This window comes from Microtus pennsylvanicus, chromosome 1 (genome assembly GCF_037038515.1).
Source record: "Microtus pennsylvanicus isolate mMicPen1 chromosome 1, mMicPen1.hap1, whole genome shotgun sequence".
Lineage (NCBI taxonomy): Eukaryota > Metazoa > Chordata > Mammalia > Rodentia > Cricetidae > Microtus > Microtus pennsylvanicus.
In genome coordinates this window covers 96,668,195-96,723,832 of record NC_134579.1, presented here as the reverse complement: position 1 = coordinate 96,723,832, position 55,638 = coordinate 96,668,195, and the positions used below count along the sequence as shown (strand labels likewise).

Below are 55,638 nucleotides of genomic sequence, written 5' to 3'. Positions count from 1 at the left end.
CCCATGGCGTCTGTCAGCCTCCGCACTCACGTGTACATATCCACACAGATGAAAAAATATATATATTTAAAATAATAAAAATTTAAAAATTAAAAGGTAGATGAGCCAGGTGTGGTGACACACGCCTTTAATCCTAGTACTCCACAGGAAGAGGCAGGAGGATCTTTGTGAGTTGGGGGTTACCATGGTCTACATAGCAAGTTCCAGGGCAGCCAAGACTACATGTTTTGAAAGATACAGATTAAAAAAAAAGGTAGAAAAGCAACTGGAGAAGGCACCTAACATGGATCTCTACCTGGCCTTCAACACGCACGAGTACCCACACCTATGTGTGCCCATGCTTTTAACCACTGAGCCATTTCTCTAGCCCTTCTAGATTTGCTCTTGAGATAGAATCTCACACCGTATGCTCAACCTTAGAATTCTTCTGCCTTAGCTTCCTACGGCGGGTGGAACACAAGTATGCCAGCACAGCCAGTTTGAAACAATCGTCATGTCATGTTACTGTCCCCAGGCCACTGGGTAGGTGCAATCGCTATTCTTGGTTGTCAACTTGACTGCATCTGGAACGAACTAAAGTCTGAATGGCTTGGGTACATCAGTGAGGGATTTTTTTTCTTAATTAAATCATTCAAAGTGGGAAGAGACACTTTTAATTCAGATCTCTTTTCCTTTCTTTCTTTCTTCCTTCCTTCCTTCCTTCCTTCCTTCCTTCCTTCCTTCCTTCCTTTCTTTCTTTCTTTCTTTCTTTTTTTTGGCAGGGTTTCTGTGTGTAGCTGTCCTGGAACTCACTCTGTAGACCAGGCTGGCCTAGAAGGCAGAGATCTGCCTCCCTCTGCCTCCCGAGTGCTGGGATTAAAGGCGTGCACCAGCCGGGCGGTGGTGGCACACGCCTTTAATCCCAGCACTGGGGAGGCAGAGGCAGGCAGATCTCTATGAGTTTGAGACCAGCCTGGTCTACAGAGCAAGTTCCAGGACAGGCTCCAAAGCCACAGAGAAACCCTGTCTCGAAAAATCCAAAAAAAAAAAAAAAAAAGGCGTGCACCACCCCTACCACCCCTACCACCCCACCACCACCACCCTGGCCAGCCAGGATTCTTATAGAACCCAGAACCAGCAGCCCAGGGATGGCACCACCCACAATGGGCTGGGCTCTCTCCCACTGATCACTAAATGAGAAAATGCCTTACAGCTGGGTCTCATGGAGGCCTTTCCTCAACTGAGGCTCCTTCTTCTCTGATGACTCCAGCTTGTGTCAAGTTGACACAAAACCAGCCAAAAACATTCAAGTTTCATCTTTGGTCTCAGTTTACTGATGTGTCAAATGGATACTCAGGAGTGTTGCTGAGAGGCCCTGGGGGAAACTTCATAGTGGAGAGGCCTGGAATCTTGCCCTGGATGTGTGGATCTTTACCCAGCCTCTCTGCCCATTAAATTTAGAATCAGCTTCTCTGTCTAGGAAGCCTCCTGCTGGCTGGGTCTCAGAGCCTTAAACCAGCAACATGTCTGTGTCCTCCGAGAGAGCAGCTTGGTGCCCATCTGCAGTCCAGGGAAGTGTCCAGGATTTCCTCTGCGGAAGAATGTTCCTAACAGGGGCTAATTAAATTCCCTGCTGCAATGTTCCAGCAGCAGCAGCAGCAGCAGCTTCAGGAAGCCCATGAGCAAGGCATAATGGTGCATGCCTGATATCTTAGCACTGAAGGGGCTGTGGAAGGAAGATTTTGAGTTCTGGTCCAGCCTGGGCTACAGAGCAGGATCTTGTCTCAAAAATCCAAGGGCTGAGATAAAGAGATGGCTCAGTTAGTAAAGTGTTTGTCATGGCCTCAGGGTTCATATTTTTTCAAAGTATTTGTTAAATGATAAATATGTTCCCAATTCTTCATGATTCTAAAAGTAGAGGAGGCTAGGGAGTGTGACTCAGTGGTAGAGCACCTGCCTAGAATCCCCCAGTGGAGGGGCTGGGATGTGGCTCAGTGGTAGAGCACGTGGCTAGAATCCCCCAGTGAGGGGCTAGGGTGTAGCTCAGTGGTAGAGCCCCTGCCTAGAATTCCCCAGTGAGGGGCTGGGGTGTGGTTCAGTGGTAGAGCCCCTGCCTAGAATCCCCCAGTGAGGGGCTGGGGTGTGGCTTAGCAGTAAAGCACTTCCCTAGAATATGCAAAATCTTAGGTTTCTATCCCTAGGACCAGAGGCGGGGCCAGGCAGCCTTGGTCCAGCAGCCTCTGCACTTGACACCTGAGACCTGTCGTGCCGGTAGCCTCCAGCACTGGGCAAACTCTGCCTGACAAGCGGAAGCCCAGAGAGCAACTCTGGCCAGGGACTGAGACCTGCTTTTCAACAATTGTCTGAAAATAGCCCAGGCAGCTCATGAGGAAATGAATCCTCGTCATGATCATGGGGAGGGACAGTGGGACAGGAAGAGTTATTGACACTGGCAGCACGCAGAGGAGGTACCTCCAGGCCTCCTGACCTCAAAAGAATCTTGTGCACTGGTTTGTCAGCCCTGGATCCCAAATGCCTGGAGGAAAACAACTAAGAAATCAGGGATGGAAGGGGGGCGGGCAGTGGTCACCTGGGGAGCCTCTAGGGATGATAGACAATGTGTGACAGGACAGGTGGGCTGGGGAAAGACTTGCCAGGACTGGGAGACATTTGGTCCTACCTGACAATGTGTCTGTCTGTCTTAATGCACCCCTACCAGGCCTCAGGCTCCCTTTCTGTTTGAGTGTTTGGCCTGCATGTCTGTCTGTGCACCACATGTGTGCCTGATGCTCTCAAAGGCCAGAAGGGGGCATCAGATCTTCTGGAACTGGAATTATAGACAGTTGTAAGGCTCCATGTGGGTGCTGGGCACCGAAGCTGGGTCCTCTGAAAGAGCAACAAGTGCTCTTAACTGCTGAGCCATTTCTCTACAGCATTCTTTTATTGTCATTGTCATGTATGTGTATACATGTTCAGATGTACAGGTGCATATGTGTACATATGAATGTAGAGACCAGAGATCAACTTCAGGGTCATTCCTCAGGTCATGTATGTATGTATGTACATATACATATATATGTATATATTAAGATTTTGTTATTCATGTATTTTATGTATCTGAGTGCTCTGTCTTCATTCACATCAGAAGAAGGAATCTGATCTAATTATAGGTGGTTGTGAGCCACCCTGTGGTTGCTGGGAATTGAACTCAGGACCTCTGGAAGAGAGCCAGGTGCTCTTAACCACTGAACTCCAGCCCCATCCTCCCTTTAAGAAAAAAAAAGGTTTGTTTTGCCGGGTAGTGACAGTGCACACCTTTAATGCCAGCACTCAGGAGGCAGAGGCAGGCTGATCTCTGAGTTTGAGGTCAGCATGATCTACAGAGCGAATTCCAGGACAGCCAGGCCCACAGAAAGAAACCCTGTCTCAGAAAATGAAAAAAGAGTTGTTTTCACTTTTATTTTTTAGTTATGTGTATGTGAAGAGGGTATGTGGATGTGTGTACAGGTGCCCTCAGCGGTCAGAGGCATCATGCTTGGAGCTGCTAGAAACCAAATTCAGGTCCTCTACAAGAGCAGCGCACATCCTTAACTCCTGTCTTGTTTGTGGAAAACAGGGTCTTTCATTGGCCAGGAACTCACTGATTTGGCTAGGCAGGCTGACCAGTGAACCACAGGGGTCTGATTGTCTCTGCTTCCCCAGAGCTGAGATTACAAGCACAAACCACCGTCCTGGGATTTTCTGTGTGTACGTTTAAAACACAGAATTCAGGACCAATAGAATTATCCCTCCAGCCTTCTTTTCTTTTCTTCGTAGAAAATTAAAAGCATGTGTCTGTCTGTCTGTCTGTCTGTCTCTGTGTGTGTCTGTGTGTGTGTGCGTGTCTGTGTGTGTCTTTCTGTCTGTCTGTCTCTCCCCCTCTGTGTGTTGAGCACACACACACACGCGCGTGCACGCGCACACACACACAGGCATGTATGTGCCATGGTGCACGTGTGGAAGTCAGAGGACCGCTTTGGGAGTCAGTTCTTGGTTTCCGTCCTGCTCAAGCAGTGCCTTGCTATCGTTTCTGCAGTATTGCATACGCCAGGATACCTGGCCTGGAGTTCTGGTTAATCCTCCTGTCTATTGCTTCCCATCTTCCCACAGGAATGCTGGGATTAAAGATGTGTACCGCTGCAGCCAGCTTTTTACTTGGGTTCCAGAGTTGCCAGGCTTGTGTGGTAAGTGCTTTAATTGCCAGAGCCACCTCACCAGCCACCTCACTTCTGTTTTGAGACAGGGTCTCATTGTGTAGCCCAAGCTGTCTTCAAATTCAGATCCCGTGATGGCTATTCTTGCTTGTCAACTTGACTGTGTCTGGAAGTACCTAAAACCCAAATGATTGGGCACATCTGTGAGAGGGTTTTTTTTTTTTAAAGATTTATTTATTTATTATGTATATAGCATTCTTAGTATTCTGTCTCTATGTATGGCTGCAGGCCAGAAGAGGGTACCAGATCTCATTACAGATGCTTATGAACCACCATGTAGTTGCTGGGACTTGAACTTAGGACCTTTGGAAGAATAGTCAGTGCTCTTAACCACTGAGCCATCTCTCCAGCACTGAGGGATTTTTTTTAAGTAAATCATTTGAAGTGGGAAGACCCACATTTTTCTCAGGGAGGGGTTCATGACAGGTTTTCTCTCTGTAGCCCTGGCTATCCTGGAACTCAATCTGTAGACCAGGCAGGTCTTGAACTCAGAGATCCTGCCTCTGCCTCCAGAGTGCTGGAATTAAAGGCGTGTGCCATCATGGCCTGGCCTGGGAAGACCCACTTCTAATGCAGATCCTTGAGGTGGGAGGATCCACCTTTAATCTGAACCACACTTTCTACTGGCAACCTATATAAAGGACATGTAAGCATCCCCCCATTTTACACGCACCCACCCACCCACATACATACACTCTATAGGCTCTGTTCCTCTAATTCAGGTCCTCTCGCTGGAATGACAGGCCTGGCCCATCACACTGAGCACAGGCTCTTTCATCTACTAATAGCTCCAAGGCCACGTCACAAGGGCAAACAGAGGTTCAGGTCTCAACATGTGGCTCTGGAAGCTGGAAGACATCAACATTTAGACCGTAGAAGACCGTGGGAGAGATTCCTGCCAAACTGGACCGTGCAGAGACTAGCACAGCACCCCGGAAGTCAGAGCCAAGTTGAAGAGTTCAGAGGAGCTTGACTAGAGTCAGACTGGGAATAGTGGGCATTGGAGGAGCATGTCTGTCATCCCAGCATACAGGAAGCTGAGGAAGGACTGTCTCAAAGAAAAGGACTGGGACTGGGGACATAGCCCAGTCAATAGAGTGCTTGCTTACCATGCACAGCGTTCTGGGTTCTAGTCCCAGCACTACATAGACCTAGGGTGGTGGCACACACCTGTAATCCCAGAGTTTGGGAGGTAGAGGCAGGGGGATCAGAAGTTCAAGACCGTCCAAGGCTACATAGTGGGTATGAGGCCAGCTACTCGACCTTGTGTGTGTGTAGGAAAGATCCGGCTGGCAAAATTGTCTGCCCACCTACCAATCACCCCATAGATAAAATATACTATTCTAGAACTCTGTAAATCTTTGACCCTTTGTGGAGTGATCAGCACTGGCGGCTTGCTGTGTCACCTAGGTAAGGGGAATGTACCTCCCTGGCAGGTACCCACTCCAGATACACTGCTGAGATACCCAGGGTGAGGAATGTGGTCTCATAATTGTGACCACCTCTGGTCCACCTCCTCTGTGACTCACAAGAGTTGGGCCACAGGTCTTGGTAGAAATGAATTTGGACACTTTGACCTTGGCCACTAAGAAGGTGGTGGCTCTGAACAAGTGGCTTTGCCACTAAGATATGGAAACAGGGCTGGGGATGTGGCTCCACTGTAGAGTGCGTGCCTGACAAGCCTGGAGCTCTGGGAGCCATCTCAGCACCAGGCAAGTCAAACATGATGGGCGCTCGCACCCATACTTCAGGCTCTCAGAGGAAGAGGCAGGCGGGTCAGGAGTTCAAGCCCCTCGTCAGCTGCACAGAAGTTCCAGCCGGCCCTATAACAGACCAAAGTAACGATTGCATAAAAGCCCAACTTTGTAAACTAATCAGTTTTTCGTGGCAGTACTAATGGAAGTGTGTGTGTGTGTGTGTGTGTGTGTGTGTGGTGGGGGAGGGGTTTACTTATGGAGCAGGGATGACCCAAAAGTGGTTGCATTGTGGAAAAGTTCACCCCAAACAAAGGAGACAATGCAGGAAAGCTGCAACCCTGGCGCTCTCTGCAAGATGCACAGGCAACTTGACAACCTGAGAATCTGTCCCCTCTCTAGGGCAGCTGGTCATGTCACCTCACCCAGCAATTATTCCTTTTATAGTACTGGGGAGGGGTCTTTGAGAGCCTTCCGAGTTTCACATTCCTGGACACAGTGGCCCTTTGTTTATCTCCATGAGTCTCCTGGAAGGAATGTCTTAATGCCCAGGAAGCTGTCATACAATGGGTGTAGTAGCTCCCACTCAGCAGGCTGAGGCAGGAGGATTACCTGGAATCACAGGAGAATCGAAGGGATTGTCATCTTAAAGTGGAGGATGTGGGCACAGAGGTGGGGACTATGTGCCCAAGGCGATACAGCTAGACTAAGGCCAAGGTACTTTTGTTTTGTTTTGTTTTTTTGGTTTTTTGAGACAGGGTTTCTCTGTGGTTTTGGAGCCTGTCCTGGAACTAGCTCTTGTAGACCAGGCTGGTCTCGAACTCACAGAGATCCGCCTGCCTCTGCCTCCCAAGTGCTGGGATTAAAGGTGTGCGCCACCACCGCCCAGCGCCAAGGTACTTTTGAAAACTAAACTCTCCCCGCCCCCTTCAAGCCCGCCATGCTCCCATTTGTCTCCTATATAGCACTAAGACCCCGTCTGCCTGCAGTCGTAGCCGGTCTGCCTTCCTTACCCCAGAAGCCATCATAGATACCTGTAGCTCTCCTCCTAGCCTCAGGGAATGCCAGGGATGGGATCTTACAATCCCTACCCTCCCGGGAGGGAACTGGACTCATAGTTCATCCCTGAGGGCACGGCTGTGGCTAGACAAGTGGGTTGTATCGCTCACAGTCTCCATCTGTCCACTTATTGATTCCACCCTCATGAAGATGAAGAGAGCAATCCTGGCTAAACACTACATCCATCATTAGAGCAGGAGGCAGCGGCCGTACTGGCATGAACTTCCGTCTCCCATGACATCCATCTCACAGGCCTCGGCAGCAGACACTGCCCTATCAGCACTGGGAGGGCCATGCTCCCATGTCTAAGGGGAAGCCACAGAATGTCCTGGGGTCTGGCCTCTCCAAGGATCTAGTCTCCCTTTTCAGGGAGTCTGGGCTCCTGGGAAAGGGGTGTTTAGGGTCACCAATGTCAGTAGAACTGCTACCCTTTTCCATCAGGCTGGTGCTAGCCCACTCCTGTCTGTAGCTTTATTACTTAATGACCTCTGATGCTAGTAGCTTCATCCCTTTTTCTAGCTTTGCCAGGGCCATCTGAGTTCTTCCCATCTCTTGCTTTCTGTAGGTGGGTTGGAGGGCATTTAATCCTCCCAGGATGCCCAGCCTCCCTATGGAGGTGGATTTCCCTCCCACTAGTACCAGCCCAGGACAGCTGGGATGAAGGGCGTGCCCTGCTTTAGCCTTGGGCACTGGTGGTGGTTACAGGACCCTTCCCAGGGCAACAAGGGATAGATTACCAGGGTGTAACCCACATCACCTCTACCATAAAAGCCATCATAAAAAGGAGCATTTATCTGGGCAAGCCAAGCCATGGCCACTGGTCTCTACAACCACTCAGCAACTGAACCCATGTGACATGGGTCGGGTGGAGCATCCGATGATCACCATCCCAGCGCTCAGGAGGTAAAGATGGGAATCCCAAGTTTAAGGCACATAGCTCAGGTCGTTCAACTCATGACCCTCCTGCCTCAGCCTCCCAGGAGTTGTTATTACAGGTGCACACCACCACAGCCAGCTGTGACTCTGTGTTTGTGTGTGCATGCGCGTGCGTACGGGGCGCATGCACGCACACTAGCATGTTGAGGTCGGAGGGAAAGCTCAGGTATTGTGTCTGAGGTGCTACCCAACTTGTTTCTTCTGACAGGGTCTCTCGCTGGCTTGTCAAGGAAGCCCCAGGGCCTCATCTATCTCCCTCTCTCAGAATAACACAACATGCACACCATCACACTTGCTGTGGTTGGTTTTTTGGCCCAATATTTATTTATTTTTTTAATGTGTATGGTGTTTTGCCTTCATGTATGTCTGTGTACTACATGTGTGCCTAATACCCTCGAAGGCCAGAAAAGGGTTTGTGATCCAGTTCGGAATTATAGGCAGCTAAGGGCTGCCATGTAAGAACTGGAAACTGAAGCCAAGTCCTTTGCAAAAATAGCAAATGCTCTTAACCATTGAGTCATCTAACACCCCACCTTTTTATTTGGGTTTTGGGGTCAAGCTCATGTTCTCATGTTTGCCCTGACCATTTTTCTGGATTTTTATTTTTGAAACAGGATCTCCTGTAGCCCTGGCTGTCTTGGAGCTCTCTGTATAGACTAAGTTTAGCTTTGAACTCACCTCTGCCTCTGCCTTCCCAATGCTGGGGTTAAAGGTGTGAGTCACTAAGCCTGGCTTTTCTAGATCTCTTGCTTTGAAGGAACTAAGGAGAATAAATTATCCTAACAAAATCTCCATGAGAACAGAGTCGTGGAGTCAGATAAATGACAGCAAAACCATCCGACCCCTGGGAGAGTCCTTCAGAGAAGACCAACTGGGACAGGTCCAGCTGTGCATGGGGTCGTGGGAGCACTGGTGAGAATGAAGGGAAGCGTCCTCCTGATCTTAGGGGATAGCTTTGAAAATATCTTCGCCAGATGAGAGTTGCGGTCACTGCTGCTGTAGGCAGATTTGGATGGCTCCCTCTAGTGGTCGGTGCCAGAAGGACATTTAGGAGCAAGATTAGACGCGAGGTCAGCTGTCAGAGGTCATGGGGTCTGCAGCAGCATAAATGGGGCAACAGTGTGGAACTGACGACACAGAAAGCCAAGGACCTCCAGGTACTTGCTGCTGTTGCCCCCAATATACGTCCTGGGTGCCTCACGACTCACACCAAAAAGTCCTGAGAAGGCTCGGTGTGTGGGTTTGAGAGCCTTGGTCACTGTTGCTAGGGCGGAGGCATGACTCTTGTTCATCTGGTTCTCAGCCCTAGGCATCACTTAGGTCTGAAAGAAGGATGTTAAAATACATTCTGGGCATTGCTTCCCATCCAAGGGTCACAGGACCACCACCCTCCGACTCTGTCCTTCCTCTGGGGCAGGTAGAGGGAGGATGGCTCCTATCTAAGGATATCTTGGTACTCCTAGCATTGGGCTGGAGTATAGGAGGCTCCGTGTGGGACAGTGCTTTTGTCCCTCATTGAGGCCTATAAAGGAGAGCCATATAGCAGCATATTACCACATTGGGATCCCAGCACTCACTCAGGAGGTGGAGGCAGGAGGATCAAGAGCTCTAAGCCAATGCCAATGAGATGGCTTAGTGGGTAAAGGTATCTGCTTCCATGCCAGACGACCTGAGTTTGATCTCTGGAACCCATATGATGTAAGTAAAGAACTGACTCCCCAAAGTTGCCCTCTGACTTCCACACATGCGAGGTAGCATGCACACCACAGTCCACATACATACATCTACACATATAAATAAGTAAAAAAAAAAATTGAAAGTTTTACAAGCATCCCAGGCCAGTCTGAGCTGCATAGTTACGACCCTATGCTGTCTCAGATAAGTCAAAAGGTGAGGGTGTGGGTCAGAAGAGGACGCTAGGTACCCCTTCCTTCTTTGTAGGATGCATCTGCCCTGCAGACTAGGTGGTATAACGGATCCACTTCCCAGTGCTCAGCTCCTTTCGCCTCCTTGACCTGGACTTGGTGTTATGTCCGGAACATGGTCAACACCAGTTGGCCTCCATTCCCTCTGCAAGGCCCCGGGAGGATCCAGCAGCCACGACCCCAGGATCATAGTAGGTAGCACAGACAACAGTAGAGACATGGTGACCCGACTGAAAGGCCTGGGAAAAATGGGTCACAGACACCCCGGGTGTGTGCCACGCTCGCCTATCATTCCCCACCTTGGGAAGGGCGCACTGACTCCGCCCCGGGTGTGCAGGAGGTGGACAGGGCCAAGGATTCAGCAGCGAGACAACAGCACGTGGAAGGATCTAGGTGGAGTCAGTGACTAGGGAGTCAAGGGGCGCGGCCAACAGGGGCGAGGCACCAACGCTCGGTCGGAGGGGGCGTGGTTTTAGTGTGCGAAGAGGCGTGAGCAACAAGGGGCGTGATCGGATAGGGGGCGTGACCACACGGGGGCGGGACGGTGACGCGCTTTGACGCGCGATCCCGGAAGCGGTGTCAGTACTGGGGAGCCGGCGGCGGGCGGCGAGCGGCGGGCGGCGAGGACTTGTTGTTCTTCGCCGAGTCGGAGCGTGGAGTCCTGAGCGCGCAGGCGGAGGCGGCGAATACGGGGGGAGAGAGCAGAAGCGCGCGTGGAGAGTGCGTGTCCACGAGGAGCCGCCGCGCCCGGCCCCGCGCGCGACCCGGGTGAGTGAGGGGCTTCGGGACAGGGTAGGGGGACCCCGAGTTCGCGCACCTGAAGGCGGCGCACCGCGAAGGCCGTGAGGCCCAGCTTGGGCCTCGAGCACGTGCCACGCGGGACCTGGCTAAGGGCCCACGCGGGACCCGCCACGTGCGGGAGAGCAGCTCCCGGGAGCCGTGCTCACCTGGCCACTTCCATCGCCGTAGATCCCCCCCCCCCCGCCCCGCCAGCCGCTACCCGGCAGGGGCCTGGATAACTGGTGTCCCTTTATAATCAGCTGACCGGCCAGCGGTGCCGGATGTGGAAGCTGTGGGTGGGGAGCGAGGCAGGTGACCGTCTTGGCCAGCCTATCGCTTCCTCCACTTTCTTCAGGTGTGGTCAGGGGCCAAGGTCTCTTCCAACTCTGAAGTGTGAGGTCCCCTTGTCGGGTGAGCGGATAGGTGTGTTAAGAGTGTGCCATGAGAAATCGGAAGCAAAATCTAGCAGATCACAGGTGGGGAAAGCCTCGTGGGTCCTAGGTGCCTGGCTTAGCTCCCTTTGCCGGAGAGAAACTCTTCTTACACCCAGAGATGGCAGCCACTCCAGCCTCCCAGAGCTTGCCCTGTTCACAGACGGTTGATGTTTGGGAGGGCAGGCTGCTTGGTGCTCTTGTTTCTCTTGTGAAGTTTTGCTGTGCCCTGCTTTTCACACAGCTCTATAGCCAGCACAGATGCACTTTAATAATTCACCCGCCAACGGACCGACAGGCACTCAGCTTTCCCTTGCCTGGTGCCCTCAGTCCCAAAAAGCCAGCTTATGCCACAGCTGGTAGTTAACTCAAAGCTTTGCTTTCTGTGGAGTCATCAGAAACAGCTCTGGGACCCCAGGGTTGGCGCTGCTGAGGTCTTACTGTGACAACCACGTTTCGAAAGGCATCTGGTGGCTTGCACGTGGGTACTGTGATGCCTCATTATGGCATTTTCAAGCCTGGTGTTTCTAGGGCCAGGGAGGTTTTTTTTTTAAGGCATTGATCTAAAGCTGTTATATTATGGTGGCGACATAACTGTAATGCCCGCTCGTGCCCACTCGGGAGTCTGAGGCAGGAAGATACTGAGCTTGAAGTCAGTTTGATACTGAGTTTGAACATGACTAGTTCAAGACCAGCCTTGGTTACATGGTGAGACTCTTCACCAAAAAACAAACCCAAACAACAAGTTATGGATTTAGGCATGTGGATGGAGCAAGGAAAGCTGTAGATAGGCAGGACATACCTATAGCCTGTGTCACTGTGGACAACCCTTACGACAAAAGCTTCCTTGCTCCTCAGATATATCAGCAGGAGAAATGTCATGAGTTTGACCTTGGTAAAGAAAGTAAGTCTGTTATAACTTAAAACTAAACTTCTTGTGATTCTAAAATAAAACATTTATTGGAGTAAAAAACCAAGCCAGACTTCTCTGGAGTACATTCTCCTCTTGTTCTTGAACTGAGCTGGGCTTGCAGGGCCGGGTTCCAAGTTCAGGGCTGTGTACTTTCCAGGTAGTTGCTAAAAATGGGAATTGGACAGAGGGTCCGGGGAAGCCATGTTTCCCCCAGAGTTGGCTCTTTCTGTGTCCCAGCCCTTCCTCTAGCCCCTTCAAGGCTTCTAGTGAGACCTTCCTGGTCACTCTATCTCAGGGACCCTCAGTTTTCAGTCCTGGCTCTGCCAGCCCCAGGGTTTGTTTACTGCCGCTGGCAATTCTTGATCGCAGTCTAGACCAAGAAGTTGTGTCTGTTTCTGCCCTGGCTGTTCTGAGTCTAAAGGTTTCTTGGAGTGGACTTTCTGGATCTCGGGTCTAGTTAGTCCACACGGGAAATGGAAATCAGGCCAGCTGGGAGAATTCTCTGTGTGGCCGATCTCGGGAGCTATAAACAGTGACTCATTCTCCCGCCCCACCCTCCCTGTCCCTGCTCCACTCCGGGAAGATGCCTGGTCGCTTGTATTTACTTTTGCTTTTTATAAGTCACACATGCGTTATAGTTCCTCTTAACTGCAGTTTCAGGAAACTGAGAGTGTTATCTGAAAATCTGTAGAATTTCACGGGGGTAGCCCTGGGCCTGGGTGATCATGCACTGCCTGGTCTAGGGGAGGATCCTGAAGCCTACATTGTTTGCCTGATGGCACGGCCTGAGGTCAGAGGTCAGGGTTAGAAGCTAGGGGCTGTCACGTCTGGTGGTGACACAATGCTGGTTCTTCCATGAGACCATCTGGTATGGTGGGGCAAGGGCACACACTTTCTCCAGGGCTTCTCTCCCTGTCTGAATCCCCCCTCTGCCTATAAAACAGAACTTTTTTAGTATCTTGATACCCTGAGGGAGCTGGTGTCAGTAACACAAGTTTTCTGCTTGACGGGGAGGGGCTCATTGTACAACAAAGCTACTGGAAGAAAATTCTAGAACCAGGTCTAGGACTTTGTGGAAGAAGCAGAAGTTGAGGGTGGCGTAGAGACCCTGTGCCCTCCACATTCAGGAGCACTCACCAGCCAGAGAAGGAAGCCCAGAGCAGGAAGCTGAGAAGGGAACTCCATGACCTGCACCAAGAGCAGCTTGGGGATTTGTTGTACCAAGGGAGACACTGAACCATACTTGGGGCTGGGCAGGAGACCTTGGGACTGAGGTTAAGAGCTGGTTCTGTGATTTCAGCACTTAGGAGGTAGAGGCAGGAGAAGAAGGTCAGTACTATGCTAGCCTGGGCTGTGTGGACCCTGTCTTAAACAGACAGGTCTGAAGAGAGAACTCAGCCCACATAAAGATGTTAGGTGTGGCCACACACTCTAATCCCAGTGCTGGGGAAGTAGAGACAGGAGGATCACTGAGCCTCTCTGGCTGGTCCACTGGCCTAGCCTTAGTGGTTAGTTCCAGGCCACTGAGAGACCCCGGTTTGAAAAAGTGAGGTGGCCAGTGAGATGACTCAGGGGGTAAAGGTGCTTGATACCAAGTCCAATGACCTGAGTTCAGTTCCCCAAGACCCACATCGTGGAAGGAGAGAACTGACTTGCACAAATTATCCTCTGACCTTCACATATAATTTGGCAAGTATATATACACATATACATACAGATGTGCGCACACACACACACACACACACACACACTCCTTATATAAACCAGGCTAGCTTCACACTCCTGGATCCCAAATGCTAGGATTAAAGGTGTGAATCACCACACCCAGCAAATAAACGTAATTTTTAAGTTTAAAAAGAAAAACAGCAGATAAACAATCTGACAAATGACAGTACACACTTACACACATATGCAAATCTGGGCTTAGCTGTTCCCACCAGACATCCCCAGCTAAACATGGAGCTTAGAAGGTGGTTGAAACCCGAGGACCACCAGGGACAGGACGGGAACCCTAACAAGGACCTGGTGGCAGAGAGAACCACTCAGCCAGTCAGGGAGGGGAGGTCTGGGTGAGGGGCAGAGGGAAGGCAGCCACAGCTGAGGGGGCTGCGCCATGCAGCCTGCCGTCAGCCTGGAAGCTGCTTGAGTCACCTCTGGATGTAGCTGGGATGACACAGCTTCCTGAGATTGCAAATGCAAGGTGACCAGACGTCCTCTAGGCCAGGCAGACAGTTGTGGCTTATGGGAGGGCGGCCAGCCAGAGCTGGGCGGAGATGCCCCGCCGTGCACTGTGGGTGGACGGCACAGTAAAAACTTAGTGGTCTGTAGTGGGAGGAGGCTCATTTGACCGGCTGTGGTGTGGTTCATCAGCATGTGCCCACTGTGTGTGGCAGGTGATGTCAGCCCTCTGTACCCTTGGGGTCCTGGAAAGGGTACTTGACTCTGGGTACTTGTCAAAGGCTCCCAAGCAGAGGTGGCCACATCCTTAGTGGCTTTAGGTTCTGTGGCTTGCAGCTGTTAGAGGTTTGGGTTTGGTGTCTGCGGTTTGAACCTGTTCCCTTGGACAGAATGGGTCTCCCATCCTCCTCCTCATCCACCCCGCTCCCTGCTCCCTTTCCCCATTTTGGTATACTGGAAACCTGAAGAGCACATATCCTTGTCAGCTGGGCTGGGCAGTAGGAGCCAGGGTCAGGGAGCTGCAGTTGGTAACACCTTGTGGAACAGGGGGCATCATCTAGAACCCTCAACTGAAGCAGGGAGAGAGGTGGATGATCCAGGCTCCACATTACCTTGAGCAAGATGGAGACCCTTTGAGACTGGGTCTTTCTTTCTGATCCACCATAGGTCTGGTAGCAAGGCCCCCATGGCTTCCTGTCTATTTTTCCATTGGACCTGGGCATGGTCCTTCTAGCTGTGTGCTATGTCCTTCATTCAGGGAGGGAGGTCTGAGGCTGGGCTGAGGGACAGCTAATGGAGGTGAGAAGTGGGTTGGGAGATGTTGTGCTGACTCGCTCACTCTCTGAGGACAGTTTACTAGATTGCAGTCTACCTGGACTGCCTGCTATTCCTGGGTGCCCAGGCTGGATTCCCACGCTCTGCAGTATGCCCCTCTGCTCTTTATGCATAGGGTCTTCTCCCTCAGTCCATCTTGAAATGGAAGATCTGGCCACTCTGTACCCGCTGGCTGGCTGTGCTTATCAGAAGATCTAGGGCAGATCTTCTTGGCTAGATGTGCCTAGCTTGGATTGGTGACTTAGAACTGCCACCCAGGACCCCTGTCTTGATGGCCTTTTCAAATTGCAAAAGGCAACAGGAATGATGGGAGGGGGTCAGCTGCTTCTCTGGGGGTTCCTCTGCTTCAGCCTGTTGCCCTGTGTAGTTTGGCTGTGGCTACTGAATCTCTAACCCCTGGCTCAGCAGGGAGGCCTTGAGGCTCCCCTGAGAGTTCATGGCTTACAGAAGCCATTAAGAGTAGTTTGGTTTTTGTGGGTGGTGGTGGCAAATCTTTAATCCCAGCACTCTGAGGCAGAGGCAGAGGGATCTCTGTGAGCTCCAGGCCAGCTTGGTCTACAGAGCAAGTTCCAGTACACAGTCAGAGCTACAGTGACTCGCTGTTTTGAAATCACGTTTGTCTTACAAACTTCTATAACGAATGCAGGGCTCTCTGCTGCCCAGACAAAGCTCAGGGGTGGTCCAAGTCCTGGGTTCTTTCCCCAGCACCACCGGAAACTTCCAAACAATACATTCCCCCTTGGGCTCCTTTACATTCCTTGATTTTTTTTTTTAATGATTCTGTGGATGGATGCATATACTAGGCACGCAGTCTGTCACTGAGCTACAACTCCAGCCCTCTCTCCTTTTTATTTTGAGACAGGGTCTCACTAAGTTGTCCAGAGTGACCTTGAACACACTCTGTAGCCCAGGCGCCTTCAACTTGTGATCCTCCTCCCTCAGCCTCCCAGGGTACTAAGATGAGAGGCCTGGCTTGATCTATGATGGATAGGTTGGGACGATACCCATGTGCATGTATTTGGGGCAGGGGCACCTTCCAGCACCATCCTAGCCACATGCTGAGTTGCTGAAGATCTCTGTTCCCTAGATTGTCCCCCATGATTGGCAGCAGGCAGAAGGGCACACCTCTGACCCAGGGTCAATGTGTGCCTCACCTTTCACCCTGACAGACTTCTACAGTGTTGGACATGCAGGATGAAGTTTGAGTTATCTTGACAGGGGTCCAAGTGTCCCAGAGGCAGAAACCCAGCTGGGGCAGGATAAGCTGGGGTAAACTTCGTAGCTCATTGTAAGTGTGCCCCCAGGACTACTGAGTGGGGCCTCTCAGCCAGCATCACCGGCCATCACTGGTGCTGGTTCTCTCATCTTTTTCTGAGGAAGAGACTAGAGCATTGGGAGGGGTTGGCATTTGTCCATGGCCTCTTGGCTTCATGTTTCATCTTCAAGCCAGCCGAGGACTGAAGAAGGGTCCCTGAACTCAGACCCCAGCAGAAGCCCATGAGGTGGGTGTAGATGGAGAGAGCCAGGGAGGGGCCCTTCCTGCTGGCCGCGTGGCCCCATCCAGTGGTCAGTTGATTTTCATGGTGTCACCTGGGGGCAGGCCCCTGCCCTGTGCACATCCTGGCCACCTGGTGTCACAGCCCCATCATCATGGGGTGGAAAGATTCCTGCCCCAAGCTGAGCCCTGGCCTGTGGGTCTCAGCACCTGTGGTCTAAGTTGAGTCCCCCTTCTTCCCCGAGTTGAGTCCCCCTTCTTCCCCAGCACCTTCCTTTTCCGCTGGCAGTGGCCCCTGGGGCCCGTGAACATGCGGGTGGGAGGGGTGTCCTTGTGTGGGAATGTGAGCCGACTCTGTAAACAGCCCGTGACTCACCACATAGCTATGTCACTGACGCTGGGGTTACAAGTTGGAAGAGATGCCCAACCCCTCCTCCCTCTTTACGGAAAACTTTCTCAGGGCTCCTGGGGCTCCTAGGCGCCTGGTTCCTGAGAGTTCCTAATGGAGTGGCGGAAACCCGTGACTTCCCTAGTGCCACTGTAACCCAGCTGGAGCTGGAGGTGATCTGTGATTACAGTTTGCCCACGTCCCCGTGTGGTCTCTTATCTCCATTAGATCACCCCACCAGCTCAGGTCCCAGATGGGTACTGTGTCAGGATGCATACTGGTTTACCTGAGCCTCCTCTAGGATGGCTCTGTCCCTGTCCTGCTCTTCTTACTGCCATTTCCTCTGAGAGTGACCTGTGATGTCACCAGGGTGCTGGGCGTCTATTGCCAGAGTCAATATCTGCCTCTCACTGATGACTTTTTTTGACAGTGAGGGTGGTGGGCACTGGAGACAGGACCCCATCAGAGGTGGGATCATAGGGTAGAGAGATGGGGCCTGAGGGCCCCAGGTCTGTGGGGGAGGGGCAGTGGAGGTCACCCACTGTCTTGTTCATGCCTGTCCTCCACACTCTCCTTTGTGTGGTTTCCCTGACGTCCCTTGTTCTGTGCCTGTCATTGTCACGGTTTAAAATTCAAGAGATGGCTGTGTATCCCACCAAAGGCCATCCCCATCCCTCTTGCCCCTTCCCCAGCTGTCAGGGAATGAATGGGTTTGTTTACTGCCTGAGAACCTCGTGTTGTCTTTCTGCACAGACTTGACCCACAAGTCCCGAATGCTTTTGGGCTTCACCGTTGCCATGGAGACCATGGGGGGTTGGCTACATCCCAAGGTCGCCATGGCAACTATCAGAGGGGAATCATGCTTGAGATGCTTTGGCTGGCTTTTTCATGAATGATGAGGGTGTGTGACACAATGCAGACTGGAGAATGAGAAGGGCGGGCCAGGGGGCTGGCGGGCCGGCCACAGGGACAGTTCCTCGCCAGACGGCCTAGTGGGTCTGTCAGGTGGCTGCGGTTCTCTGCCTGTGCCTCTGGCTGGATCCTCTGAACCTGCTACCCATCAGTAGCCACCCCACCCCACCCATAGGGGCCTTGGGGTCACTCTGAGGGGCTGGGGTGGCCTGGGAGGAGTGGTGATGTCACAGCTGCAGTGTCCTTCACGGCGGTAGGTGTCCCATGGGTTGCTGGAGGGCAGGGCTAGGGAGGAGTGGCAGGTGTTCTGTACCCCACCTTCTTTAGGGGTGAGTGAAATTTCGGGAAAGGGCCTTTCTTCTCCCTGGTGAGCCATTGCGGAGCCCTTGCTAAGGGACACTGTCCCAAGGCCCTCTTTCTGAGCTGAGAACTGCAGCTCTGCAGCTGGCAGGTCCCTCTGGTCTTGAGGCTGCAGTACCTGGTTTCCCACGGCTGTAAGTATATTGTCTGAATTCAGGCTGTGGGGACCCAGAGCAGAAAGCAGCAATTGCTCATGACGGACAGATACCCCACAGTGCTGATGGCTTCAGCATGAGCCTGGGTGGGGAACAGGACGGCAGCCCCCATTGACCTAGGGGGCCTGTCTGCTCGGAGGGCTGATGCTGGAGTATGAGGCGTGGTTGGGTCTCATGTCTGCCTGCTAGGCAGATGCAGAATGGCCAGGACGGCCACTCCAGATTGCTTAAGGCAGTGGTTCTTGGCCTGTGGGACACAACCCCTTAGGGAATCAAACTACTCTTTTACAGGGGTTGTCTAAGGACGTCAGAAAACATAGATATTTACGTTATGATTCACAGCAGTAACAAAACTAGTTACGAAGTAGCATTGAAAATAGTTTTATGGTTGGGGTCACCACAACATGAGAAACAGAATTAGAGTCACAGCATTAGGAAGGTTGATAATCACTATTGTACGCCCTTGTGAACTGGATGGGGGGGGGGGGACATGTTACTTTGTAACTGAATTGGGCTTGTTCTGAAACATGTAGAGTTGCTAGCCAGACATACTAGGACAGGAACAAGCAGATTTACATGTGCTTCCCCTTTATTTTAGAGCTGAGGTTCTCTTGTTACTGTCTCTGGTTGTTGAGAGAAGAACTGATTCCAAGTATTGTTACTCAGAGGCAATGCCCGTAGCTTGCTGGGTCCTGACCCACACTGTTTCTTTCTTTCCAGAGACAGTTTCCTGGTGGTTCCGTCCTGGTGACAGGGCCCAGGTTATGACGACTAATCCCAAGCCGAACAAGGCATTGAAGGTAAGGTGGGCTGGACCAGCATGGGCTGTGACTGGCACTGTCCTGGCATGGCACAGGGAAGACTCACCCTGTCCTGGCAGCCCCACTTGTACAGCACAGCCCCTAAAACGAGGTTAGCTTTGTCCTCAGGAATTGGTGAAGGATCCCAGAAGGAGAGGTGGGACAGTGGCCCAGAAGAGCCTGGCCTTGTTGACCAGGAAGGTAGCTCACAGGTGGAGGGGTGGGTGGTAAGACAGGTGCTGCGTAGATCCTAGCCACCTGGAGCTGCATCCACAGGCCCTTCATCTGCCCAAACTCATCCCCCCTCCTGTGCCAGGTAAGCTGATGTCCTGTCTGCCGGCCCAGGCCCTTACTCCCTTCTGGGCCTTTTCAACCTTTGTCACCAAAGGTGCTTCTGAGTCAGTTTTCTTGCCTCGCAGGCTTTTGAGTGCTGTGTGCTGGACTCCCTTGAGTGAGCCCTGACCAGCCAGATTCACGCTTTGCACCAGTGGGTAGACGTCAGGGAAGAGCAGGGCCACTGTATCATCCTGTCCCTTACCTAGAAGAGCATCTGAGGGGAAATAGCCCAGTTCCTTGGGTGTCTAGAAAACTTAAGTTGGGGCTGGAGAGATGGCTTAGTGGTTAAGAGCATTGCCTGCTCTTCCAAAGGTTCTGAGTTCAATTCCCAGCAACCACATGGGGGCTCACAACCATCTGTAATAAGATCTAGTGCCCTCTTCTGGCCTGCAGACATACACACGATAGAATATTGTATACATAATAAATAAATATAAAAAATATCACAGGCTTATTTTTCAAAAAAAAAAAAAAGAAAAGAAAACTTAAGTTGACTCAAGACCTTACTTCCCAAGGGACTGGCTGTCAGGTCCTCCTGTTCAAAGAGGGGTCACAGCAACAGCAGTGGGGTTGTTTGTGGTACCCTGCCATGGGCATAATCTTGGAGTCCCATGCTGCCACCTTGATGTAGAATGGGAACATTACATAATGTAGATGCACTTCTGGGCCTTTGTGATCCCAGTCTTTGTGTGGACCCTGTCTCCCCCGTGCTGACTCTTGCTTATCTGGCTCCTTAGGTTAAGAAGGAGGCGGGCGAGAACGCCCCTGTACTTAGTGATGATGAGCTGGTGTCCATGTCGGTGCGGGAGCTGAACCAGCACCTGCGGGGGCTCACCAAAGAGGAGGTGACTCGGCTGAAGCAGCGGCGGCGCACACTCAAGAACCGTGGCTACGCAGCTAGCTGCCGTATCAAGCGTGTGACCCAGAAGGAGGAGCTGGAGCGGCAGCGTGTAGAGTTGCAACAGGAAGTAGAGAAGCTGGCCCGGGAGAACAGCAGCATGCGACTGGAGCTGGATGCCTTGCGCTCCAAGTACGAGGCCCTGCAGACCTTTGCACGCACCGTGGCCCGGGGGCCTGTCACACCAACCAAGGTGGCCACCACCAGTGTCATCACCATCGTCAAATCCGCAGAGCTCTCCTCCACCTCTGTGCCATTTTCAGCTGCCTCCTAGTGCCTGCCGGGGCCGGGCAGGGCGTGGGCAGTGGCACAGCCCTCACGCCTCTCCCGGGCTCCCTAGTACAGATTCCTCATGTCCACTTGCCCACTGTGCACCCTGTGGGGCTGAAGGCAAGGAGAGCAGGGACAGGCGGATGCAGGATAAAAGGGAGGCTCTCATGAGCCAGTGCTACAAGCAACCCCCACTCACATCTCTCCTTCCCCCAGGGGTGTGGTTTTAGTTGCTGACAGGAACCACACGGGCCATCAGCATGAACAACTCCAGGCCCCCTGTGAGAGGGAGTGAGAACTCGTCTTCCACTTCTCTGGTGCCTGCCTGTCAGCGCCATCAGTGCTATCCCCTAAGGGCCTCCAGCTGGGGTGGACACCATACTGTCACTTTCTGGGCTCTGGCCTTGTCCTTATCAAGGGGCGCTACTACCTGCTTTAGCCCTTAGAGCCAAGTCCACGCCCTGGGAAACAGTTCCCAGTATAGCCTCCTGCAGAGGCTACTTCATGTGTTCCTGTGTGTATACAGGCTGTCACGGCAGCCTGTGTGAAGACAGGAAACCACTGGGCCAGGTGGCCACACAGGAGAGCCTGTCCAGTATGTGTAGTGAGGGTTACACGGATGTCCTGGAATGTCCCTGGGGGTGTGTTAGTTAAGGTTGCCCATTGTGGTGCAGGGGCCATCTGTCCATAGAGCCAGCAAACAGTAGGGACCGGGTTCCCTAGGGCTTAGCAGAGAGGAGAGGCTGGAGGGGAGCCGGTGAAGCCTGAGAGGTGTTGAGGGTTACAGAAATGGCTGTTAAGATGTGTCTTGTTGCTGGGGAAAAAAACAAAACAAAATAGGAATGAGGCGAAGTCAGGGTGAAGTCCTGGCGGCCCAGGGGATGTGGAAGAGGCCTAAGAGGCTTAGATAGTATGGAGGGACAAAGGGTGCATCTGTAGGGCCTCGTGGACACGCCCTGTGGGTGTCAGCAGGGGCCCAGGGCAGACTGTATGTGCAGATACTCTGCAACTTTGGTGCCCAATTGTTACCTGCCTATTCCTCCTTCATAGCGTTCTGGGCCATCGGCCATCTTGTGCTTTCTTACTGAAGGGATTATGTCCTCCAGGCTCTGAGGAGTATATGGTGGACAAGGAGTCGGGGGCAGGCTGAGCCAAAGCCAGGCACTTAGGAAGCACTGTTGGAACCATTGCCTTGGTAGGTAATCCATATTGGATATCAATAAGGACCATGGGATATTTAAAGAGAGAGAAGATATATATATATATAAAATTATATACACATTTTATCGTACAGATTTTTTCATAACAGTTTTCTTTCCCAGTTTGATACTGTAGATCTTTTATTAATGCAGAGTAGGTTGGCCAGTGAGATGGGGAACTGGCCATGGATGGAGGCCCAGAGTGCCAACAGCCTCCCTTAGTCTTTCTGTGGTGGCGTTGGGTATGCTTGGGTCACTGGTGAAGCTTGTTCCAGCAGGTATCACACTGAAATGCGTGGTCTCCAGGGTAGTCTCCAGTGGTAGGCAGGTGACCCCTGGCTGCGGGTTGCTGCCCACTGCAGGCCTGTGGTGGTCTCCATGAAGGAGACTCCATACTGTTGGCCTGCAGGCTGGATGGGGCTTTCAGTGCCACCTGGAGCGCCTGTGCAGGGTACCTGCCTGAAGGGGGCTGGGAAGGGTGTGAGCGTGCCCCGTGGCTCTTTGTCACCGAAATTTCATCATCACAATTTAATATATGGAGTTTTTATTTAAGATAAAAGTGAGTTTTCTGTCTTGTTCCTCTGACTTCTCAAAGCAAGCTTTACTTTTTCAAAAGGTGGCAGGGACGCATGCTGACCACGTGGAGGCCTGGTGTCCCCAGCCACCTTGGCAGTTTCATTTCAATATTTATTTTTGTGCTTCCTCCTTCCCCTCATGTTATAAATTATTGAGAAGAGATCACAGACTGTTGACCCCCTGTCTGTGCCCCGCCTCATGGCCACTACCTAATTTATTGCTGTACATGTCGCTGTGACTGCTTTTGTATCTTTGCAATAAAGAATTTCCTGTTTGAGATGCTTTCCGGTGTGTGGATGGTGATGTGGTTGGGAACCCCGTGTCCTGCCCTGCAGCCTGGGCTGGCCTTCCCTGAGGCCTAGCCTTCTACTCTGCACACCTTGGTGTTCTCCCCAGGCCATCTTCTGAGATACAGGGACGAAGTAGTACAAGGTGACACCTTCCACCTGCACTCCTGGTCATTGGCACATATATCTGAATATCCAGGCTACCCTGGCAAGAAGTCTCTGATGGCCAATGTAACTTGTGCTTCATAGTTGGGAACCTCTGAGACCTGAGCCCCCCTTTCTCATGGGGTGGGTCATACCGGCTGCTTGGCCTCAGCCCCTGAGCAATGACAGGTGGGGTCTAGGATGGTCATGCAGGGCACTGCAAGAGGGGCAGGGTCTTAAGTAAGGCCCAGAGCAATGTTCCAGTTTGCTGAAGCTAATGAAATGCTCTCAGAAGTCTGACTAGAGCTTGGGATAGCTCAGTTGACTTGGTGAAGTGCTGGCCTTGCAAGCATGAGAACCTGGGTTCAATCCCTTGAAACCACACAGAATAGCCAGGTGCATATTTGTAATCTCAGTGTTAGGGAGGCAGAGACAAGTAGATCTCTGGGGCTCGCTGGCCACCTGGCCTAGCCCGCTTGGTGATTTTTCAAGACAGAAACAGTCTCTAGCTAGGCCAGATTATTTCTCTACAGCTGACCTCTGAATCTTCTGGTCTTCCTGTTCCTGAGTAGTAACCAACCTCTGGGCAGAGACTATAAAAGGTCCACTCATGTGGCACACCCATACCATGTAGACTGCTTTGGGTTTTACTTGGGCTACCTCACACATGGGGACCAGAGGTCAAAACAGGTTCAAAAATGGCAAGAGCCCTTCATGGTGGTTCATGCCTATAAATCACTGTAGTTAGGAGGATGAGGTAGCAAGATCATTCCAAGTCCAGGGGTAGCCTTGGCTACATAAGAGTTTGAGGTTAGCCTTGGCTAAATAGTGAGTTCCAGGCCAGCTTAACTTACAGAGTAAGACCCTGTCTCAAAGAGTGAGGGCTAGTGTGATGGCTTAGAATAGTGCCTGCCGTGTAAATGTAAGATCCCCAACCCCGACATAAAAAACTCGCAGAGCCAGGCGATGGTGGCGCACGCCTTTAATCCCAGCACTCGGGAGGCAGAGGCAGGTGAGTCTGTGAGTTTGAGGCCAGCCTGGTCTACAAGAGCTAGTTCCAGGACAGCCAGGGCTGTTACACAGAGAGACCCTGTCTTGATAAACCAAACTAAACCCAAACAAAACACCTGTTACGTGTGTGTAATCCCAGCAATTGTAGGGACAAAGACAAGCAGATCTTTGGTGCTTACTGGCTAGCAAGCCTAGCCAAAATGATGAAACTCTACATTCAGCGAGAGATCCTGTCCTAAAAACTAATGTGGAAAATAACCAAGGAAGACACCCAGTATTGACCTCTGACCTCCTTACAAATGTACACACACATGAAATAGCAGAAGGTTGTGCCAGGATCTGCACAGTTACTGCCTGGCAAGCTGTCCCTCCTTGGGCCCCATGGGTCAGACTTGCAGTTGGTCCTTTCACCAGAGGCGATGAGACCGAAGCCCCCTTCTTTCTCTGGTATTCCGATGACTTCCCATTATTCTTTGACCACCTTGGCCTGGTCAGATCCTTCTGAGTTAGTCCACAGCCACATTCCATGATAACCATGGCCCAACTTTGCTTGGTGTCAAGTTGGACTGAGGCATGTCTGAATAGAGGTGGAGGGGGAGAGGGAAGCAAGGCGCAGTGACCCCTACTGGTAGCATCCCCTACTGGCTCAGTAACTGCAGGCAACTTGTTGAATTTCTTTGGTTGGCACACCTTCCCCAGGACCAGGGTACAGAGGTTCCTGGTGCATGTGTGGGTGTTTAGTGATGTCAGTTTGGCCTTCTCTCTAAAGTGCAGACCCCAGATACTGCCCAAGGCCTGGGATCTTACTTTGTGTCTGAGCTCCTGGGAAGCGGATCCTTCCTAGCTTGTCGCTGCTTATGGCCTCTCCAGGGCAAAGGAAGGCAGCCCCCTGCTGGCCGAGCCCTAAGCCTCCTCTAAGCCTCCTCTCGTATTTGAAGGCCAGCGCTGAGCCTCTAGAGTGTAGGACTCTCGGAGTATTGAGCCCCTCCCAGTTCTGCTGACTGTGTGGGCTGAGGGGGCCACCCTGTGGGCCTGCCCGTCCCAGAAGGCAGATAAGTGGGTGTGGGTGCAGTCAGGTGCAGGGAGGAACAGAGTCTATCTTATCAACCCAGAAGAGCCAGGGAGACGCCACTGGCCTTGACTCCTCCTGTCTCTGGGCCCCAAGAACAAGAAGGCAGAGAAGTGCAGCCGCCTTGTCTGATACTGTGGGCTCTGGGAGCTGGCAACTGGGCAAAGCGATGCTGTTTCTAGGTGGTTTCCACCAGGCACTTCTGTCTGGTCGCTGACTCCCTACCCCTGTTACCTTTGTCCTCCGTGTTTCCAAAGCCAGTCTAGCCTATCCCAGACTCCCTGAGCACTGAACTGGGTACACAGGAAGAGGAAAGACAGAAGGGGGCTCCCAGGCCTGAGTCCCTGTACTCAGGCATGCTAGGCTGTGTGCCACAAGCTTTATAAAACACTTTAGGGTTGGGCCAACCTGAGGTTCAGAGGGAGGTGACTGTCCCAACTTTTGTTGTGGAACAGAGCTGGTCATCTGGGGACAAGGTCCACACCCTTTGCCCTATACTGCTCTGAGCCACATCGTGGCTCACACCTTGGCTGTTTCTGACACCCAGCCTTGCTCCGTGGGCCCCAGCGAACCCACTACTTAGGGATCCATCACTCAGAAGACAAGCCCCACATGAAAAGAAAGCCCAACAAACTCTAAAAAATGCAAGGAGTTTATCTATAAATAAGCAGTCAGTAGCTGGCAGGCTGGTGCCCTGGCAACCCTGTTGTGCTGAATAGGTTAGGCTGCCCCTGGGAGGGCTTGGACAAGTATCTGTGCTAGAACGCAGGACAAAGGGCCTTCTTCATACATCTAAGATAGCCACAGCCAGGCCGAGGCTGTGTGGCTCCCCAGGCCTGAGTGACTGGGCCCATTCTCCCTGGCCATCTCTCTCTGCAGATCTACCACGCACTGCTTCTGCCTGTGGAAGGAAGGGCCAACTCATAGCGCCACCTGCAGGCTGTAACTAAGACATCTCACTGGGTCCTTAGGTTTGTCCAATTTGCCCTGGTGACTTCGCTCTGGGCGATACACAGGGAATAGAGAGGCCCAATGCGCCCCCCAGTGAGCTCTCAGAAGAGGCTGGGCCTCTGTCAAAAGAAATGCTGATGGGTGGGTCCCCTGCTAGGCTCCACACACCCCATGCCCCTACAGGTCCTCTGACGGAATCAGCATGTGTTTCTCTATGTTGCGACTCTTCTTACCCCCTCCGGAGCTGCTGGCTGGGCCAGGGTGGGTGCTGGATGATGGGTGCCCACCCTGGCCAGGCCCAGGAGCTTCGTGTGTGGACTGCTGTGTATACTGCTGGTATGCTGGTGAGAAGTTATGGATGGCATCCTGGACGATGTCCTGTGGACTGATGGTCTCCTTTAAGCCACTGGATATACTCTGCATAGGTGCTGGCGGGGCTGAAAGGTAGAACATGTGGGCCTGAGTCACAGGTCCTCTGGTCCACAGCACCCCGCTTCATTAACCCAGTCCCTCAGCCCTGTCTCACCTTGGGCTATCTGGGTCTGAGGATCCAGCATGTCCAGGCCTTGCCATTGGCTAATAGGTGACCTTAGACTAGAGACCCAGCTCAGCTCCTTCAGCCATCTTTCTTCCTTCTCTCTCTCTCTCTCTCTCTTTTAGTTTTTTGAGACAGGGTTTCTCTGTGTAACAGCCCTAGTTGTCCTGGAACTCGCTCTTGTAGCCCAGGCTGTCCTCTAACTCACAGAGATCTGCCTGTCTCTGCTTCCCGAGTGCTTGGATTAAAGGCGCTCCTGTGTCTTAGCCTTGGTCTTGGGCTATCTTTGAATAGATTCCTACCTTGAGTGGCCAGGAGCCATGCAGTCACCAGCCATGTGGCCAGTCAGCACACTTACTAGGACAGCCAACTCAGCCACTCTTGACACCCTCCGCAAGCACCAAGTATTAAGAGAGTAGCTTCCTCTGTCCACATCTTTCAGAGCTCACAATCTCCCCTTGCCTGCCTGGCTAAGACCCCTCCAGGGATAGGCATCATGGCTGAGCCATTGCAGTGGTGGGGCCCAGCTCACCTGGCGTGTTCTTCTTCTTCTCTGAGTACACCTGACTGGGAAAGGCATAGCGCAGCGCAAGCGAGGCAAACAGCATCTCAACGCAGATAAGGAAATTCTGGTAGCCAGCGGCGAGGGTACCAGCCCCCACCCTGGTGCCGTCCATGGCCTGGACCTCAGGGATGACCCTACACCTCTCCAAGATGGCCAGCACCATTCCTAGAGATAGACAACCATTCAGGCCCCATTGTTGGATGGAAGCTGAGCCCTGCCAAGGTTCTTACTGAAGCCGAGGGTATGCAGGGGGAAAGGCTAGCCTTATCCCAGGATTTCTGTGATACTGACCACATTGGTGGAGGGGCTGTGGTTGAGAAGGGCTGGGTACCTCAAAGTCAGGGTTCCTGTTTCTCACCCAGACATATCCAACTTGGGCCTGGGGATCCCTGCGTTTATGCTGCTGGCTGTGGGGACTGAGTGAGATCTCATGGCCTGCTGGGGGCTTGGTGGGGACCAGGGTTCTGGAAGCCAAGGCTTCCTACTGTTGACAGATCTCACGGTCAACAGGCTCCCCTCCAGACTCTGCCAGCTCTGAGCTGATCAGCTGAGTTATTGACTTTTCGTAAGGTTACAGATGCCGAGGCACACAAGGTTGAGATAGAGGTCAGATCTGAACCCAAGTCCCAGGGATGCCAGTCCTGGCCCCACACCCTTGCCCAGGCTCACGCACCCTGCCAGAAGGAGAGGAAGATGATGGCTTTGATGGTGACGAACTTGAGCATTGGCTCAAAGGGCCTCAGGAGGTCTCTGGTAGCAAAGTAGAAAAGGACCAGAGCATAGAGAGCCAGGCTAACTGAGGCATTGTACACGACGGTCACATACAGGTAGCCGCTGTGGATGCTGGGTCAGAGGAAGTGCTGGTTAGAATAGTCCCTCATGACACTCTTTTAGCCTGTCCCCTGGCTGGGCACCCAACCCCCAGGATAGCTCCATCTAGATCCTCCCTCCAGGGCCTCAGACAGTACCAAAGGGAGTAGTGGTTGGGGGCCTGGGGTTACCCCTCAGGAATAGGACATGGTTCAGGCGCCTCCCCCAGAGCTGTGGCCTGTCTTCCTGGACCCTCCCACAACCTTAGCAATGTTTTTGTTTGTTTGTTCTGAGGCAGGATTTCATGTAGCCCAGGCTGGCCTCAAACTCCTCAGATAGCCAAAGATGACCTCTAGTTTTTAATCCTCCTCTATCAACCTCCCAAGTGCTACATGTCAAGTGTGTACCACCACCACACCTAGTTTATATGAAGTTGGGGATAGAACCCAGACGCTCATGCATGCTAGGCACACACTTTCCCAACTGAGCTACAGCCCACAGAGAGGGGGAAGAAGGCCGCTTGAGGAAGGGACCTGCGGGGGAGCCCTGCCCCTCAGACACCTGCTCATAGTCCCCCTTACTTGAAGTCCCCATCGTGGTATTTGTCGAAAGCCTGGAGGATAATGGTGGTCAAAGCCATGACAGGTTTCACGATGCAGAACTGTAGTGTGGCCTGGGATGGGTGGGGGAAGGGAGTGAGGTTGGGATAGGGTGGGGTAGGGTGAGGGCATCGGGGTGGGGTGGGCAGGCCCCCTCACCTGTTTGCAGAAACGTAAGAAAGTGATGGAATAGGACATGCCACGGAGGCAGCAGGTCCCATGGAAGCAGCTGGACCTGCAGATGAGGAAGATGTCATTAAGATCACTAGGAAGATAATTGGGGGTTCTACAGTGTGGCCTGGCTCGGGCCCCAGATGGGGCGGGGCCTGTGGGTGGACTCACCGGATGGGTTTGCCACGGATCTCAGCCATGATGGCGCTCTCTCCCCCCAGATATTGGAAGCACAAGGCCAGGAAACTGTAGATGACAAATGCTGCAGGGGGACAGGGGATGACAGTGAGGGTCAGTCACAGAACCCCTCTGCATGCAGGTGCCACCAGATCCACTCAGCATACCCCAGGAGAGGGAGCGAGCTTACTCAGACTGTGAGTCCCAGGCATCGAGGTTGCCGATTGCGCAACCCCCGAAGCAGGTCCCAGCTGAGACAGGGCACCTTGGGGATGATGGCAGGGGAAGTGTGTGCAGGTAGGTGTGCGTGTGTGAAGCTGAGGGTCCCCGCTGAGCTCCCGCAGGCCCAGCCTGGAGTATCACCTTCGTAGCAGTCTCGCACAGAGTCTAAGTAGACGTAGTATGGATGGCCCCCGAGGAGGAGGAGGCTGAGCCATGAGTCGAAGGCGTAGATGGGCACAATGAACAGGAGGCGGATGACGAAGCGCTGCTCTTGCGGGACGGTGTAGGAACGCAGGTGCGAGTAGATCTGTGGCAGAAGAGTTTCTGTGGTGCCTCTGTCCCTGCTCCTGGCCCTCTCGTCCACCACATGGGTGCCAGCACGAATACAAGAGGAACCGGAGCCGGGCAGAGCTCCAGGCTGCCCTCCCTCTCCTACACTGCCTAATGTTCCACTGAGCACAGGATGAGTAGAGAGTGGAAGCCGTTTTAGAGGGAGGTTGTAGCGTATATATTAGAAGAAGAGTCAAATCTGCTTATGACAGGAGCATCGTGGGTGGGTGCAAGACCAGTTGAGCATCCCTGGCTCCAACTAGAAAGTAGGACTGGGGAGGTGGCTCAGTTGCACCTTTGCAAGCATAAGTACCGGAGTTCAAGCCAGACTCATGGACAAAAAACTAGGTACATTAATGCCTTTAATCCCAGTGCTGGGGAGGCAGAGACAGCTGGCTCTCTAGAACTCACTGGTCAGCCAGTGCAGCCAAATCAGGGAACTCCAGGTCTCCGTGAGTAGGATGGATGGTACCTGAGGAATAACACAGGAGGTAGCAGGGCAGGGTCCTGGCTAAGGTAGACTCCTTACCTAGCAAGAGCAAGGCTCTGGATTCAATCCCTAGGATATGCTCCCTCAAAACTGAATACATGCTTAATATATAAAAATATATATTATTTTTTTTTATTTTCAGTATAGCCTGACTTACTATGTAGCCCCGGCTGACCAGGAATTCACTCTGTAGATCAGGCTAGCCTTGAATGAATTGAGATCTGCCTGCCTCTGCTTCCCAAGTACTGGGATTAAAGGTGTGAGCCACTGCCAGACTTTATTATTGAATGTAACCCAAAGTCTTGCGCAGACTAAGTGAGTGATTTCCCACTGAACCATATCTTCAGCTCTTTGAAACAGTATCAGTGGGCAGGGAGTGTGGCTTACTGGGAAAGCACTTGTCTAGCATGTGTGAAATCCCAGGTTCAATCCCCAGTACCACCAAGAAAAAAAGCGTTTGCAATTAACAAATAAAAACATTATGCATCTATAGCATCTGCACTGAGGATATGCCATTATGTGTGGGTGTCTATGGAGGCCAGAAGAGGGTGTCAGATCCCCTGCAGTGGGAGTTACAGACAGTTGAGTCTGCAGGTGCTTGGTCTTCTGTGAGAGCCTCAAGTAGTCTTAACTGCTGAGCCATCTCCCCAGCCCCTCCTTAGGGGATCTGCAGGCACATGCTCTACCACTGAGCCACACCGCTAGGCCTCGTTCACTCTTGAGAAGAGGGACAGAAGTACCTTCCAGGGTCATTCCTCAGACACCACGCTCATACTGTAGGATGAGATCTTGCACTGAACCTGGAGGTCATGGATTTGACTCAACTTAGAGCGGGCTGGTCAGTTTCAGGGATCTGATTGGTCATCCCTCCTTGGGGTTATAGATGTGTCCTGCTCTGCCTGGCATATTTTTTATGGGTCCCAGAGATGGAGCTCTGGTCCCAGGCTTGCATGGCGGCGGAGCCATCTCCTGTTTTGACAGACCATAAAAGGCTGAGACCAGCCAACCTCATGCCTCACTTGATTCTGTGACATGGTATGAAATCTTAAAAAAAAAAAAAAAAAAAGACTGCTGTTGCTTTTGAGAGAGAGTCATACTATATAGCCCAGGTTGGCCTTGAATGCATGATCCTTCTGCCTCAGCCTCGCCCAGTGGTGAAGTGATGAGCCTGTCTGTCACACTAAGCCTAAAATTCATTCCTTAGGCATTTTCAAACTTGTAACATATTTTGATGCCTTGTGGGGTCATCTTGAAGAACATTCCCGAAGTCAGGACATTCACTCATCCAACAAGAGTTTCCTGAGTCCTGCTAAGTGTCAGAACTCAGTAAGGAGACCTAAATGTCCCCTGTGGTACAGGTAGGCTCTCAACTTGGGGACCATGGCAGGCCTCTTGCTCTTTGATCCCTTCAAGGAATCTGTCCCTTTACAGAAATAAAGAGAAAAAAAAATCTGTGTGTAAAGAGGTTCATCACATGAACCCCAGTAACAACTGCTGGGGCCAGGCTCACCCCATAGAGCCTATGTGTGGAGGCACGCTATATAGTCAGTAAGAACGGGGCTCCAATGCACAGCTCTACGGGAAATCCTCTGACGAGAAGAGGTACCCAAGGTCAGAATAGGAAGCCAAGCAGGTTCAAGTGTCATCTCTGCCTAACGAAAATGGAAGGAAAGGGCTGGGGATGTGTTTCAGTCAATGGAGTGCCTGCCGAGTACAAAGGAAGCCCAGCGCTTCATCCTCAGCTCCATATCAACCGGGAGGTGTGTGATGCACACCTGTAGTTTCAGAACTTGGGAAATGGAAGCAGGAAGATAAGGAGTTCAAGGTTATCCTCTGCTACATAGGGAGTTGGAGGCCGGCCACGCCGGGCTACAAGATGCTGTCACAAACAAAACAAAACAAAAACCAATCCAGGAAAGTGATTATGCTGTTTGTCTTAAAGTTTTTTTGAATTTTCTGCATTTTTTCTACCAGAAACAGAATAGGAACATGCCCCCCACCCCCACCCCCAGTTCCAGGAACAGAACCCAGGACCTCGTGTGCCCTCAGCCGTACTCTACTTCTGAGCCATTCTCTTTCCTCTGTTTTATCTGGGGGTGGGGGTCTTGCTAGCTGTTCAGGCTGGTCTTGAACACATTGTGGACTCCACAGAGGCCTTCTCTTGTGATCCTCTCGGGTCAGCCTGTGTCCCTAAGCCCCTCTGTACAGAGTCTCTAAGAGGAAGTAGGCGAGGAGCTGGGTGCCTCCTCCTGGTTCCAGGCCACTGTGAGAAAGACTCTTCGGGGAGGTGCCCTGCGGGGCATGGAGGTCATGCTTTTAGAGGGAGCTGTGTGTGTACAGGGGCTGCGTGGGGTGCGAAGGCTGCTGGCGTCAGAGAGCAGCTCCTTATCAGTCCCTTCCTCCCTCCCCAGCCGCTGAGGGAGGACAGAATGTGACCAGCCAGCGGGGAGACCTTTCCCAGGCTAGCACCACCTGGCTGGTGACCTTGACAACTTGCTGCCCTCTCTTGCCTCAGTTTCTCCATTTGTAAATGGAGGTGTTGATCCTCTCTCTGTGCCAGCCCCTACTCCTCCCAGAGGTCATCCTGCTGATCCTAACAAGTGGCTGACACCTGCCTGGCCTGCCCTCAGGGCCAAGCCTGTATCCTGGTTACTGAGGCACACCTGGCCAGGTACCAGTCAGCAGGTGGCTGTCACAGGCAGAGGTGTTTGCTTAGTTCCTGCACACAGCTTACCTACTGACTCAGGCCCTCCCCTGGTGCCAAATGGGTGTTCCAAAGGGCCTGGGGCTTTCAGCTCCCAAAACCAAACTCCAAGTCCTCAACTCTCTGGCTCCAGCTCCCCAACTGCTACCATATTCCAGCTGCCATCTTCCTCCCCCAGTTCTCCACTCTGCCTGCCCAGCCCCTAGCCCCAGCTTCTTACTTCACAACTCTCCTAGTTCCATCCACTACCTCTCGGCTCACTGCCCTCAGCACCTTTCCAGTTCTTCACTGCCCCAGTTCCCATTCCTCTCAGTCCCCACTCTCCTAGCTCTGCTCCTTCTCCCATCTTCCTGCCCCTCCTCCCCAAACTCCCGATGTCTGACTTGAGGTTCTCTGTATAGAGCAAAGTCCAAGCCCTGGCCATTCCTGGGGGGGGGGTGGAGGGTTGGCCCTTTCTCTTCCAATTGTGTGAGCCTGGGGAAGCCTCCAGTCATCTCTGAGCCTTAGTGTTCTTGTTGTCTGGGACCTGGGACCAATCACTGATCTTGGTGAGCAGAGTGAGAGGCCTCAGACATGACTGGGGGTGCCCACCCAGCAAAGTACCCTCTGTCTGGCCGAGACTTCCCACCTTGGGTTTGGCCCCTGCATGTAAGCCCTGGACAAGGGCCATAGACGGACACTATGCCTGGGGTGTCCAGTACTGGAGGCTATGACTGGAGATTCCATGATCCCAGTATCTGTCCATGGGGGTCCATCTGAGCCGTGCCGGGTCCCATAGAGACTGTGAGCCCGGCAGGGTTTTGGGGTGCTTACCTGGTGGCAGGTTAGGAGCAGAGCAGTCCATACAAATACGCCTGACACGCCTCGGGCCAATGCACTGGTGAGGAAGAGCTGGTGGGGCCCCTGTGAGCCGTTGTCCACGCGCTCCATCTGCGGCCCGGCTGCCACCATGGGCATTGCCGGAGAGGGGCTGGGTGGAATCCAGGTCGCTGACACCAAAGGAGCTCCGGCTGTTTTCAGAAAGCCTGATGCATTCCTCATCTGCAGAAGCCAACAGAGGAGTGAGCAGCCAGGGCAGCCCCCTCCCCTCTGTAGGAGTGTGAGGGGCAGGAGGTGGGGCCGGAGATGGGCAAGGCCATGTGGGTGTCGCCCAGAGGCCAGCTCTGCCCACAGCCGTTTCTGCCTGCCTGGCTACCATCCCTAGCACCCCGCCCATATCCATGGAAGCTTCCCTGGGGGCCCATCGTGGCCACCTGTCCCCTTTGTGGGAGTCTGCCCTGGCTTTCCCACCCACCCTCCTGACTCTGGGTAGCCGTGGGATCCCACTTGAAGGACAAGGGACCTGGCCGCTTTGCTGCCTGGGGCTCAGATCCTGGGTGGATGTTCTGGGAGGAAGCCCCCTCAGGTTCCTTTGTGCTCTGGGCTTAGTGACAGCTACTTCCTAGGAGTCAAAGACTTTCTAAGCAGGTGGTGATGGCACACACCTGTAATCCTAGCAAATATAAAGCCAGCCTGGGCTACCTAGTTACTCAGTTTCAAAATAGAAAAATATCTCCAAACAAACTCAACAAAGCAAACAATAAACCCCGAAACTTGTTTCTACCAAAGCAAACAATAAACCCGAAACTTGTCTGGGAAGTGGGGATCCACCTGCCTGGGACATTTGGGAGGGATGGCCAGTAATCATACCTTCAGGCAGGAGAAGGTGCTCCACCCCCACCACCGGTACTGGTCCGCCCCCACCCGACCCTTGCTTGCCTTTGACTCTGGCCAGATACTCTTTAGAGTCTCCACAAGCTCCAGCAGTAAGCAGTAGTGCATGTGCCAGCTGGGAGCCAACAACCTTGGGCCTCTTTCCTACCCTCAGTTGTCTGTCACGGGGACGGGAGCCTACCTCGGTGAGCAGGAAGCTCTTTGGCCCAGGCCTGAGAGGCCTAGCCTCATGGGAAGCCTGGCTGGTCATTCACGCGGCCACATGGCCCCCACTGGAAGTCAAGCTTCGGTTTGGGGCAAGGCCGGTCTCTGGAGGGTAGCGCTAGGCCAGGAAAGGTACACAGGGCCTCACCTGGCCAATGGCCCACCTGCGCTGAGGGCTGAGGGAGGGGCAAAGGGAGGGGAAGCTAAGGCTTGTCCCCGCCCCTGTCGACACTCTATCCCTCTGGGGTTGTTTGCTCAGCAGCAGCTGACTTCCAGGAACAGCCTGGCTGGCAGGTGCCTTCACCTGCTGGCACCAGGTTGTCAGGCAGTTGAGCAGGCAGGGACAAGAGAGAAGGGCGTGCGTGAGCTGGGCCAGCTGGAGGAAGAAGGCCAGGGGGGATTCGCTGACATAGAACTTTTTTGAGTGGTGAGAAAGATCTAGAATTAGACAAAGTGGGGGCTGCCTATTGTGGGCATCCCTACTACTCCAGAATTGTGCGCTTAAAACTGGGTAGTGCTGAGAATGTGGCTTAGTTGATGGAGTGCTGGCCTAGCATGCGTGATGCTCAGGGTTCCACCCTGTGTGGCATAAACCAAGTGAGCTGGTGTCTGACTGTTTTCCTAGCACTTCAGTTAAAGGCAGGAGGGTTAGAAGTTCAAAGTCATTCTTGCTACAAACTGCTTTAGGCTAAACTGGGCTAGTGAAAGCCTGTCCCACTGAATCAATCACTATACATATTCATGAATGAATATACAAATGAGCGAAAAAATAAAAATGGGTAAATTTAATCAAACCTCATGGCATAAGCCTGTCATCCCAGCTACTTTGGAATCTGAGGCAACACTGGTAAACCAAGACCAGCCTAGGATACAGAGTGAATTCAAGACCAGCTTGGGCAACTTAGTGAGATCCTATCTAAAAATAAAATATAAAAAGTGTGCTGGGAATGTAGTTCATCTTTAGACTGTCTTCCTAGAATCCCCCAGTGAGGGGCTGGGGTGTGGCTCAGTGGTAGAACACCTGCCTAGAATCCCTACCATGTGACATGCCTGTGGAAAGAGGCTCACCTGTCTTGGCTCCTGGAGTAGGTGGGGGCTCTGGCCATATCTCAGGTCTGTTCTGGATTCATATGGGCTTTACCACTGTGGGTGTATTATGATGTCACCCATCTGGTCCTTTGTGCCATGTGACCCTACTGATGATTTCAGGCTACTTTCCTTTTGGAGTTGAGACACGAACACTGGAGGCTTAGCACGTGTCTGGGATACTCCAGAAGTACCCAACTGTACAAGGCTGAGATCTGTCAACCCCATGATCCCTTACAATCCATGTCTTCTCATCATGTACTTCCCATGACTGCACATGTCCTGGGAGTCATTCCCTGACTGCTTAGGCCACCTCTGTCCCTGACATACAGGCCCTGGACCATGGCTGCTGCACCCTCACCTCCCAGATACTGATGTCCCGGCCTTCTGTCACTTCTAGCAATGTCTCCGCATCCTATTGCTAAAAGCTTTCATCTGAGATCTGTTTGGGTGTTTATCTGTCCTTCTTGTTAGGAGTTTCTGGAACCTGACGCTGTGCCTGGGTCCTTAATAACGCAGAAGCCCCTCCACCCCCACCCCATTCTTGGGCCTCCAGATCATGCCTCGACCTCAGCAGGCTCTGCCCCCTGCTGGAAAACTTTGGTCATTGCAGAATCTTCCTAGTGGGTTCTAAACTGTGAGGTGGGAGAGATCAGGTAGCCATCTCAGGAATGGACTTTAATGGAGGCGATGGCACCCTTCTGGGTGGTGGAGCTCCCTTTCTGGCTCCCCCTTCTGGGCATGTGAGGTGGGGGCAGAGATGGGTCTCTGCTGGGTGCACCGTGTGGCTTTGGCAAACTCATCCTTGATATGTCTAGGACTGGGGACCATCTTTGCTGCCTGGCTCTGGAACAAGGGAAGGGCTTGCCAAATGACTCGCCTGCAGAGGGAGTCCACAGTCTCGACAGAGTACCACATCCCGGAAGCTGGAGAAAGAGGGGGAGCCGCTGTGCTGAGCTCAGATATAGCTGGAGAAGTGAGGGGTCACAGGGGAAGGCGGCAAGAGAGAAGCTAGCTTCTTGTCCCTGCTTCTTCACACACACACTGCCGAATGAGGCCTCACCAGAGGCCGGTATCAGAGACCACAGTCACAGAGGACTGGGCCCTGGCCACACCCATATGAGGATAGTCCCACTAACCTACTGTTCACTGTGACCAGGACACTAGACTCCTGCCAATCCAGAAGGTGGTACTGAGAGAACTGGGGGTGGGGGTTCAGGAAAGCTGCTCTGCCTGTTCCTCGCTTCCACCCCTGTCCCATGGCTTCCACCATGTGGGCTGAGGTTTCCACACTGGGCTTCAGGCTGGTCTGTGGCAAGTCTCTAGCTGGCCATGTGGTCTCTCTAGAGTCGAGGTCAGGGTTTGTTTGCCCCGGGGTAAGTAACCTGCTGGTAGAACTCACTGGCTGAGCTGACACATTCAGGGCCAGCCCTGCAGGGTGGGCAGTATAATTTTGGCATCCAGTCGCCCCAGGCTGATCTCCAAATCCTCTGGATCCCCTGCTAGTGTCCGCTGGGTGTCAGTGAGGTTTGTTTCTGTCAGCGCTCTGGCCCTGATCCAGCTAGCACCCACACCTGAGGCGTGGCAGGGCGGAGATGAAGCCAAGAGCTCCCTATGGGTCAAGGTGCTCAGGTAGGTTGAGAGGCCCTGGGTGTCTCTCTTTGCGGGATCCAGGAAGTCTGGGTGATGAGTCCCGATTGCTGGCCTTCCGTGTTGGGGATCCCCACAGCCACTCCTTCTCTCTGCCTGTGCCTCCTCCAGCTGAGACTTCCAGCCTACCTGCCTAGAATACGAGTCTAGAATGCTTATGTAGTGCCTTCTGGTGACCGAGATGTGGCCCCTACTTGGATAGATGTAGCCTTGAGAAAGGTGGGGGCAGACAAGTCAACATGATCAAGCCTTGCCTCAGTTTCCCCAGGCTGTTATCTTTCTGTTTACGGTTTCACAGAGGGTCTGGACACACAGAGGGGACTCGGGTTGCTAATCTCAGGTGGCTATAGGTTCTCTCACCAGGCCAGTGAGGACCTGGGGCTCAGAGCCAGCTCAGCTGCCTTGGTGTCAGCTGAAGCACAGGTGGATCCCTGACTTTCATCCCTGAGGATGAGTAGGATCTGCTTGTGCCCAATGGCCCTAGACCCCATGGTGGGTCATCCCCGTGATGTCTGCCAACTGTGCCCCCTCCTGCTCCTGTACCCACCTTCCTCTCTAGACCCGAATCTTCAGCCTTCAGAGAACCTGTTGGGGCCTGTCTGGGCTTGACTTTGCCCCACAGCCAGATGCCAGACTTGGGTGTGGACCTGGGGGCCCTTCCACTTGGAGATGGGCAAAGCCTTGCCTTGGTCCTGAGACCCTTCGTAGTAAGAAGGGAGTCTGGACACAGGTGGAGAAGATTGGCTAGGGGATGAGATTCTCTGATTCTTGGTAGCAAGTGTGTCCCCACCGTGTTGGTGTCGTGGGGCCACTGCTTGGACACCATTCTATTCCTGAGCCAGCCCCACACGCATGCACACTCACTCACACCCACACAGCTCACCTCCATGGTGGCTCTGGGCAGCTGGCAGGGCCCACTGGGCTGGTGCGTTGCTTTGGTTTCTCAGGACACACTCTGCAATTTCCGGACCTAAGGAGGTCCCTCCTCAGTGTGGTCTCCAGATCTCTGCTGTCCTTCTTCTCAGCAACCAGGGAAGCCCAGGCCCCTTGGATACGCTTGCTGCTTCCCGAGCATGGCTTCTCAGAGGCTCTGAAACTCCTCCCAGTCCTGCCTGGCCTGCCTTGCCTGCCCAACAGCCTTGTAGGAACACACCCTTCACCTGGCCACACCTTCTGTCATCCTGGATTCTGGGACCAGCCTTTCTTTCCCTGTCCCTGTCAATAGTGTCCACAGGCCAAGTCCTTAGAGCTGCGTGGATAGACAGGCTTGTGACCATGAACCCAGTGGGAGCTGGCCTCCACATCCCACATGGGTTCTCAGGTAGGGTCATGATGCCAGTGACATGTATGGACTGAAGGGCAAGGATGATTTCCATCTTCTCCCTTTATCCACGCAGCTCCCTTTCCTTTCATCTCTGAAGCGCCTGAAGGCAGACATCACCTCTAACCTCTAATCAAGGTCACTGACGTCTGTCCCAGGATGCTGGCATCAGGAGACACAGGCTAAGTAAGTGACTGCCATGGTTGTCCAAGGGCACGGAAGAGCTTTGAAAGTGGGTGGGTCAGGGCACTAACAGAATCTTGGGGATTGGGACCAGCAAGGTGGCTCAGGAAACAAAAGGGTGCTTGCCACCAAGTCTGATAACCTGAGTTTGATTTGATCCTTAGGGCCTACATGGTAGAAGGAAAATCTTTACTTTCTCACTATCCCCCACATGTATGTAATGGGACAAAATAAAAGTAAAAAAAAAAATCTCGTTTGTCCTACATCTTTGGTATGGCCTTGGGGAGCTGCAGCTGGGCCCTAGTTGTGAGGGATGCCCAATGCTTCTCATGTTCTGGGTGGTTGGTACCACCAAATCTTTTTTTGAAGATCTCTCCCCATCTCCCTGTTTCTTCCAAGCACCCTTTATCCCCATGGCTTCATTTGTGTTCGGCCCTCCATCATGATGTTGGCAGTCTGTCACCCCCGAAGCCAGTGTCTGGTGGTGGGGCTGGGTTCAGGGCTCCACGAGGCCATGTCCACTCTGCAGTGGGCTCTGAGGCCTGGGACATAGCCTTTTCAAGCTGTGTTACTTGGGCTTGTATCTAGAGATTTCTCCCACTTGAGCAGTGTTCTGGGGTCTTCCAGCTTGTGGTCCTTGTAGAATCTGTTTATTCCCACTTTCAGCCGAGCCTAGCACTCTCGATCCTTCGGAGAAGCCCTGATGTGTGATGGCAAACTGTAAGTCATAGTGGTAATGCCCCTGCAGTCACCCTGTGCATCATGTAGGCTCCTGACCTCACTCACCACTGGCCCCTGCTCCAGTTGCTCACTTAGGGCTTGTCTTTGTCTCTTTTGGTATGTGGCATGCGGCATTTTGGGCAGCTGCTTCATCTGCCTAGCTTTTCCATGCGTTCTGGAGATCGGAACTCCAGCCCTCAAGTTTGGTAAGTCTTTCATCACAGCTCTGGGCCTCTTGATTTCCCAGTCCTCAACCTCAAGCCAGGACAGTTCACTGGCTTGCCTGTGTGCTGCTTACTTGGCTATAGGGAGCAAGGTAGGGCTTGGTCAAGCTCCTGGAAAGGCTCCTGCAGGGTCCCCTGAGGATTTATACCTTCCTAGGCCTCCTTTGACCTCTTTAGTGCCGTCATGGACTGAGCAAGAGCACATTGTCCTAGCCACTGGGGAGGCTGCTTCCTCTCAGCAGAAAACTGCTAAACGACCTCATGGTGGTGAAGGCATGGCCCTTAGGGGGCAGCCTGGCCTGAGCACGTGACAGGCAGAGCAGTCTATGTTTACATGCACTAGGAGTCGATTACAGATCTACCCCAGGTGTGTGCCACGTGCAGCGCCTGTGTCCACAGAAATCCTTTCCACCCAGGAATTGCTGGCGCTGTGAATCTCTTCAGGGTGACGTGGGTCTCTCCTGAGTTACGGCGGCAGCGGAGCACAGGGGACGCTCTGGCCAGGTCCCTTCTCCAGTAGAGCCTTGGCTGATTTACACAGCAGATTTGGGCCAGGGGCACTGGCTTAGATGATTAAGGCATTTGTTACGGGCCTGTGTTTTACGGCTACCAGACAGCTCCAGACAGCTCCAAGCAGCTGTAAATACTGCCCAGCTTGGAGAGAGAGCCGGTTCAACTACAGGTCAGTTTCAGTACCCCTTCCCAAGCAGGCAGCCTCCAGCCCTGCAGACAAAGTGAATGAAGCTACCTTTACGCCCCCAGCTGTCATTTATGTGGAATACACTCTGTCACTTGCGTTTTGGGTTGGTGGAGGACCCAAAGAGATGACTGGAAAGGAAACCGCTTGACCCAGGACCAGAAGCCTGGAAGCAAAACCAGCATCCCTGAGCCTTATTGGCAGATGGAGCTGACATTGATGAAGGAGCTGTTAAAAGGCCTGGGTGCTTCATCTGGGCTAGAATCCCAGCTCTTTTACACGAGAGCAGCTGCTGCATAGCCTCTCTGGGGCACAGGTGTTGGGAAAAGGTTGGTGAAAGGGAAGTAATGGGTCACCCAATGGGTCATGTTAATTGTCTGCCTAGGGAACAAATCAGAAAACCAAAGCCACAAACCAGAACTTGGATCTGGCCTTGAGCTCCACCCAGGGTGCTCTCTATCTGCTAAGGCTAGGAAGCTGGGGCTTGCTGATTATTATCCATCTGAATAATCACAGGGCGATACCAAACAGAGACCTTTGGCCAGTGCCGCCACCCTACAGGGCGCACCTGAGCATACCCTGCCCTGGCTGGCTCTACCAGCTGTTTGTGTTCCACACCGGTCCTTCTCCTTCACGGCCTGTGAGATTTCTGATGGCCCATACTCTCCAGAGGCTGGTGGCAACTGGGAGGATGGGGAAGAGGTTACAGAGGGGACGCCTGGTTGAGAAGTGCCAGACCCCACCATCAGTCTACCCAGGGGACATAAAGGAGAAGAGAAACCAGGGTCTGGGAAAGGATGGACAAAGGGTAAAGTTGTGTGGGAGAGCTTCCTGCCAGGGATGGGGGTGCAAGCACGGGGCTCTCAGAGGCTTTGGGACACCCGTTATAGGCAGCAACACCTCCTTCCAGAAGTTGGGCACAACTCCCCACTCCCACCGCAGCTGAGCTGGTGTCCCCAGCTGTCCCAACCCACTCTAAGTGAAAGTGGCCACCCAAGCTCACCGCCCATCCCTGGACCTGGCAGGCACTCCTGAACCTTTGGCTCAGAGGCCAAGTCAGCAATTCCGTCCTTGTTTCCTGAGCACACAGCTGACGTCCTGGGTCCCTGAAAAGGCACTGGCTTGCTTTCCATCCTGGACTTCTACACGGCTTCTCTGTGGCCTCTTCTCCTATCGGACCTGAGAAATCCCCACTCAGCTGTGATCAGGGACCCCACCCTCTGCCCATCTCCTCCCATGGCAGGGGACCCCAGGATGCCAATCTTCAGAGGAATGGGCACCAACAGGCCAACTCTGAGCATCAATGCCAGCCTAATGTCCAGGCCTGATATTGGGCTCTCAATCCTTGCAGTGAGCCTTGGAAGTATTTCTAATAGCGGATCCCAACTTGATTCAGAAGCCTTCCTCCTCTCTGAGCTGAGGATTGCTCACCTGCGCCCCCTTCTTCCCCCATGGATTTCCCATCCAGCTCATCTTTAGGGACTCCACCCTTGCTCGGCTTCCCACATGTCCAGTCTCTGCACACACTTGTCCCTCACTATATTATGTAATTTGAGGCTCTGGCCCATGCCCCCACATGCCTGGGATCTACCTCACATGCCAGCAATCATGCACTGTGCTTTTGCCAAACAGGAGGTTTTCCTTACAGTGTCCTGAAGCGAACCTTGACACATGACCATAATGTCTCAGCATTATTGACAAGGCTAGCGAAGTATTTTAGATTTATTTTTGATAAAAAAAAAAAGTCTCCCCACAGGTGCCGCTGCACACTGAGGGCTGCCAGTCCCCAAACTGGGTGATTTCCACTCAGCAGGTGCCTCTGTTGTAGCCCAGAACGGTTCCGGTGCACCAGGCAGAACACAGTAGCCACATAGGGCAAGTCCTGAGATCTGAATGTTGTTCCCAGCTTCAAGGGCTAAAGCCAGAGAATGAGCCTCCACCTGACTGTCCTGGAAACATGGGTCGCATAGACCCTGATGAGTGTCCACCGGATCCGACTGTCATGTACTGTGACTTCAGGTCACCACACCTGGCACATCCGGATCACCTCCTTCAAGGCCTTCAGCCCCTCCATGCTCTTGTCCTTCACAGCCATGGCCAGGAGGACGGCTCTGTTTCCTGCTTCTTGAGACACAAACGCTACCAGGTTCTTTGCAAAGACATGGATGAGCGGCTGGGGAGGGGAGAAGACAGGAAACCTCACTTTTATTCTTCTTCTTCTTAAAGATAGGTTGTCAATTTCTGTAGCCCAGGCTAGCCTGGAAGTCATATAGCCCAAGTTACTGAACTCATGGAGATCTTCCTGCCTCAGTCTCCTGGGATTCCAGGTTCTAGGATTCCAGGCATGTGTTGACATACCCAGGTTTTTTGTTTGTTTGTTTTTTTAAAGAGTGTGTGCACATACATAGGTATGAGGAGGCCTGAAGACAACCCCAGGTATGAGGCATAGAGCACCATCATCTACTTTGAGACAGGGTCTCTCATTGACCTGGAATCCTCCAGACTGCATGGCCAGCAAGCCCCAAGATCCTTCTGTCTCTGCCATCCCAGCACTGAGAATATCTTTTATTTATTTATTTATTTATTTTGTAAATATTGAGACAGGGCCCTCTCTATGGTTGGAACTTGCTATGTAGAGGAGGCTGGCCTCAGCCTCACCAATGCTAGAGTTAAAAGTGCTCATCACCAAGCCGAGTCTCACACTCAAACTTAGGCCATGCTCGCAAGGACTTTAGGAACTGAGCTATTTCCTCAGTCTCTATTTTATTTGTTTAGTTAGTTTATAAAGCAAGAGCTCACTATGTAGCCCTGATTGTTCTGGAACTTGCTATGTAGACCAGGGCCTACATTCATCTCCTAAATGTCAAGATTAAAGACATGCATTGATATGCATGTATGCATGGCTATTTAGTCTCTCTCTCTCTCTCTCTCTCTCTCTCTCTCTCTCTCTCTATATATATATATATATATATATATACACACACACACACACACACACACACACATATATATGTTTTGTTATATTTAATTTTTCTATGTTAAAGTTAAAAATCTTCCTTTTTATTAAGACAGAAATGAGATGATGTGGGATTCCCCTCTATATGCTATGAATGTTTTATTACCATTGGTTATTAAAGAAGCTGTTTCAGCCAATGGCTTAGTAGAGAAAAGCCAGGCGGGAAATCCGAACAGAGATATAGAAAGTAGCCGGGCTGTGGTGGCACACGCCTTTAATCCCAGCACTCTGGAGGCAGAGGCAGGCGGATCTCTGTGAGTTCGAGGCCAGCCTGGTCTACAAGAGCTAGTTCCGGGACCGGCACCAAAGCTACAGAGAAACCCTGTCTCGAAAAACAAAAAAACAAACAAAAAAAAAAGTAGGCGGAGTCAAGGAGATGCCATGTAGCTGCAGAAGGAGTAACATGCCTACACAGGCGATACACAGATGAATAGAAATGGCTTAATTTAAGATGTAAGAGTTAGTTAATAAGAAACCTGAGTTAATAGGCCAAACAGTGTTTTAAAATATAGTTTCTGTGCGATTATTTTGGGTTTGGGCAGCCAGGAAATGAACGAGCAGCCTCTGTCTATGTATGTGTGTGTTTTTTGTCTGGGAGGGTGAGAGTACAACCTGTGGCAGTTAGCTTTCTCCATCCACTGTGGGTTCAGGGGACTGAACACAGGCTTGCAAGCCAAGTGCTTTACCCCCGAGCTCTCTCATAGCTCCCGGCCTTTTGAATAGAGGGTCTCATATAGCCCACGCTGGCCTTATGTAGCTGGGAATGAAACTGAACTCCTGGCCTGGTGGTGGTGGCACACACATTTAATCCTAGCACTTGGGAGGTAGAGGCAGGTGGATCTCTATGAGTTTGAGGCCAGCCTGGTCTACAAGGGAGTTCCAGGACAGCCAGGGCTACACAGAGGACCCTGTCTCAGAAAACAAAACAAAAAACAAACTAAACCCTGTTTTGAAACATATAGTGTGTGTGTGTGTGTGTGTGTATGGATATTTTGCCTGCCTGTATGAGTGTGAACCATGTGTGTGTAGTGCCTACAGCGGGGGGTGCTGGATCCTCTAGGACTGAAGTTATGGATGGCTATGAGCCACCATGTGGGTGTTGGGAATTGAACCCAGGTCCTTTGGAAGAACAGTAAGTGTTCTTATTGGCTGAGTCATCTTTCCAGCCCTTGTTTTTGTTTCTTTTTAAGGGGGGAAGGAGAAGAGGGTCTATCTCTAGCTGGCCTCGAACTCACCACATAGCTCAGTCTGATCACAAACTCATAGCAACCGTTCTGCTCCAGTCTCCCAAGGGAGGAGTACAGGCATGCACAACCATACTCGGCTCAAACACTTTATTTTCCTGATGCTCTCCTTAAGCACCCATCAGGGATCCAGACCAGCTTCCCACACCTTCCCTAAATCACCTCCATGGACAAAAAGGCCACAGTGATTCAGAGCGCGGAGTGGACCGCACACGGCAGACATAACCAGCTGCCGACGAGGCATCATTAAGATTTTCCCTGGGTGTCTCTGGGTACCATCTTGTGGTTACCCCTAACCCAGACAGACATGCCTGCAGAGGGGATTGCTGTCAAGACTCAAGAAGCAGACACACACATAAAGCCTTCATTAGCAGAAAGCCACACAATGGGGGTCAAATTGAGGAGATGGCTGTGTCACAAAAATCAATACTTCCACTGAGTGTTGAGTAAAATGCTGACACGCCAGGAAAAGCATCGTTCGGGGCAGCCAGGGCACCCTCAGATCTGAAAGGTCCTGGAGAACGCTTACTGTGTCCTTGGGTGCGTACAGAGGGGCACCTATCAGACACCCCATATCCTTCTGGACAAATGACTCCCAGAAAAAGATTGTTCTCCCAACCCCTTTACCTCGTCCTTCCCGAGGAGGACTTTCGTGGTTAGCATTGGCTTGGTGATGTCATTGGCCACGTTGCTGGGTTCTAAGGAGACTAGCGTACCCATCTTCCCAAACTGGGTCACCACAACCAGGATGTGGCTGCTGAAGGCCGTGCAGATCACCTGGGTGGGCACGCCGCATACCACTTCTGTCTTCTGTTTAGATACTACCAATGGTTTGTCTTCCATGGTTGTGTTCTTCAGTGGGGGCTTCAGTCATAAAGGAAAGAAAAAGGGGAGGGAGCACTCAGTCAGGTCCATCCTGGAGCTTCAAAGCAGAAATGCCAAGCAAGCCATTTAAAGTTTTAAGTAGTAGTGCATGCCTGTCATCCCTGCACAAGGAAGGCCGAGGCTGGAGGACCCCGAGTTCGAGGTCAGCCTGAGTTACGTGGGAGAGACACTATCTTAATATCCTACCCCGGCTCAAAACCGAGTGTGCGCATGCTCAGACAGGCTTCTATTAGTGTCTTTGTCCAGCCACACTGCCTGCGATTACAACCCATCGCTCTCCCCGCTGTCACCTACTTGTAGATTACCAGGGAGAAGGGAAACTACCGAGCTCTCCCGGGACTCCGACCCCGCAGGGCTCGGGACGGCTGGGGCTCTACCGACTGCAGCCGGGCCTGAAACCGGCAGCAACCAGCGCTCACCACATCGACCACGGCAAAAACAAAAGTCCGGGCACAACTGAGCCAGCTCACACTTCGCAAACGCGCGCGGGAAGAGAACTTCCGGTTCCGGTCTTTAGTCCGGTCCGTGGTTCGCCGCAATCCCAGAGCCTTAGGTTCCGCATTGCTGCGGAGACCGATAGGCTTCGTGACAAAAGAACTCTGTGTCGCCTCTGGGTCTAGGCGCTTCTAGACCCTGTGGGCGGTGCTTGAACCCAGTGTAGAGGGCTTCGTGTCCCGGCTGTGGACCCAGCTGTGGAGTGGATGGCCATAATAGTTACTATTTCTTTTCTTTTTTGTTTTTTGGAGACAGGTTTTCTCTGTGTAGCCTCGAATTCAAGAGATTCACTTACTTCTGCTGGGATTAAAGGTGTGCGCCACCACCGCCCGGTTTATGTTTATTTTCATTTGGTGTGTACCTGACTTTGACTGACTGACTGATTCTCCCTCCCCTCCCCTCCCCTCCCTTCCCCTCCCCTCCCCTCCCCCCCCCCCCCCCCCCCCCTCTCTCTGTATGTTTGTTTTTTAGAGACAGGGTATCTCTATGTAGCCCTGTTGTTGTGGAACTCACTATGTAGACTAGGCTGGCTTCGAACTCATGGGGATCTGCCTTCGGAGTTCTGGGATTATTTTCTTCTTTTTTTGAGACAGGGTCTTAAATAGCCTAGGTTAGCCAAAGGTGGGTGACCTTGAACTCCTGACCCTCCCGCTTCCACCTTCCAAGTGTTGGAATGACAAGCACGCCCTACCTTGCAGGGTTTAAGTGTCGTGGGGTTAAAATCCAGGAGTTTGGCTGGGTGTTGGTGGCACATGCACTTCAATCCCAGCACTTGGGAGGCAGAGGCAGGTGGATCTCTGTGAGTTTGAGACCAGCCTGGTCTACAGAGCGAGCTCCAGGACAACCAGGGCTACAAAGAGGAAACCCTGCCTTGAAAAACCAGAAGCCAAACCAAAACAAAAAAACTCCAGGAGTTTGTGCAAACTCACCAACTGAGCTAAACCCCAGCCCCCATTTAATCTCTTTCCTCTTTCCCTCTGTTTTTCATTTCTTCCTTTCTTTCTTTTGGGTATTGAGAAACAAGTCTACTCATTTAAATAGGTATTGCTCATCTGACAGAATGCTTTAAAAAATTAAACAGTATTTGTTTATTTTTTATTTGTGTATTTTTGCCTGCCTGGAATGTATGTGTACCATGTACATGCAGTACCCTCAGAGGCCAGAAGAGGGAGTTGGATTCCCTGGAACTGGAGTTACAGACAGTTGTGGGCTGCCATGTAGATGCTGGGAACCCAAACCTGGTTCTTTGCAAGAGCAGCAAATGCTCATAACATTGAGCCATTAAATTAAAACGATTTTTTTCATAAAAGTATAGATTTCAAATTGAACGTTTTTTCTTTATTCCTTCTACCTGCCCTTTCCTCCTCTTCCTTTCTGTTAATCCTCATTTTCCCAAACAAATTCATTTCTTTCACTTAACACACACACACACACACACACACACACACACACACACACACACACACACTTCTTTCACTTAACACACACACACACACACACACACACACGTTTCCTGTGACTATGTAAAACCTAGGAACTGCAACTGAGAGAAAACATACAATACCTGTCTTACTGAGACTGGCTTAATTTGCTTACCATGATTACCTCCAGTTTTGACTACTTTTTCTTTTTTTTTTGTTTTTTCGAGACAGGGTTTCTCTGTAGTTTTTGGTGCCTGTCCTGGAACTAGCTCTTGTAGACCAGGCTGGCCTCGAACTCACAGAGATCCGCCTGCCTCAGCCTCCTGAGTGCTGGGATTAAAGGCGTGCGCCACCACCGCCTGGCTCGACTACTTTTAAGAATGACATAACCTCATCCGTGTGTGTGTGTGTGTGTGTGTGTGTGTGTGTGTGTATTCCTATCTGTGTGTGGGGGGGTGCAGGTATGTGTGGAGGTCAGAGATCAATTTAGTTACTGTTCCTCTGGAGCTGTATACCCACCTTTTTTCTGTTCTGTTCTGCTCCCCCCCCCCCAGGTTCTCACTCTGTAGCCTTAGCTGGCCTGGAACTAATTATGCACACAAGGCTACTCTCAAACTCAGAGATTCTCTCACCTCTGCTGGGATTAAAGGTGTGCTACCACACACGGCTACACCTTGTTTCTTGAGCTAGGTTCTTGAGCTAGGTAGGATCGCTGGTCCAGAGCTCACTAGTTAGGGGGATACCAGCAAGCTCAGGGATGTCTATGCCTGTCTCCACTTCCCCAGTGCTGGGCTTACAGGCTGTGCCAGATCTCCAGGCTTTTAGATATGGCCTCTGGGGGATGGAAATTTGTTTTTTGTGCTCGCAAGCTAAGAACTTCACTGACATCCATCTTGCTGGCCTCACCTCATTCTTTACAGCCGAGGCTCCACTGTGTATATACTTCACGTTTTCCTTACCGATCCCTTTGTTGTTATAGACCTAGATCAGTTCATCTTTTGCAGCCCCCTTAGAAACGCCATGAGCCCCTTTGAAAACAGAATGCTCGAATGCGTGGTCTGACCCCACCCTGACCTTCCCTGATGTTCAGCTTGATGCCTGACCTGGTTTCCTGACGCTGGCTGAGGATACTTGAGCCTGGGCCACTGACCCTCACCAGGTCCCAGCTAATTCCTGGAACCCCTGACCTCACTGAGTTTCAGGAAAAAGCAGGAGGAAGCTCCTGAACTGCGGGGTGAGTTTTGCATCCAAGCCAGAAAGCTCCCCTGCCACCCTGATGGAGGTTTCACTGACTGGGAACGTCTTGGGCAGACACTGGGAAAAGCTGCAACCTTGAGACCCTTTCCCAGAGTCCTGAAAACCCCACCTCGGAAGCTTTTCTGTACACTCTGCTGACTGCCCCCAAAAAATCCCCGTTTCTGCTTACACACTCAAGTCCTTAGACAGCTCAGGCATTCTTCTCAATAAATTTCCTCCCTCCTTGAGTTAATGACTCCTTATCCAAGCTCCGTCGAGCTGTATGAAGCTTGCTTCCAAAATGATTTCTTGGTGGTGTAAAAGAAAAGGCATGCATACAAAGCATGATGGGAATAGACACAGATCGAGAGGAAACTCGTTTCTGAGCATTCTCGCGGTTGGCACGTGAAGGGGGAAGATTAGGGTTTCATGGCACTAATACTCAAGAGGCAAGGAGCGTATAGATTTCTCAGCAAAGTCTTTTTGTCAGTTCTAAATTTAAACACGCATCCGCCCACACACCGCAAAAGCAAATTGCTGGCGTGTTGCTTTGCCTAGAGAAATCTTCAAAAGCTTTTGATCCACCTTGTTAGGCGTTCTCTCTCGGAGACAGAGGTCCAGGAACTCTGCCTCCCCAGCATGTGGAAGCCCTGGAAACTTACCGATCACCTTTGCAAAAGGGATATTGGAGAACAAGGTGGACGGCATTCTGGTCACATTGTCGAGCAGCTAGGTGAGGGGTTGACTCAGGGCTGGTTTGGATCTTGATCTGTTGATAAAGAACAAGCCTGAAGGAAAACAGGGGAAAGGTTGTGTCCGGCTGACGTGCTGTTGTTTCAGGGAGGAGATCTCCCCCATGGCTTAAACGGATGCCTGGACAGGATTCGTACAATCAATCAGGGCTCAGTGGGAAAAACACTTTCTGTGCAAGCGTGAGGACCTGAGTTCAAATACTCGGAACCCATGCAAAAGCCTGCTGAGGTAATGTGTACTTGTAATCCCAGTGCGTCTAGGGAGAGATGGGAGGTGCAGACAGGAATGTCCCCGGAAAGCTCAAGGCCCTGGAAGCTCAAGGACCAGCTAGTGTGGTGAGCGCAGCAGCCTCAAACAAGGTGGAAAGCGAGGACCAAAGCCCGAGGTTGTCCTCTGACTCCATCATGTGCCATTGCATGAGAGCCTCCCAGTCACACACCATCACACACACACCAGACTCAGAGATAACAAAAGGAGGAATCGCATTTCCTGTTTGGTTGTTCTTCCGTGTGTGTTGGGTGGGGGTGGGGGGTGGGTTGCACTGGAAAGAAAGACTCCCTCCACCCTTTTTATTTTCGAGACTGGGTCTCACTATGTAGCCCTGGCTGTCCTGGAACTATGTAGACCAGGCTAGCCTCAAACTCACAGAGATAGGCCTGCCTTCTGCTTCCCTAGTGCTGGGATTAAGGCGTGCGCCACTGGGCTGGGCTGGAAAGCAAAACCCTTAAGTGGACACATTTGAAATAGCCGTTGTCGGGGCTGGAGAGATGGTTTAGTGGTTATGAGCACTTGCTGCTCTTGTTCTCCTGAGGGTGGGTTCTAGCACCCACCTAGGGTGGCTCACAACCACCTGTACCTCCAACTCCTGGGAAACTGATGCCCACTGATCTCACACACACACACACACACACACACACACACACACACACACACACAATTAATAATAATAATAAAATGACAACTGTAATTTGAGTCTGTACTATCTCCCTTGTGCTCAGTAGGGGTCCTAAGGCCTTAAGGAGGTGGAGCCCAGCTGGAGGAAGTGGGTTGCAGAGGGTGGATGGAGGTGGAGCCCAGCTGGAGGAAGTGGGTTGCAGAGGGTGGATGGAGGTGGAGCCCAGCTGGAGGAAGTGGGTTGCAGAGGGTAGGCCTTGAGGCTTTATGGACAGACTCCACTTCCTCTTCATGCTCTGCTTCCTGAGTATTGGATATATTGAGACTGGCCAGCATCCTGCTTCTGCCACACTTGCCTGCGGCCATGCCTTCTCCCCACAGTGGCCTCTCTTCCTTTGGAGCTGTGAGCCAGAGTTCCCCTTTCTTCCTTAAGTTGCTTCTGTCTGTGTCTTTTATGACAGCAACAGAAAAACCAAACAAGACAACTATGGGATCAATAGTGCCAGCGTGGGAGTAAGGGCGTTGTTGAGGCCAAGTGCGGTAGGTCATACCTGTACCCAGGCCTTGGGAGGCTGAGGCAGGAAGATGGTGAATTTGTGGCTAGCCTGGGCTATATAATGAGACTCTGACTGAAAAGGAAATTGACTTGAGAGCCTGGGGATGAGGCTCTGTTGCTGGCATGAATATAAGTCAGGTCTGATCCCCGGCCCTTCAGGAATGGAGTGTTAGCGATGCATACCTGGCATGCTAGTCCTGGGCAGTCAAGACAGGGGTTTAAAGACAGTGTGGGCCACAAAGTGAGCTCAAGGCTAGCCTGGGAGACATGACATCATGTACAAACAAACAAACAAACCAACAAAAAGATTGAGATTGAGGTGGCTGGAGAGATGGCTCAACCATGAAGAGATTTTCCTGCTCTTCCAGAGGAACCGACTTTGAATTGCAGCACCCACAAGGCCACTAACAGGCATCCACCTGTATTTCCAGCTCCAGGAGGTTCAATGTCCTATTCTGGTGTCGTCTTTCCCTGGGCAGGCATGTGAATGCTGCACAGACATGCAGGCAAGGCACTCATATGCATAAAAAATTAAAAGTACAAAAACAAGAATAAAATAGATTGAGAGGTTGCTGTGCGGGTCTGGAGAGACGCCTCAGCAGCTGGGAGTGCTTGCTGGTCTTCCAGGGAAACCAGCTGTGTTCCCAGCACCCATATCCTATGACTTACAACTCCCTGTAATTCCAGCTCCAGAGGATCCCATGCCTTAATCTGGTCCTTCAAGTCACCCACATATACACTGCATACCCTTGCATAGACACATATAAATAAAAATAAATCTTTTTAATTTTTTTTGGTTTTTCAAGACAGGGTTTCTCTGTGTAGCCTTGACTGTCTTGGAACTCAGCTCGCTCTGTAGACCAGGTTGGCCTCGAACTAACAGAGATCCACCTGCCTCTGCCTTCTGAGTGCTGGGATTAAAGGCGTGCACTACCATGGGCCAGGCTAAAATAAATCTTAAAAATATTATTTAAAAAATGAAAGTTGTCTTGAAAAAGAAAATTCCAGATACCACACATTTGTCTAATGCTCAGCACATTTTGGACTGCGGATGTAGTTCGGGTTAGATGACAGAAATAACAAGGATCCCAGAGCTGATCTGTGTATTGGAAGGGTCACAATTTTTTTTCTAACAAGCTGGATGGTGGTTTGACTATAATCCTCTGGTGTGGGGGATTTTCCAATTCTGTAGTAAAGAGGAGCATGGTGGTTTTGTATTTACTTACTTATTTACTTTTTTTCAAGGGTGTTACATCCTCACTGAATATCAAATCAAATAGCTTCTTATTGGAGTATCATCATTTGACATTCTGTCCCCTGTTCTCGATGCTTGCCTGTGCGTGCACCGTGCATGCAGAGGTCAGAGGACAACATCAGATGTCCTCTCTTGGGTCCCTTACAGGATCTATTGGCCTGGAATTCACTAAGTAGGCTTCTTTGCTGAGCACCACATCTCCAAAGTCCTCCACAGCACAGCCTGTGTCTGTACTTCCTTCTTCCTGGATCCTGGCGGGGATTAAATGACATCCCATTTGTCAAAAGGCTTCCTTCTGGAGGACCTCACACACCCAAGAGACTTGCTAGAGCTTTTGTCTCTTCTCAGGTCAATAGAAGCCACGGCCACGTGGACACAAGTGGTGAGTCACCGGCTTGCTCTCTGCTCTCTCCCCTCAAGAGTGTTTGCGAGTAGAAGCAGGGCAAGTCAGGCAGGTGGGCACGCCTATGTTCCCGGAACTTGGGAGGCCAAAACATGGGAAGCATGAGTCCTATATAGCCTGGGCTACTTGGTGAGACTCTGCGCAATGGATGTTCTCGGCTGTTAATGTGAGTGGATCCAGACCCAGCCAACAGGTAAGTCATTGGGCGCACAGTGAGGGACCAACCCTTTTAATTAAGGTGGAAAGCCCCATCATACCTGTGGGCAGTAGCTTCTGCTGGCAGCTCAGATAAAAAGAGGTCTGAGAAGGAAATGCTTTTGCCCTTTTGCCTGCTTGCCTTCATGTCCAGCTGACAGGTGCATCTACTCTGTGGCATCTTGCTGCCATTATTATCAGAACCCAGCTTCTTTAGCCTTCCAGCATGGGCCAAAGACCAGCTCCTCTGCAGGAATTCTCTGCCTTCAGCACCGACGGGGACTGTTGAGACAGCCTGGGAATGGTCCAGGTGGCTACCAAATTCTCAGCTTCTACAGTGTGAGACAGCCATTGCTGGACTACCCAGACCACATCATATAAATCAATCTAGTAAGCCTCCTTTTAACACAAAGCTAACAAGCCATTCTGTTTCTCTAGAGAACCTTGAATTTTGTTTAAAAAAAAAAACCCCAATAAACATCAAGAAAACCATATCAATAAAAATAATTGAAAAAAAGACAAGTTTTGGCAGTGCGGGTAATGTACCTGCCTCTATAACTCCTGCCCCATGCTTCATAAGCCTGAAAGCAATCTTAAAGACATAAGAGCTACACCCTCTAGAAGTTCTGGGATGATGGCTTAGAGGTAGGTAACAAAGAAGAAGCCAGGCCAGGGGAAGTGGCTGCCTTTGGAGCCTTCCCTACTTTGGCTACCCTTCAGCTGAGGGCTGACGGATGGGTGAGTGGGTAGTTGGGTGGTGGATGGTTAAATGGATGAATGAAAGGATGGACGGACGGATGGACGGATGGATGGATGGATGGTTGGGTAGGTGGATGGGCTGATGGATAGATGAAAGGATGGGTATTTACAAGAGAGGATGGGTGGATGAATTGGTGGATGGATGGGTTGGTGGATGGATGGATAGGTAGATGGATGAATGGGTGCATAGATGGATGGATGGTTGGGTAGGTGGATGGACTCTTGAGTGGGTAGGTGGATGGATGTCTTCCTCCCTCCACACTCCTATCCTAAGCTCTGCAGTTGACACCCAGCCTCATCAGTGCCCTTGCCTGCCTCTTGCTGGGTGACTTCCAGGGCTTCACTGAGGGTTCATTTATTTAGTGTGTATGATGTGTGTGTCTGATATGTATGTGTGTGTTGTATTGATAGAAGTTAGCTGAGTGCATGTATAGCATTCACAAAGCTCTGGGCTTTATCCCCAACATTGGCTGAAACAGTAATCCCAGCTCTCAGGAGATAGAGGCAGGAGGATCAGGAGCTCAGTCCAGTTCAAGACCAAACAAATGAAATCCACAAGGAAGGAAAATCCCACAAAGGGTATCCTCGTTGTCAGTCCAGATCCCGCAGTGGCACAGAATTGAGAGTTAGCGCGTCTGCTTATTTGTGCTGAAACTAGTCAAGCTCAAACATGACAACCTTTCTCTTCTCAACCGACGCTCTCTGCCTTCAGTTCGGATATTGGAAAGCACCACCCCATATCTTGAACTATTTGTTTAGCCCTCCAAGAAATGAAAGCTTGATCCATGTGCAATTGCTGGGAGCCTTTATTTCAATATTTTAAAAAGTTATTTACCCTGGCAAAGAAGCCTGCTCTCTCCTGTGCCTCTGTCAAGATCATCCGTCTAAATGTAAGTGCCTTGCAGCGTGTGCTTTTCCCCCTCCAGGAGAAATGGAGGGGCTGGGGTGTGGCTCAACAGTAGGATACCTGTCTAGAATCCCCCAGGCAGGGGTGGTGTCATGGCTCAAAAGTTCAGCACCTGCTTAGAACTATGGCAATCATAGCAGAAACCTTGGGCCATTTTGCCATTTGTTCATTTCAAAGAAAAGGAAATAGAGGCCCTCAGAGGAGAATAGAATTTTTCTAGAGCCCCAGAAAGCGACTTTCCAGGGCAGATAAGAGTGATGTGTTTTGTCCCTCACCTTCCCCGCCCCAGGCCCGTAGCTTTGTAATCACATGCTTGCTCACAGCACTACCTGTCATGATGGGGACCGAATCCAGATGCTTGGCCTTCTAGGTAAATGTCCTATTAAGAATCCATTCCTCTAGACACTTCCTGAGGGAACATAGGCAGGTGACCTCGTGTGGAGTCATGCACCCCGCCCCTCACTGAGGGATTATAGGCAGAAGCTCTACCGCTGAGCTACATTTTTAGCCCTCTCTTTACTATTTTGAGACCGGGTGAATTGCCCAGGCTAGCCCTGCATCCACTGTGTAGCTCCAGTAGGCTTGGAGCTTGCAATCCTCTCAAGGAGCTGGGTTTAGAGGCCTGAGACACCAGTTCTAACTGCAGGGCTGGTTTTTGTTTTTCCTTCAGGAGCAAAGCAGTATTGTGAAATAGGAAGGCACCGTGTGACTCTTAAATGCCTTATCTGTGTCACTGGGCTGGGGCAGAGGTTCACAGGAGAGCAGTGGAGGCTCAACACAGGGCTTTCTGGTCATGAAACTTCCAGGAGGGTCACGGAATGGAGCCTCGGGCGGGGGAGGGGGAATTATGCGGACGAAGGACTCAACAGGGATTTCTGTAGTTTGTGCGTTTGGAAGCCTTTCCCACATCTGAATATTTGCAGCTCGGCAAAGAGTCGGGAGGGCTTTCCCACATCCAAATGTCGACAGCTCTGCAAGCTAGAGGAGATCCAAACACTCACCACGAGACAGCTGCTGCTAAATCCTGCCCGTGCGAAACAAACGCGATGCTAAAGGGGAGCCAACAACGCCAAGTGCTGACAAGGGTGCGGAGCAACCGGAACACCTGCTATTGTTGGCAGCCATGAGAAGAAGTGCGGGCGCACTGGAAAGCAGTTGGGTAACCAGCTTTGTTTTGTTTTCAGTGCTGGGAATTAAACCCTGAGCCTCACATATGAGGTAAGGCGGGGGCTCCATCGGTTAGCTACACTACCCCGCTTTGACATTTTTCTCTTTTTCAGTACTGGGGATTGAACTTAAGGTCTCACACATTCACGTTAGACAACTAAACTGGTAAAGATAGGCACGCTACCACTCACTCCATCTCCAGCCTTCTAGAATAATCT

The 55,638-nt window shown here is 51.8% G+C and overlaps 3 protein-coding genes across 8 annotated transcripts; 1 reads left to right on the top strand and 2 right to left on the bottom strand.

The window, feature by feature from the left end:
- Window positions 1–10,427: 10,427 nt before the first annotated feature.
- Mafk (MAF bZIP transcription factor K) lies at window positions 10,428–22,648 on the top strand. The gene is made up of 3 exons (XM_075974683.1): window positions 10,428–10,614; window positions 19,013–19,092; window positions 20,166–22,648. Exons 2-3 carry the CDS (start codon window positions 19,057–19,059, stop codon window positions 20,598–20,600), a joined length of 471 nt encoding a protein of 156 aa, XP_075830798.1. The 5' UTR covers window positions 10,428–10,614; window positions 19,013–19,056; the 3' UTR covers window positions 20,601–22,648.
- A 2,872-nt stretch (window positions 22,649–25,520) lies between these two features.
- Window positions 25,521–38,168, bottom strand: Tmem184a (transmembrane protein 184A). Of its 3 annotated transcripts, XM_075974664.1 has the most exons (10): window positions 34,331–34,532; window positions 33,250–33,477; window positions 29,054–29,219; window positions 28,685–28,775; window positions 28,502–28,577; window positions 28,325–28,416; window positions 27,607–27,776; window positions 26,901–27,098; window positions 26,067–26,270; window positions 25,521–25,783 (listed from the first exon to the last, which is right to left on the bottom strand). In XM_075974664.1, the coding sequence occupies exons 1-10, from the start codon at window positions 34,397–34,399 to the stop codon at window positions 25,764–25,766; spliced, it is 1,314 nt and encodes a 437-aa protein (XP_075830779.1). In that variant the 5' UTR covers window positions 34,400–34,532; the 3' UTR covers window positions 25,521–25,763. The 3 variants fall into 3 exon arrangements, with proteins under 3 accessions (XP_075830779.1, XP_075830786.1, XP_075830776.1); XM_075974671.1 differs by lacking the exon at window positions 34,331–34,532 and adding an exon at window positions 37,973–38,168 and having other exon boundaries at window positions 25,521–26,270; XM_075974661.1 differs by having other exon boundaries at window positions 25,521–26,270.
- Window positions 38,169–41,943: 3,775 nt separating this feature from the next.
- Window positions 41,944–45,888, bottom strand: Psmg3 (proteasome assembly chaperone 3). Of its 4 annotated transcripts, none has more exons than XM_075974606.1 (3): window positions 45,704–45,888; window positions 45,122–45,358; window positions 41,944–42,407 (listed from the first exon to the last, which is right to left on the bottom strand). In XM_075974606.1, the coding sequence occupies exons 2-3, from the start codon at window positions 45,335–45,337 to the stop codon at window positions 42,255–42,257; spliced, it is 369 nt and encodes a 122-aa protein (XP_075830721.1). In that variant the 5' UTR covers window positions 45,338–45,358; window positions 45,704–45,888; the 3' UTR covers window positions 41,944–42,254. The 4 variants fall into 4 exon arrangements, with proteins under 4 accessions (XP_075830721.1, XP_075830715.1, XP_075830710.1 ...); XM_075974600.1 differs by having other exon boundaries at window positions 45,799–45,878; XM_075974595.1 differs by having other exon boundaries at window positions 45,674–45,875.
- Between the last annotated feature and the right edge of the window lie 9,750 nt (window positions 45,889–55,638).

Coding starts and splice junctions, on each gene's coding strand:
- Psmg3 (XM_075974606.1), bottom strand. CDS start 45,337: ATGGAAGACAAACCATTGGTAGTATCTAAACAGAAGACAGAAGTGGTA. Junction 42,408..45,121: donor TCCTCCTCGGGAAGGACGAG/GTAAAGGGGTTG, acceptor TCCCCTCCCCAG/CCGCTCATCCATGTCTTTGC.
- Tmem184a (XM_075974661.1), bottom strand. CDS start 34,399: ATGACCAGCCAGGCTTCCCATGAGGCTAGGCCTCTCAGGCCTGGGCCA. Junction 29,220..33,249: donor TGCTCCTAACCTGCCACCAG/GTAAGCACCCCA, acceptor CTTCTGCCACAG/ATCTACTCGCACCTGCGTTC. Junction 28,578..28,684: donor ATCCGTGGCAAACCCATCCG/GTGAGTCCACCC, acceptor CCTCATCTGCAG/GTCCAGCTGCTTCCATGGGA.
- Mafk (XM_075974683.1), top strand. CDS start 19,057: ATGACGACTAATCCCAAGCCGAACAAGGCATTGAAG. Junction 19,093..20,165: donor AGCCGAACAAGGCATTGAAG/GTAAGGTGGGCT, acceptor CTGGCTCCTTAG/GTTAAGAAGGAGGCGGGCGA.